The sequence below is a fragment of the Eucalyptus grandis genome, chromosome 2 (assembly GCF_016545825.1).
Source record: "Eucalyptus grandis isolate ANBG69807.140 chromosome 2, ASM1654582v1, whole genome shotgun sequence".
Classification (NCBI taxonomy): Eukaryota; Viridiplantae; Streptophyta; class Magnoliopsida; order Myrtales; family Myrtaceae; genus Eucalyptus; species Eucalyptus grandis.
Genome location: NC_052613.1, coordinates 21,992,549 through 22,063,880, shown reverse-complemented (window position 1 = coordinate 22,063,880; position 71,332 = coordinate 21,992,549). Strand labels below are relative to the sequence as shown.

General features: G+C 40.0%; 2 protein-coding genes and 2 long non-coding RNA genes across 35 annotated transcripts; 2 read left to right on the top strand and 2 right to left on the bottom strand.

Moving 5' to 3' along the window:
• The first annotated feature begins 10,635 nt into the window (after window positions 1-10,635).
• LOC104426195 (probable histone-arginine methyltransferase 1.3) lies at window positions 10,636-20,095 on the top strand. Its single transcript, XM_010039167.3, is given in 16 exon segments — window positions 10,636-11,109; window positions 11,537-11,599; window positions 11,823-11,925; window positions 12,984-13,127; window positions 14,091-14,194; window positions 14,310-14,408; window positions 14,495-14,564; window positions 15,103-15,199; window positions 16,117-16,171; window positions 16,767-16,850; window positions 18,378-18,455; window positions 18,843-18,946; window positions 19,065-19,237; window positions 19,328-19,456; window positions 19,459-19,478; window positions 19,595-20,095. Coding segments are annotated over 16 exon segments (1,629 nt in total). The 5' UTR covers window positions 10,636-10,887; the 3' UTR covers window positions 19,679-20,095.
• Window positions 20,096-21,262: 1,167 nt separating this feature from the next.
• On the bottom strand, window positions 21,263-24,944 carry LOC104434745. The gene is made up of 2 exons (XM_039305571.1): window positions 21,657-24,944; window positions 21,263-21,520 (listed from the first exon to the last, which is right to left on the bottom strand). The coding sequence occupies exon 1, from the start codon at window positions 24,799-24,801 to the stop codon at window positions 23,194-23,196; it is 1,608 nt and encodes a 535-aa protein (XP_039161505.1). The 5' UTR covers window positions 24,802-24,944; the 3' UTR covers window positions 21,263-21,520; window positions 21,657-23,193.
• Window positions 24,945-39,854: 14,910 nt separating this feature from the next.
• On the top strand, window positions 39,855-44,740 carry LOC104426204. Of its 3 annotated transcripts, none has more exons than XR_005548120.1 (7): window positions 39,855-40,110; window positions 40,239-40,380; window positions 40,465-40,551; window positions 42,685-42,843; window positions 42,932-43,018; window positions 43,521-43,700; window positions 44,307-44,740. It is a non-coding gene; the product is annotated as an uncharacterized LOC104426204 (long non-coding RNA). The 3 variants fall into 3 exon arrangements; XR_721806.3 differs by having other exon boundaries at window positions 39,856-40,110; window positions 40,257-40,380; XR_721805.3 differs by lacking the exon at window positions 39,855-40,110 and having other exon boundaries at window positions 40,152-40,380.
• An 813-nt stretch (window positions 44,741-45,553) lies between these two features.
• LOC104426212 lies at window positions 45,554-52,813 on the bottom strand. 30 transcript variants are annotated; one of them, XR_005548668.1, is made up of 11 exons: window positions 52,178-52,812; window positions 50,398-51,282; window positions 49,629-50,298; window positions 47,966-48,328; window positions 47,527-47,650; window positions 47,333-47,401; window positions 47,165-47,236; window positions 47,008-47,079; window positions 46,816-46,892; window positions 46,556-46,595; window positions 45,554-46,161 (listed from the first exon to the last, which is right to left on the bottom strand). It is a non-coding gene; the product is annotated as an uncharacterized LOC104426212 (long non-coding RNA). The 30 variants fall into 30 exon arrangements; XR_005548657.1 differs by having other exon boundaries at window positions 45,554-46,475; window positions 47,011-47,079; XR_005548666.1 differs by having other exon boundaries at window positions 47,011-47,079.
• Window positions 52,814-71,332: the final 18,519 nt, after the last annotated feature.

Here is a 71,332-nt window from a genome sequence, read left to right as displayed (position 1 = left end):
TCACGTGCCTTTTTTTTTTTTCAATAAAGTGTAAACTTGGTATTGCATTATAACTCTAATGAAATGCTCATCAATTTAATTTTGTTCATAGTTATTGAAGACAAACATTTTGAACATGATCATGTGCATACTTGGAACAAAATTTCATAAGTAAAAATCCCACCATAAGAGCTACCTAAAAGAAGAATACTTCATAGATCTCTACGTAGACCCTTTCATACATAACATCATAATAATGAAGTAATATAGTTCATTGTTCAACTTCATCACATTGGATTTGATAAGTGAATACTTAAAAACAAAATTACAAAAGTCAGAAACACACAGTCATGAAATTTCAGGCATATTATGATCCTCGCCATTTTATTTGCAATCCTTGTCCTAAGCATGTTTATTCCAGGTGCATCATGCAATGTATCATCTGCAACCTCCAATTCTGTAGGTCCACATGGATATTCCGGATCTCCATATATGGAAAAGTTCCTATCCATCGCATCTTGATCACGAATATAATTGTGGAGAGCACAACAAGCAATTACAACAAGTGCTTGCTTCCGAATTGTAAATGGAGGCATCTGTCTCAAAATGGTGAATCGATTCTTTAATGCCCCAAATGACCTCTCAATTACATTTCTCAATGAAGAGTGCTTTTTGTTGAACAATTCTCTTGCTGTCCTTGGTTGTCCCCCATTCCCTCTATACTCGCTTAAATGATACCGATCGCCTTTAAATGGATTTAAAAATCCTGGAAGTGCTGCATAACCTGAATCTACCACGTAATATTTCCCGTAACATGCTTATCAATTTAATTTTGTTGTGATATTGAACCATAATATATAATCATAAAATTGTCTTCATAAACAAAGTAAATACCAGGTGGTGGTCGGGAAATTGCAGTTGCGGATTTTCGAGTGCTGCTGAAAGCACTCGACAATCGTTAGCGATCCTTCCCATCCAAAGATACACGAAAGTAAATTTCATATCAAAAGAGCAAATACACAGCACATTCTGGGTTGTTCTCCCACTCCTACCTCTAAATGGAATCTGCCGAGACACAGAACGGTAGCATCTATATGGGTGCCATCCATAGCACCTACGCAGCCCCGTTAATATATTAACAATCAATATCATATAAGATTATCGGTACATGTATTTGACGGTATAAAATTAATATAAAAATCATACCTTGAAATAGCGTTTATGACTAGGATCAATAAGAATTTCTTGTGGAATGACGTCAAAGGACGGTGGTTTGATTATCTCCTTTGAAAATTTGATCATTGCTTTCAACACTCTATTGAAATACTTGCTAATCGTTTCTCCCGAATGTTGGAATCTCTCACATAAATCTCTATTTGAGTTATTGTGAGTAACCACACTTAAAAATATCCCAATTTGTTCATCTATGTGAACAAATCGACTATCTTTCAACCAACCCCTTACCCTCATTAAGTCACATAAATTCAAAAAAACATGTCTCTCCATCCTAAATGCTTCATATATCCTATCTCGAATGTCCATGAACAATCTCCTTATCCATTCTCTTCCTGATAATTGACTGTCCCTAATAGGTTCTCTCGTATGGAGGGATGTCTCCATCGCAGCTAAGCGAGCCACGCTACCAATATGTTAATGTCATCACCCGAGAATTGTTCAACTGGTTGTACTTGCTCATTAGACACACTATTTGATCCCCTTCCATAGTACCTATACAATCACAAAAATGACCAAAACATCAATATAGATTTTGAAAACACATTATAATAATAATTAATAACATAAGTCATAAAATATCAATAAGATATTACAAGAGTCTCAACACTAATCATATTTGAATAAACTAAAGATTAATAGATAATATACGTCATACGCCTAATGAAACTCCATGCAATTCATAATATATTTCCAAATATCAACTAGAGAAATCGAAGAAGGCCAATCCTCCTTGCAGGTATGCATGTAATGAAAGCCTCCCTCCATTCACGATTGACGCATGCTCGTTCCACTTTGCTTTATTGTAAACATCTTGCTCTAGCTCGGGCATATTGTTTAGAATCTGACCCATAGATACGGAGAAAGGGTCAACAGGTGGTTGTGAAGTCCCTGAGCTCGCAGAGCCATCACCAGATGGACTTGGTGACTTAACCTTTAGAAAATCTTGTATGGCTCTACAAGTTTCATCAAAACTGGATTGGTTGCTCTTTCTTCTCCGCTTACTATTTGGAGTTCTATTCAATTTGTGCTTCCCACGAGCTGAAGTTCCAATATCGTCTGTTGTAAAAAGTCTGTCATCACTATGGTATCCAATGAAATCATTTGCATTGCTACCATCATAGTCACCACCTCCACCTGCATTGACACTATCTGCACCGCCACCACTATTGTCACCCCGTACATTGTCATCATCATTGTCATCATCATCTGACAGATTGTCTTCTTGAGCACATCCTACGGCATAATTCCCGTAGCATATGTACCACCAAAATAATACAAAGCTCGGGATACCGAGGAAGTCCATTCTTCCTGAATCTTGCCCACTCGACATTATCCTACAATTTTTACAATAATGACATTTCAGCAATATAATCATACATTTCATAATTGGCATTTGTAATACTATCAAAATGACCACAAAGTTAAGAAATACCTTGATATGAGATTCCCATACACTTGGATCTTCGACAGTAACTCTTTTGTTGACATTATCCCAACCAAATCCGGACTGAGAAATGAGTTTGTGAAAACTGCTATACTTGTTGTTTCGGTTTGTTTACCTTGTTCCTCAGCTGAACCATGGTAAATTGGAATCCTGTCTTTTACCGAGTTCAGACCGTACATTCCTCCACCCGACTTTGTTGAAAGTGGAAGAGGTGCGGTTTCCTTTTTGACCTCATCCACCAATAAGCCGATAAGTATATTGGTTATAGACTCCGTCCACTTTGCATTGAATGCGTGTCTGTCGGATGCCATTGAATCTTCGACCGGTTGAGCATCACGTGAGTTATGAATTAAATCATTAACATAAAACCGTAAGAACTACACGCCATATACAAAATTAGCATGGTAACCTATATGGATCCGTATACCCCATCCTATTTTGTGAATGGTTCAACTAAATTATAAGATCTCTAAGATTAAGAAAATGACAAAAAAAAGAACCGAGAGGCCAACCTTAGCGTGCGGATGATTGTTTCCAAATTCAGCAAATTGCGATTTATGTGGCGAGGGACTGCAAATTCGGAACAGAGCAAGGGAAAAAGAGTATGTCTTCGTGGTTTGGCACCGGCAAGGCGGAACTTTGGATGGATCTACCGAAGTTCTCAAAGCATCAGCGTTCACTTGAGAATGAATCAACCAATTGAGGATGTACCTTAAGTAAAGAAAAATTCAAGACAATAAGCAATAAGACAACAACGAAACAGCACCCTCCATTCTCTGCAAATCCATAACTTCAAGAGAAAAAATCGAAGCATTATAGTCATAAGATATCAAGGATCTCGCATAATGTATAATCCCCAACATTCCTACAAAAAAAAGTCGAACAACGTTGTTCTTATTTTGTTCACAAAGAATGTACTAAATGAACAAGTCGACAACGTTGTTCTTCTCACGTGCCTTTTATTTTTTATTTTTTCTGTTCTTTTCTTTTCTTTCACTTTTATTTTTCTCCTCCCCTTTAGTCTACCCCTCTACACGTTCTCTTCTTCGGGCGTCATCTTCTTCCTTTTGTCTTTCTCCCTTGAGTCGCAAGGGTTCATAGAGACACACAGAAAATATTAATATTCGACCAAATCCAAGCAATACGGGACAAAACGCAAATTGAGAACAACAGGAGATATTTGCCATAGAACAACAGGATCGCGGGACAACAGGATCGTGGGACAAAGATCAACAGAACAGCAACTCGTCATGGTGTCGAGGAACGCCAAAGAAGGCCAGATCTAACAACACCCATCAATACATCATATTCACATATATGTTGGAATATTCCTCCTTGTTCTTAGTGAACCGCTAGTTTTGTCATTTCAAAAAACAAGTAAATGCATAGACTGCGAGAACCAATCAATTGATAAACATCCTTTCATAGACGAATGAAGAAACCAAGGAAAACCAATCAACACAAGCACAAAATTCAACGGGGCCGCTGCAAACCCCACACACTCACTCACAAACAAACCGAACTCGCTCGCCACCCGAGTTACCTCTCGTTGAAACCTGGCCATCTATTCTTTTTCAAGCGAAACACAGAAAATGATGAATTTTGGGACTGATTCCGGACGACCCGAAGCAAAACAACCATAAGAAATTCAAGAATTCATCAAAGAGGGAGGATCAAATTTGAAATACTATTGCAGAAGTTGATGAAAGATATGTTACGCCAAGCACATGACATGGACAAGACTCAAAACTAAGCTGCCCAATTGGAGTTATGGAGAGGGATTGTTCTCTAATTCCAGCCAAAGGGATGGGGTTGGACGACGCCTTACCTCGGCTTTGGTGCTTCATAACCTGCAAAAAAAGAAACATGGATTGAGTTACATCGAATAAAGCCGAGAAATATAATATCGAGACTCCATTAAAACTGGAATATGCATCGACCTTGACTGCGCGGGCGAGAGGTAGAACATTTAAAACAAAAATGTGGGTATCTCGCAACACATGCTTAGCTCAAGTTTTCTCGCAACAAATTAACAAACTTTATGCAAAGGCAAGACAGTTCCGAGACCCAAAAGAAGTCCGTTCTGCTTGTAGCACCGAGTTCCGAGACCCAAAGGTGGCGAGCCGAGCTCGAGCAGCAGCGGCTCGCTCGCTCGCTCGCCCGAGCCGAGCCCGAGCAGCGAGCGGCGACGCTTGCTGCTCGCTCGCTCGAGCCGAGCCGAGCAAGACCAGCGACGCTACGCCGCTCGCTCGCTGAGCCGAGCCCGAGCTCGAGCAAAGAACGACGCTGCTCGCTCGCTCGAGCCGAGCCCGAGCAGCAGGCGAAGGCTCGCTCTCGCTCGCTTCGAGCCGAGCCCGAGCAAGAATGCCCGGCTCGCCCATTTGCTCCGCTCGCTCGAGCCGAGCCCGAGCCGAGCCCGAGCAGCGGCGCCGCTGCCACGCTCTCCTTCTCGCTCGAGCCGAGCCGAGCAAAGAGCCGACGCGCCGCTCGTCGCTCGAGCCGAGCTTGAGCAAGAGCCGACGCCGTCGCCCGCTCGCTCGAGCCGAGCCCGAGCCGAGCAGCAGCGACGCGTTGCTCGCTCGCTCGAGCCGAGCCCGAGCCTCGAGCAAGCCGACGCCGCGGCTTCCGCTCGCTCGAGCCGAGCCCGAGCTCGGCGAGGCGACGCTCGCTCGCTCGCTCGAGCCGAGCCCGAGCAGCGCCGGGCTCGCGGCTCGCTCGCTGAGCCGAGCCCGAGCAGAATGGGCGCAGCCGGGGCTCGTCCGCTCGCTCGCCCGCATCTCGAGCGAGCGACGAGCCGCTGTCGCAGATCCGGGGAGCAACGCCGCCTGCATTTGCGAGACTCGCTCGAGCAAGCGGCTCGCAGATCCGGGCAAGCGATTCCTCGAGCGAGCCCTAACACTCGAGCTCTCGCCGAAGTGAAGACAATCGGGGAAGGAGGAGCAAGGACGACGTTTACTCGTGAAGGAGAAGGAGCAAACTGCCGAGACAGCGCCGAGAAGACGATGGAATTCTCTCGCTCGTAGGAGGAGGCGCTCGTCGCAGGGAGGAGACGCTCGTCGCGGGTCGGAGGAGGAGAAGCTCGTGCCGCTCGTCGCAGTCGCCGAGGAGAAGCTCTTCGCCCGTCGCTCGTCGCTTGTTGCGGGTCGCAGGAGGAAGCTCGTCGCGGGGGGTGAGGAAGCCCCGTTCGAGCACGATCGAAGAAATAAAAAGGAACACAATTTTGTTCCTTTTTGTTTCGATTTGTGTTTCTGAAACAAGAAACAAGTTTTTCTTGTTTCTTGTTTCTCAAGTTTCTTTTGTGTTCACTGGAACAAAAGAACAAAAGGAACAACGCACACAAACGCGTTTGCTCCTTTTGTTCCTGTGAACAAAAGAACAGAAATTTCTGTTCCCTGGGAACAAACATTTCCAACCATGCAGGCCCTAACTTGCTTTTTTCTACCTTTTATTTATATTACAAATTTATTTCCCGATCATTATTCTATTATGGGGAATAGTAGAATTAATTGATGTTACTAAATGGATTTATGTTCTTTTTTCGTTTCGAGGAACAAAATAATAGAAATTTGAAGAAACAAAAACGTTATCAAACGGAGCCGAAGATTCCAAAGGAAAATGAAGTTGCAGGAGCTACAACCACAGGTTTAGCCAAGCAAATCGATTTCACGTCGTCCATAAGCTGAAGAAGTCCAGGTCGAAGAATTTGATATGGAAGAGGGAACTAGAAAAGTCCCTTAATCGGTGCTTGATCATTAAATATGAACAAATTTCAAAGGCCTCTATTTTGGGGTGATTTTTTTTTTTCAAAGACTCGATTATACAAATAGAAGATTAAATATATCATTAGAAAAGACGTGAAAGTCCATCGACAAAAAGTAGAAAAATCATGATGCCATGCAACAACGTCCAAGGCACTTTTTCTCTTCCTCACTTTTTTTAAGTAATTATATGGCGAATCTTTTATGGTACTAATTTGTTTCAAATATTTGGCTAACTAGATTCTTTGATTTCAAGATAGGCAATGCCATCCCGAGGTCAAACAATATCTATCTTGATTTATTTTTCTTCTTTACAGTTATTTCCATACGAAGACCTTGTTATTCCCCCCTTCCGTTTCTTCACTTCCATTTCTTATCATCTGCTGAACATTTTTCCAAACACTAAAATTGTGTTTGTTTCACTGAAAACTTCACCATGAAGGAAAATTATTTTCTATAAAAATCATTATCAAGGAAAACGGTTAGTTTTCACTTGTTTGATGGTTTAGAAACAATGATTTCCTTCTTATTAGAGGGAGAAGCTATTTTCTCCCATTTAGACTTGTTATCGGTTTATGGAAAACATGTTCCGTATATCGATTAGTTTTTCACTATCCAAACGCCAAATGCAGAAAAGTTGAAAAATAATTTCCTAGAAACAGTTTTTTTTTTCTTTTTTTTTTAATCAAATACTCTTTACCTTTCCCATGCCTTTCTACAAATTAATTATATCATGTGAGATTGGCATCAAGAATGTTGCAAGTTGTGCTTCACAAAAACATATACTTTATCCAAAAAAGAAAGAGGAAAGTTGCAAGTTTTGCTCCATACTTCCTATCCATGAAGCATAAAAGTCTTCCCTTGAAATCTTAATTTGTTTGAGATTACCATCAAGAAAAACCCCGGACTAATATATCTATAATAAATTTATCATAAACTAACTTTTCGACCACAAAAATCTTAATATAGTACACTTGGAAATTTAAACTAACTTTTTACTACAAAAATCCTAAAATTGATACAATTATGATAAATTTACCACATACTAATTTTTTAATAATAAAAAATCCCAAACTAATACATTTGTGACAATTTTACTCTTTATTAATTTCCATTAAAGTTAATTAATATCATGAAAAATCACAAATTGACGGTGGGTAAAAGCCCAAATTAATATACCCATTAACAGTCATGTATCATACAATTTAATAATTTGACGGTGAAATTTAATAGAAACTAAAAAAATAGTAAATTTGTCACAAATGTACCATTTTGTAAAATAAGTTTAGGATAAATTTGTTACGGATATATGAATTCGGGATTTTTCATAATTTTGACCCATTTGTTTGTTGGCGTGAGAACATTCCAGTTGCAATGGTTTTGGTACCACAAAATGGGAGGGTACGAATGTCAAGACCTCTCCCGGGGTCCTCTGAATTGCACCAAAGGGAAAATATGGCAAGAGACCATGAGCCCATTTCGCGATCCTCTGCAACTGATGTTTTTTTGCTAATCCAGCGTCGGCCGACAGGGAAAAGTGCAAAAGAGCAAAGGCCTCAACGAGGGGGGAATCTAATTCTATCGGTCCCTCTCTTGGCTTGCACATGGATGGATGCCGAGTTTGTTCTCTGCTTTTTTTTAGTGGGGATGGATCCCCTGGAGCCGCCTCATCATCGTTTCCTTTTGTCAGCGACTGTTACGCCTTGAGCCCGGGGAAGCCCCACCCCGGCCGGGTTCGACCTTTTCCGCCAATTCGTCCACCACGGTAACATCCGCAATGGCAAAAGTTTATCCATGCCGTGCACCGGCTAGGTTGGACGGTCAAATTAGCTGGAATTGACCGGATTAGATAGAAAGGGGGGGTTGGGGGGGGTAAGTTTTATTTGTTTGTTATTACATTTTAATGATCCGTTCAGGTAGTAAATTCACAATGGCAAAAGGTAAACTGACTATCATCTCATTTGTATTTTGGATACCCGTATAACCATCGAAGACTTGAAGTGACGAATTCTCGAATTTACGCGAAATCCTATTTTTAGAAAGAGTTGAGGGAGTAGGCATTATTGGTCCGAATTACTCAAAAGAATTGACACAACACGCCTAGTCGATTGGAATTGATAAAATTTTGTCCCTATTGTTACAAACATACGATTCACAGGGAGATAAAGAAATAACTCGAATCAAGTGCCTGTATGTCACTCTTACAAGTAACACGAAAAGGACATATTCTATATATAGCATATTATTCTATATATTTTCATTTTAGTTAACATAATATAACTAACTAAAAAAAAAAAAGCCAAATCAAATCCTATATTTTGAATTTGAAATCTTTCGATCAAATTAGATGAATTTGAAGGTCAAAGAATTGATTAGAAAGGAAGTGTAACCAAACCTCCTTTTTTGTCTTTGCTTGATGAAATAGATAATATAAACTCAAAACTAGATAATACCTATCTCGACCTGTTTTTCTTATTTACAACTATGCTTCTATATGAAGCCTTACTAATTTGTTTTGTTCATGTGACCATAGGAATAACTCACTGTCATCCTTGATTGATCTCGCCGAGGCAAGCAAAATCCCTAAGAGGGTGCAATAGGACCTTCCCTGTCCTTGGGGTAAGTCTTAAGCGTGCACGCAACGATGGATTCAAACTCGACCCGGCCTCTACTGCACCCGGGCGAGTTCGAAGCGCCGCACGCAATGATGGATTGCAACTCAGCACCCAAAAAAAAAAAAAAGAGTGGTCAAAAGAGCGCCATCTTCCCCTAATTAGGCTTTACCTAATTAGATCGAAACACGTTTTTCTCCGATTTTGGCACGGAGTTCCATTTTGGAGGGGGTAAAACAAATTATTTGGGCCGGGGCCCGCCGCCGCTTCCACCTTTTCTACCCGTGTAGGAAGGGGCATGCGTAATTCCCTTTTCGTCCCTCATTTTGGGCCCGAACTAATTTCTGATATAAGCTGAAGATAGAAGCTGGATATTATAAGCTAAAGCTAAAGATAGAAGCCGGAAAGAGGCTGGATAGTTGAGGACATTATGGTAAATTCGCTCCAAGCAACCTTCCCGCTTTCTTCCCCCCTTCCCCTCATCATTATTTCCCTCTTTCCATATGAAGACTTTTTGTCATTCCCGCTTTCTCCTTCCTTCACTTCCAAATTTCTCTCTCCGACCAAACATCTTTTTCTTTTTTTTTAGTCACACTAAATAAAGTTGTTTGGACTATTAGATGACTAATTAATATGAATCAAGATAATAAAGAGCTACGTTTGAATAGATATTAGTTCGGTTTTATGCAACGGTCCTTTTATATTTAGCTTGTATTTGAAATTCTAAAATAGAAAAAGACGCTTGCTCAATGATTGATGTTGAAAAAATTTATGACATATGAAAAAAGAAAAAGTTACACTGTTGAATATATACAAGTTATTTACACAATCTATCATCAATATTATTTTAAGAAAACTTGTCATATGTTAAATTTATTGAATGACTTACTTTATTTATTAGAGCTTTTGTTAGCATGAGCTAATATGTTATTAGGGAAAAATATAATTAGAGGATTGAGGATCTATTTGGATTGATTGTTATTTTTCTTTTAAAATTCCAAATGGTTAAAATTTTCATAAAACGTTAGATTTTTTTTATAGTTTTGGGTAGAGTATCGGTTTTGAATTTTTATGATATTAATTCTACATATAATAATCTTTCCTTATAATTAATATTTTAAATTAGGGTGAGAATGACCTTCTGTTTTTTGTTGCATTTGAAATGATTTTTTTTTCCCCTTTTAGGGCACAGAAAATTTTGGAAGTATGCTGCTAGGAAACCCTCAATTGAGCGGGAATGATTGCGGCGTAATCACGTCAAGGTCACCACATTCGGGGGGGAGGGGTTCGAATCCAATCCCCGTCAAGATGGACGGACCACATCGCATCGCGCCGGGCGCGACACCCCCCGGATCTCGCCACGTCATCCAGGCGGGCCCCACAAAAAGGCCGAACCCCGAAAAGGAAAAAGAAGGAGAGACAGAAAAAAGAATTAAAATATCAAAAAAGAAGGGGCGAAAGCGAGACGCGTGTTGAAAACTCGTGTTCCCTCCCGATCCCCCGCGCGTGCCGTGCCCCGGCGCGTGGGGCGCACGCGCCTTTTATAAACGCGACCGTACTCTGCCGTCGTCGCCGTCGTCGTCCTCCCTGGAACCGCGCTCGCCACTTGGAAGCTGCTTCTCTCTTACTCTCTCTCTCTCCTCTTGACCATAAAAGTTAAAACCCTAATTCCTCCCTCACGTACTCTCTCTCTCTCTCTCTCTTCTCCTTCTCTCCACCACAGTAGCAGCAGCACCGTCCTCGCTCGATCCCGGACGCCGGCGGCGTCGCCGACGACGACTCCTCCGCCATACGCGCGCGGCTCGACTCGGCTCGGCTCGCCCCGGTCGCCTGCCTGAGCTCGCGCACCGGCTCAGCGATGGAGGCTCCGTCGGGTCAGGGGCAGAGGCGCCTCGAGTTCCCCCTGGTTTCCGTCTCCGACCTCTCTCCTCCCTCCTCCGCTCCCGCTGCCTCTGCGGCGGCGGCGGCGACTGCCGTGGCTCGGTTCGGCGGTGGCGATTCCGGCGCCGTCGAGCTCCGGTTTTACCGGGAGAATGGAGCGGGCGATGTCGTCGGCGGCGTTGAGCTCGCCAACGCTCAGGTTCGTCTGTTTTATTGCTTTTTCTTCTCTTTTCTTTTCGGTATTCATTTGATTCCGTTGTTTCTTTGTCTTGTCTGCGTTTGCTTGCGGAGCGGCTGTTCGGCAATGAGGAGAAAATGGTGAATTGCCGCACCGCATTGTGTTTGCATTCTGTTTTGAAGGGATCATGACTTTTTCGGTTCTCTGAAGCTGCGTGTTGAAGTATATCCTGCAAATTTCCTTTTATTCAATCTCCGTGCTGGACTGTTCTCATTGGCCAGCTTAAATATAACAAGGAGGATTGCTAATGACAACTAAGCTAGCATTGGTTTTGAAATGGAGTGGCTTTGGAGTGGTGATTTAGATTTTTGGTAAAATCTTGAGTGCTAGATAGATTTCAGCCTGAAGATGCTTATATCATTGCTTATTCTGTGTTTTTTGTTCCCAGATTTTTAAGCTAGGCCCGGTCCAGTCAATTTGCATGTCTGAAGGCTCTGAAACCGATAAAGAGGTATGTGTAACGAGGATTATCTGAAATGCTTGTATCTTTACTATACTGCGAAAATCGTGTTGAACTCTTGGGTGGAAAGGTTTCTCAATGTTTTTGCATGTCTATACTTTCTAGTTTTTCTTCTGGTTCACTTTGAATATTACTCTCCTGCACAAAGTGGTTTAATTTTTGTGAAGTACTGGCTGATGCTGGCACCTTCTAATGCTATATGACTTTGTTCCAGAAGTCATATTCAAAAGGGTTTAATATTCATTTTAAAATGGAAGAGGAGAGCGAGGCCTTCCATTGTACGTTTGAGCAATTGAAGAAGGAAGGCAGTATTAAAGGTGCCACTTTTTGATGTGATAATTGTGACTTGTGATATGTCATGGAGATTGACTTATTTTATTCTCCTTTCTTCTTACATCTCTAGATTAGGATCCATTATACCCTGAAAATAATGCTTCTGAGCTTATCTTTTCCATGGTTATAGCTTTAATTTGCAATTAGATTTAAGTGCATCATGAAACTTGTATTTGGAGGTCCATAGGGAATTAGATTAATTTGTGGTTTACTACGCCTTGGCTGTGGACCCTGCCAACTTAGAGACAAGGCTTGCTTTGTTCTTCATGTAATTGCAGATTTTAGTATCCTTACCTTCCTAGACAAGAAGGCATTGTTAGTCAAATAAGATTACTCATTGGCATCTATGGTTTGCATTATGCAATGAAGGAGTGGCCCTGTTTAGGGTGCATTTGAGTTCAGGGGAAGTCTGAAGTAGCTAAATCTACCACTATCCAAGCATTAGCCATGAGACCTGGGTCTGTGTTGCCGTGCACTGATGCCCTTGCATGCCTCCCCTGCATACAAGGAGTTTAATCATCAATCTCTGATGCAGATTTGCTGAAGTGTGAAAGTTTTGCTTAAATTTTCATCTAAGCTGAGCTTGTCTTGAGCAGCTTTGTTTATTAGAACAGGAAGAAGCCTTCTTAACTCTTGCATTGACTTTTTCATTATTGAGCAATTTATCTTTGTCTAAGGCATTTTCTAGAATTGATTAGAACCTGCCTTCATCATCGTTCAGGTGTTCATGAAAATTGTGATATCTATACATCCCTAAGAAAATAATTAAAAGAAAGAAAAACCGATGCTTATCGGAGAAAACACAGGACATACCCTTGGAAGTTGTTTGCATTAGTCATGTGCCATCGAGGTGCAGGGAGCAACCTTAGTTTTACTATATCCCCTGCAATTTAATATTCAACATCTGTTGTTGCAAGAAGTTTCTTAGTGTTTTTTTTTCCCCTTCTTATACCTTTGTCGTTATTCTAGCTTTTTGACTGTGGGCTGTGCAGCTTTTGCCTGTCATTTTTACTAATTCAGCCTTTGTTACTACTCTATATAGGGACACACTTACCAAATGGAGCTCTTTCAACTTCTAAAAGCAAATTCGATGAGAAAATAGAGGCATCTTCTGCCAAAATGTATTTTCATTATTATGGACAGCTTCTGCATCAGCAAAATATGCTACAGGATTATGTGAGGACAGGTTCTACTTCTGAGCTTTCCTGTTTTGCCTTTCTGTTAAGTAGGATAAAATTTCCTTTATTCTTTGAAATGAGAATGCTTACATGTAAAACTTGTGGATTTTCAGTTTAAAACGATATAGTCAATTTAACAAGGAACAAAATATACCATGTGAATGCAACAGTTCTGATGGATATTTATAAGTTGTTCAGCAGAAAGTGAAAGAAATTACTCCTTGTATCAATACTGGATAAATTGGCATGCAACCAAATCACTTGCCAATTGTCACAGCAACAGTAGTTTACAGGATCAGGAAATATTGGAGACATGTGTCCCTTCTATATTGGTGTTTGTTCATGTACGTCTCTCAGTCCCTTACCATGTGTTAGAACAGGGATGAATAGGTCGCCCTAATAAAGTTTATGGCAGTTTTGACGAAGGCTTCTGTGACATGTGGTCAATAGGAAAAAGTATGTTCTATATTGAGGAACAAACATGCAATTTATATCCAACCTAATAGGAAGAATTCAGGGGCTAGAGGCACACTTGGATTTGAGCTGTCTTCTTTCTCACACAAGCATAACTGCAAATAGATGAAAGCAGGCCAATGAAATATTGAAAGAATTAGATGCCAAATTTCTAGCTATAGATATCATTTTTCAATTCGAACTGTATGAAAGGGAACTTAGGTTTTTCTTCTATGAGAACTTGTCAGACCCTTTTCTTCCAAGATAAGAACAACACGGAGTTGTTTTGCCATCAATTTCAAAATAAAGTTTCTAAGATTAATTTCAAGGGCATTACAGGCACTTAAGCATCTTACTGTTAAATATTCCTTTCTTCTGGAACCTATTGTCAGTTCCTTGTTTTTAAGAACATTAAAAAGTTATTTTTCTTTAATTATGTCTTGAGAACACTTTTTAATCCTCAATTATACCACCAGACACGCACATAGTTATCTTATTGTGATGTAATTCTCGTCCAGGAACCTATTATGCTGCTGTCATTGGGAACCGTGCAGATTTCACCGATCGAGTGGTTGTTGATGTCGGTGCTGGTAGTGGTATCCTCTCATTATTTGCTGCTCAGGTACAAATATTCTCTGAGCATTTCTTTTTTCTGTAGACCATGATTGATGCTTCCTTTTCATCTGTTGCATGCATCAGCACAGTGTTTATTCTCGTGTTGTTTTCAAAACCCTTAGGCTGGGGCAAAACATGTTTATGCTGTGGAAGCATCTGAAATGGCTGAATATGCTCGCAAGCTTATTGATGGAAACCCAGCACTCAGCCAACGAATTACGGTGAGGTTTCATTTGTTCAGTCTGATATCTGAGGGTCTTTATCTCATTGTTCTCAGGAGCCATTCATGTATCTAAAAAAAATGCAGGTAATTAAAGGCAAAGTTGAAGAAGTTGAATTGCCGGAGAAAGCTGACATTCTGATTTCTGAGCCAATGGGTATTTATCTTTACTTCTGTTTCTGTTAAAATTGCTGATTTTCAGAGTCATTTTCCTAGTGAGCCCTTAAAAACTTTTAAGTTTACAAACTGCTTTGAGCAAAAGGTGTAATAAAGTATACTCTGCTTTTTAAGGCATCTCTAGTGAGATTTAATGGTATGGCATACTTATTCATCAGTTTAAACTCGCTTCTATAGTTGAGTATATGAACTCATCTTCATTAATAGCTTACCAGTATCTTGACCATTCCTCTCCCCTCCTTTTCTTTTTCATGGTTGATGTTGTATACTCTGCTTTTTAAGGCGTCTCTAGTGAGATTTAATGGTATGGCATGCTTATTCATCAGTTTAAACTCGCTTCTATAGTTGAGTATGTGAACTCATCTTCATTAATAGCTTATAGTATCTTGACCATTCCTCTCCCCTCCTTTTCTTTTTCATGGTTGATGTTGAATTGGTTTTGGATATTGAAGTTTATGGATACTAGCAGAGTGACATTTGTGAAGTGCTCAAAGTGCTTACAATTGTTTCTGCCCTAGGCACTTTGTTGGTAAACGAAAGGATGCTGGAATCTTATGTAATTGCTAGAGACCGATTTCTAGTTCCAGATGGAAAGATGTTTCCTACTGTTGGAAGGTGATTAACTGTTTCCCTCTTCTATAGATCGTTTTTCATGTTTTTACCTTCCAATTTTTTATCTGATGAGGATGGTATATTTCTCACTTCACATTACTTATTCTTTGAATTTAAAGCTGTGGTTAATGAGTTGAGAAGCTCTATCTGGAAAGATGTTTCAGGGCAGTGTTTAGTGGAGTTTTGATTTTGTTTCTCCATCTCTGAAACTTGCTTTACGTGTTTCTTTTGAATTAATGTTTGTTTGGTGGAATATTTTTTTTTCCCTTTTCCAAATCTTGCTACTTTGATTTTGTGTTTGACACAAGACACCTAAGACCTTTCAGAATGGACAACTATTGACCTTTCAGACCTTTTTTACAACGTTTGAAAATTCTATATTTTTGAAGTTTTAGAAGGAAAGTCAGTAACTTTTACTTAAAAATTGAACAGCAAAAGCAAACACGCCCATGTGTGAGATCGGAAGAGATGGTAAAATGGGCCATGTTTTCCCATCTCTCTGTAGTTGTGAGCTTCTAAGGGCTCTTTCAGGTGCTGACTTGGATTAAAAGTGGATATTGTTTTATAACTTGTTTTCCTCAATGATTCTATTATTGTCGATATTTTGATTAGCTGTATTAGGAATATCATCATTTGGAGTTGTTGGGCATTTGTTCTTTATTCTTTAGCTTGTGCCCATGTTCACTCAAACTGGGCATTTATTCTTTATTCTTAGCTTGTGCCCCTCTTCACTAGAAGTTGTTGAAGGCTACCTTTTTTTTTTTCACTTGCTTGGTGCTTCCTGATCTCTGCAATCAAAATCAGGACATCTTGTCTCTCTTTTGGTAATATGTCTTTGAGATGATATATGTGATTGTTATGTAGCTTGGATATGTATATCAATTTTGTCTATCTGATGTTTCTGATTATTGCTCCTGTAGGATACACATGGCCCCTTTCAGTGATGAGTATTTATTTGTTGAAATTGCAAATAAGGTACTTACTCATGGTATAGATGAAATTGTTTATTTCGTGGAAGATTGATATAATTGCAAACTGAACTCTTTTAAAGATGAAGAAACCAGTTATATGACATAGGAGAAATCCATTAGTAGTGTTGCTTAAATTTCTTTTAATTTGCATCCTACAACTTTCACATGAGATTTACTTGCTATGTTTCAATGGTACCCACCCCCCCCAAAAAAAAAAAAACCAAAAAAAAATTGCTGTCTATAATGTAGATATCTGTTTAGCATTTTCACTTACACTACACATACCAAGAGAAATTGCTGTTACATTGGTCAGTAGCGAAAGACTATTATTCATTGTAAAGCAAAGAATTCACTGTTGACCATGAATTTTCCCTGGAGTCACTGAGCTGTGCAGTCCTCTAAGGATTTTGATTTTGTTCTCATTTTTGGTCATTCACAGTAATCTCTTCTGATTGTTTCTGGATGTATGCCTCATTGTGCTATTTTTGTGATGTCCATTTACTTGGAAGTTTCTATTAGTTTTCAGTTTTCTTATCCATTTTTCTTGCCATTTCTGTTTGATCAACTTTTTTTTATTGATCTTTTATATGTTAATGTAGGCTCTCTTTTGGCAACAACAGAGCTATTATGATGTCGACTTGACACCCTTGTATAACACTGCGTTTCAAGGCTACTTCTCTCAGGTTTCTAGTCTCTGCATATTTTTGGGAATAGTGGATGCTATATTTCTTCTAAATAGGCCATGGCAAATATGGTATTTGATGTTGAGTTTTGCATGCATTTTTCTATTGTTGCATTTAAGTTTCTTCTGCATTTCCGATTAATGATCAATTAGTTTCTTTGACTTGGATTTTTTAGTGTTAATTTTGAGAAGGTTCAGAAGGATATGCAAGGCAAGTTAGGGTTTCAAACTTTTTCATGTATTTTCCTACTGAAGGGCTTTCTGCTTGTTTGAAGTGGTGGACTTGTTTTATCCCTGGGCTAGTGCTTGGTGTAGAGACCAACTAACTGTCCTAAAATATGTAGTTGAAAAGTTAACTTGCATGATGCTTGGAACAAGCAGGTATTGATGAGTTTTAGGCACTGCAGCTAGTTTAGGGGTCGTGGGATAAGATTTGGTGTCTGATGTGTTGGATCTAATCTCACGTAAGAATGTGGCGGGTTCCTGGTTTTTGGACATATGCTATCTTGACTGGATCAAATGTAGCTTGTGCTTGAATGATGTAGTAGCACTCATAGATCATGTTATTGATGATTTTGTAGCATCAGTTGCATCGGAGAACCCAAGCTTCTTTCGGGGCTTTGCCGCATTTTTAAGTTTTCTGTGTTTTGTACACAAGGGATGCGTGGTCATGGTTGGATGCCCTAGTTAATCACTATCCGAAGTTTCTTTTTCAAGAATAAATAGCAGTTGTGAATGGATTTTGCATCAAGCTTTCCCCTCTGCCTGTCTGCATTTCACATTAAAAATCTTATGTGGAACTGAATAATGAATATTATACTTGATTTTACGTACTTTCTCTCATATTTTGTAATTTGTTTAGAGCATTTATAATATGATAAGTTTTTCGGACCACGTTATTTGATTTGTTGGTATACGAGGGTGGTAGGATAAATTTGAGATGTTTCTAATTTGATTCCAAAACTAATGTGAGAAGTTAACTGCAAGAACTACCAGCTTTCCTGGTCTTGCATTGCACTGCAATGTATGACTCTTAAAAGGAAATTCAAGCAGGGTTGGCAGGGATTGATGTATGTAGCTTTATCCCTGGTTTCCTGGAGAGTTTCCATGGTTGAACCTGGGACCCTGGTCACGATGGAGTAACCTTTTAATTTCTATTCTAATAAAGGAAAAATTAGATAAATCCGAAGCCTTGAAAATCTTGTTTTTTCTGATACTTATCTATTTTTTGTGGCGTCTAACTGTGTCTAGTCTTAAGTTGCACAATTCTGGTCATCTCTTTTTTGCTCAATGATTATTGCAGTTGAGATTTGTGACTTATTGTTGTTGGTACTTGACCATGGCAAGTGGCAACAGAGTTTCCACATCTCTCATCACCGATCTGCCTGCTTGCTTGCTACACTCTGTTTTTTCACGGTTAATGTTTTTTGGCTTGCTGTGCTCTGCTAGCTTGTCTGGTTTTTTATTTGTTTAGGGTTTTGTCTTGGCAACTAAACTATCTTAATGAGGTCATTTCTTCTACATGCAGCCTGTTGTAGATGCCTTTGATCCAAGGTTGTTGGTGGCACCCCCAATATTTCATGTGATAGATTTTACGAAAGTGAAGGTACTGACCCAGTTCACTTGATTATCAAGACAAGCTTTTGTTACTTTTCTGGTGCATGGATATGAAACACAACTCTTGCCACAGCAAAACCGCGCATTTTATTGATTCATCATGCCTGTCTATAGTCTATTGGTATTATTAGTTTGCTCTTGTTGCCTTCTGTGTTCCTCTACCTGATGATAACATGTACTTTATAAGTTTTTAAGTCTGCTATTAGTAATTTTTCACTACACTGGAAAAGTTATTTCAAATTCTAACCTTTACTCCTACCTACAGCATTCAGGGTAGTGTTCCTTTGATCAAAATATTTCCCACCTAAGGGCTTGTAACATCATTGAAAAAGGAATTTGTTACTTATTGCGGCTTCATAATGGTTGTGTTTGATAGGAAGAAGATTTATACGAGATTGATGTTCCGTTGAGATTTACAGCAGCCGTTGGTACCAGAGTGCATGGGTTGGCCTGCTGGTTTGATGTGCTATTCAATGGGAGGTAACTCTTCGTCTTTCCTCCCCCAACCAAAGCTTTCCAGTGCATCATATGACTTGGCACTCTAAATTTCATCCCAATCTTGTTATTGTCATAACTAGTTAAATTTCTTGATCCACAGTACCGTGCCAAGGTGGTTGACAACTGCTCCTGGATCTCCAACAACTCATTGGTACCAACTGCGCTGTGTTCTTTCTCAACCCCTCTATGTCATGGCTGGACAAGAGATCACCGGTCGACTTCACCTGGTTGCTCACAAATCCCAGAGTTACACCATAAATTTGACGTTGTCAAGTAAGTTCCTCATTAATCTCTTCTATTTGTAGTGATAAATGATGATGGTTACTTGTGTTTGCTAACGAACTTTTTCAAATCTGTTACCAGCTATGATGTGGGGCCCAGGGGCCGAACAAGGCCGAATACTTCAAACATCATCCACCAAGCTTGATTTAAAGGAGCCATACTATAGAATGTCTCAGCCCCAATCTTACACAGTAGCACAAGATCAGCAACCCATCAGCTGCTTCAATCACAGGTTCTCTCTCTTTAGCCCTTATTATATACTAAGTATTGTTTAGATGCTATATTGAGCGTTTCAAGCGATCATTTCAATTGTTAGTTAAACCGAATGGTGTGGTTTTGCTTGAGTAGGAACTAAACGTCCAAACACAGGACATAGAAGAAGCCGATATATTGGAGCAACCGGCACAAAATTCGGGTGCTCATTTCGGTTAACAGGAGCACTTGTTTTCTAGGCGATGAATTGCACATCATGCGGTTAAGTTGGGCACTGATGGTATCTTACAAGTTGCTAGCAGGGCATTAAGCGTCCATTCTCTGGATTACCAAATAGCCCTATCGCTGCCTTTGCTTGTCCTTCCCCTCCCAGTTCGTTTGTATTCCCTCAGCCATCTCATGTGTCGATTCCTTGTAAAATTTTGTGCAATTCATTTCACTGCCCGTGTGGTTGTGCTCTGTAAACATAAAACATGCGCAACTTCGATCCTGATTCACTTAGCCAGTTGATAATAAACCTGGTTCGGTTCGGCTCAAAATGGTTCGAATTGATTGTAAGTTTCGAGCATGTTTCACGGGTTTAAATTGTGCTGGCTGAGAATATTCAATTGAGCTGTTTCGCAGATTGTTGCTTCATTCAGGTGACAAGTCCATCTGCCTTTCTTTCTTTCAAATATATTTACGTCAAGTGACAGGTCGGCTTTTGTTCGTGGTCTTGATTGTCGTTTATAGAACTTGTTACGGTTTTCCATACATCATGGTGCTCACGTAATTTCGCAAGACCTTAAGCAAAGAACATGCAATTGCAATCTCTGATAGGCCCTTGCGAATTGCCACGGTGAGGACGAGTTTTCGCTCAATTTTACACGTTAAATTTTTTTTCTTTATCGTTCAATCAATGGTGTCGGAGCGTTGTCGGACTTTGCCCCCTTTTTTTTAAAGTCCTTCATTCGGTTGTTCATATCTCTACAGAGACCTTGAATCTGATCCACATTCTCTTTGCCCCTGATTATATTTCCATGCGATTAATACCCTAATTCCATGTAGAAATTCTGGTCGATCCATTCCGCTGATGGCGTGTCCGTGCTATAGATCACCATGCCAATTGATAGTAAAGATGGTTCGATCCGAAACGGTTTTATCTCAAGTTTGAAGTATGTTTCGCGGGTTTGTGTCGCGCTGGTTGGAAATAATTCGATTGAGTTATTTGGCAGATTTTACCTTAGCGACAGACTCCATATCGTTTCTTTCAATTAATCATTCGTTTGGTGAAAATTCTATTGACCTTTTGGTCTCGCAGCACTGGCTGATTGTAGATGAACACGTGTTTCTATGTAAGATCGTGAGCTCACACGTTATATTCTTTCATTTAGTAGAAAGGAGGGCGGGGACAACCAGCATCAACGATGCTCTATGAAACAAGGTGTTTTTACACCCGTGATCGAATAATTGTTTTGAGTTCTAGCTAGAATTCAAATTGGGTCAGCCTGTCACAACGCCTCATCGAGGTGTTGGTGGGAGCAGAGCTAACGTTATCTTCATGGAATGACCAAACTGTCGTTATAGACAGAGCTAACATTATCTTCATGGCACGACCCAACTTTCATTACAGACTAAATTCCATCTGTTTGTAGATCACTATGTTGACTACCGTGATATCTCTCTATTGGAAAGGTCCTTGCGCATCGTGATAGGAATAAACCTTAGTTTAATTTTACTCTCTGGTGTTTATATTGTCTAGATTCCAGATTATATTATATTATATATGTAAGAGACTATATTCTATGACTTAGAAATTGATCCTGTATAACATCAAGTTGCTCGTTTAACAAAGCTGCCTCAGTCCTCTTTACAACGTCGTGGAACATTTCTTACTATTCTTTTGGAACAAGTTTTTGGCCACGACTGGTCTTTTCAAAACCGGCCTGGCTGATTCAATCGGCTTGATCGGGTATGGGTCAGACCGCCGGCTCAGATCAGCACCACAGGATGGGTCTTGAACAAGCTAACAGATGCTCCCCCAAAGGTCACATGATGAAGATTCTCCCCCAAATCGAAACTCTATTCACATTTGAAAGCCGGGATTTAGAGCGACTAGGGATTTTGACTGATCACTATGTACTTGGATCATGTTCGATAATTTCCTTAAAAAAATAAAAATAAAATGACCCTTTGCCATCATGTCAAGAGAACCTACACTCCTAATAAAATCAAAGGAGCTTCCGTATCTGATCCTATCTGATGGATCATCATAATAGAGACCGGCAGCTACATTTCGTCTGATAAAGTTCCGGACATCCTACAGCTGCTCTATATAATTCTCCAAGCTTTTCACTTTGTTCTCTCCCTCGACAGTTTCAGATGATGCGGCTTCCCGGTGTTCGCGTGTCAGCTCATGCATGCTTGTCCATTTTCTCACAGCTCTCTGAACAATTAGAGGAATCGAAGAGGATAATCTGAATGGCACAAGAAGATGTACTCCACAAAATAAATGTCCATCTATTCTTTTATCAGTGTCGCCATCTGAGACCCTCCCGAAGGGCTTCGATTGATCATAATCATCCGTTGCCTTCATCCAAATCGGACAAATCATTGAGCTCAAAGTTCAGGTCATTTTCACCCTCATCAGTGGAGTGTCTTGGGTGAATGCGAGGTTGCAATAGAGAAGACAACAAGTAAGGCAAATGACTGGATGCAGAAGTCATAAATCTTACGGAGATCTAATGATTCTTGAGGTTTTGACAGAGACGAAGCTTCGCTTGAAATTTTCAATGAATAGCATAAGATCAACAACTGCGTTCTCCAACATTGTCCACTGGGAAGATCTGCACATCCGGGCTCATTCTTTTCAGAAAAATGGTTCTCGATTAGAAACACTGGAGGCTTTGGATTAACTGCATGCGTATCACCAATTGCATAGCTGATGCATTGCCGGATAACATGGGATCGCTGAGCTACAAGGTCTTCATAGCTGAAAGGTAATCCAGTTGGTTCATCCGGGGGAGTAGATGAGGCATGGGTGAGCACGATAATGGCATTATGCCATATTATTGAACCAAGCGAACTGGTGATAAATCGCAGAACTGGCAGATCAGCAAGATCACTCGTTGGGCAATCCAGACGGTCGACGTACATAACAACATCGGGTGGAAAGCTTTTGGTGAACTTCTTAATAGATGATAGTATTCTCTGGTTGACAGATTGCTCAGTACCAGAAGATCTAAGACCTGGTGTATCAATAAACCTATATTTCACACCATCCTTATTTCCGAGAACCTCTTTCACAGTGACGGTCGCAGGCTCAAATGCATTGACCTTGGCTTTCTTTTCTCCCAAAATGGAATTAATGGTCGCACTCTTTCCAACGCCTGTTTTTCCAATGACCAGGATGTTCAATGACAAGTCTATACTACCACCTTCAGCTTCAAGCTGCATTGCCAACTTTTTGGCTGATTTGAAGCGAGATGCTTGACTAGAGTGGCCGCCTATGGTTAGGGCATTACGGTACAATTCTTGTGTAGCTATGGAATTTTCCGAGAATAGCCTAGTCTGTGGACAAGTCTTAAGAGTTTTACCTTTAACAGATGCACATCCTGAAGGCGCTTATTTTCCTCTTTGCTAAGATTCTCCTCTGATTCAGTACAAGAAGATGCTTTGAGAAGATCTCCCAAGATGTCCAAGTCAACTAACAGATTCTGCCCCCATAAACATAGGATCCGTCTTCTTCAATTGATTCAGAGACAAACAGTATGGCCATCATTCATTGCTGGATAAACTTGCGAAATCACTGGATTTGAGAGGATACAGGATGCGAATTTGTCTTCTAGATCACTCATTACCAGGTGAGTGATTTCAGAATTACCAAATATCAAATTGTCGAACCCTCCATTGTCTAGCAAGCTCTTTTCACCTCCCCTTGTTTTATTTAATGCTTCATTTTCCACATCCGTTCCTTCCAACTCTGGTTCATCATCTGAAGGGGAAAATGCAAACACAGAATGAAGGAGATTACGAGGATCATGCAATGCCTGATCTGACGAACCCATTTCATCATTAGCTTCAGCATCCTTTATATTCATTGCAGTAGCCTCCTGACTTGCATTGGTACTGTTTTTGTAATAAGCGTCATCCAAGTGCTTAACTTCCCCTGCAACTTCAGGGCCCTCTGAAACTATTTGCAAATGAGGTGTCTCATCATTCAAGTGGTCTTCAAGAGTGAGACCTGCATCATAAGTACCAACTTTCCCCGCCTCAGGTTCTTCAACTATACAATTAAAGCTTGGCTTCCCTATCTTGCTCCTACTGAAATCTAATTCCTCGAAATTCAGTTGCATTGCCTCAGAAGCCAGATTTGTTTCACATTTTTCCACAAGATCAGCATCACTCAATTTTCCATTCTTCAGCTCCCATAACCTCTCATCATTTGATTGATGGCTATCTGCACCCTCAGTTCTTCCACCTTCGCTACTTAGATATTTGAAATTTGCTAGCATTCGGGAATTCTGCTCAATGAAAATTCTTTCCTCACCCTGCAGAGGCATAACCCATGCATGCCCCATAGAAGCAAGGCCACCATTCTCACCTATATACTCACCAGAAGTGCTATGTATCTCAATTCCATCCCCAACGATCAAACTTATCTCACCCTCATCTCTCTCCTCTTCATCCACCGCTACCCTAATTCTAGGTGCACTCCCTGCCATCTCAGACCCGTTGAAACCTGGAACTTTCACAGCTCTCACGATCTCCTCATCCCCACTTTCTTCACTGCCCATCAAGCCCTCCTCATCCCCACTTTCTTCACTGCCCATCACGCCCTCCTCATCGTCAAAATCTATGGACAGCCTTGCAATAGGCATAACCTGGTCAACAATGGGCTCACGGCCATACACTGCTGCAGTCTCTGCCACAGAATAGTACTCATCAACATCACTACCCATCTCCTCCCCAAAGCAATTTCCTAGTAAGTTTGCACCTGAGGATGCCACAAAGGGCCTAAAGATTCGATCTTCCGCGATTCCCTCACCTCCATCCAACGTTTCCTCATCTGGGTCCGCGACGAACGGCCTCACGGACGCCGTTTCAAAGTCATCCCCGCCAGCGAACAAGTGCTCGCAGTCAGAGCCGCCTCTCTCGCTGCTTTCCTCGCTGCAACTAGCGCCATACTGAATATCGTCTCCCGAAGCTTCCGGCTCGAAATCAGAGTCGCCCTCGCCGCCGCCGCCGCCGCCGTCGTCGTCGTCGAGAGTAGGAGGAGCTCGTATAAGGAGCGAACCTGCGGAAGACGAGGCGGGAAGGGAGGCGCTTCGTGCTGCGGAAGGAAGGACGTTCTTGGCGTCCATTGCTTCCGGTTCTCGTTCCTTTCCCAACAGCTAACCCTCAAAAACGCATTGGTCTTGAAGAGAAGAAAAACACAGAGTCGTTGGGGGATCCTTGTTCTTGGTAGAATCCACGGAAGTAGGTCTGCTCGCTCGATGCCTTTCACGTTCGTCTTTCCGACAGTTTCCGAGGTTGTCTTTTCAGGGGCCCTGCCGATTACTTGAAATCAGGGCTAATCATAGCCATCGAATTTTGCATGTTCAAAGGATCAACGGCTGTAATTAATCTGATTTATCATGGACCAAGATGCAAAAAATTAGTCTTCCCTATTTACTTATCCTTTCACAAATTGTCCAAGAAATAAAGTTTCGATAAGAAAAGAATAATCAGTGAAATTTGATTCTCCAATTAAAGATATATTAGGCTGTGTAAAAAGGAAAAATACACTTAACTTTTTATGCCCTATCTTGCGTAAGATGGACAAGAAGAGCATTAGTTTCAAAAAAAATTTATCTATGTAGGTTTTATACAGCTTTTCTTTTCTTTTCTTTTTAATGAGAGAAGCATAACCTGGTAACATTACTTAAGCGAAAAAAAAAAGGCACTCATCGGGAAGTAATGTAATAATTACTAGGTGAACATTGTAAAGAAAAAACGGAGAAAAAGAAAAATAACATTATTAGGCACTCTTTTTTAATATTTTCCAAATGAAAGAATTCATGTGACAATAGTTTAATGATAGATACTAGTAATTTATGAAGGTGATTGTGATATGAAGACACATCAAATATGTTTCCACTTTACATTTGTTGTGGAGTTCATTAACATATATGATTATATTTAGAAAATTTTATTAGAGTAATTTCCAAGATGGCCTGAGAATTTTGAACTCATAAAGAAAAATAGCTAAGAAATTTTTTGTATGGCTCTTTCTTGCGACCATAGTTATAAAATCACAATAAATTAATTTTATTACACCAAAAAATCAATTATAGCTTTTGATCATGCTTATTTTACAATTTCTTATTATCTAGATTTAAATTCAATTGGGAATTGTGGCTGTTTTCTTTTTTCTTTTTCCTTGTTTTCATTGTGGCCAACCTTTTCTAAATAAAAATAATAATTATTAAAACATAGAACCCAGTGGGAATTGCCAAAAGAAATATCGGATCAAGTGAGATTCTAAATTTCCTAAGGAAAGTGAGTAAACTAAGCAATAATTTCCGTGCATTGAGATTTCAAGCCTAGAACTAAGGTCACCGACCAAGCTTCACTTGATTTAGATGAGGGCATTGCGAATCTCGCCGGCCACAGGCCATATTTCAAGCGTAGCACTAAGCTTCAAAATTTCAAAATTCAAAGGTGGCAATGAAGGTTGATGACATAGGAAAATTTATATCATCTCTTCTTAAAATAATTTCTTTAAAAAAAAAGGAACTCTCTAGCAATGTCCAATATTTGATGAAACAAAGCGACTTAAAGTGGGAGAATAAGAACTTTAGAATGACTTGTGGTACTTGAACTGGATGTATCTTTTGCCTTAACGTTTGGGAATCGATTAAACTTGTTAACCAGTTGCCTCAAGGGATATTAGTGGCGCAGAATGCACCGTTGTTCTTTATGAAAGTAATAGACCATCACCCTAGCATTATTTTTTAAGAATTATTTGGGAAGTGGAGTTGATAATGCAATGTGCAATTAAGGGCATCATCACTGGCATTTCTCTCTAGAGATTTAATTTGCACGGTAGCGTTGACATCTAATTTTTGGCTATCGTTACGTAAAAAGAAAAATAGCAATCAACCCAACCTCTAAATAAAGCTATCATTAGCTCAATTCATATTTATATCACCATATTGGACCTTCCCACGCATGATCGAAAGAGCTTCTTCAAGATGCGATGTTCAAATCTTGAGCTCAATCTTTAAATAGATAGAGTTTTGTTACACCGGTAGTTATCATATCCGACCTTCAAGGTTTGAATTGAGATCAAGGAGGAAGATAACCTCTTTTTTTTTTTTTTTTTTTTTTTTTTCGAAAGAGGAAGATAAGCTTGGAAGCCGAATAAATCTGAAGGAGATTGAATCTGGGGAAAAGGAAAGCGACCAACTCGGCTTAACCAGCGAGTCCTTCACAGATCAGTGCGGTCCCCCTACAAAGTCCTTCCCCGCAACACCACCGGCACTTCTGCTGTATCCTCATGTGCTCCATGCCCGGCCAAGCCCAGCAAATTGCAGAGATCCAAAGCCGGACCTGAAGCTCCTCCTCCGGGCTAAGTAGCATCAACACGTGAATTAATTAAAAAAGAGCTTGCAATAAATTTACACTAATAATATTAATAAATCAATTCATTGAAAATTCGAAAGACATATTCATAGTTAATGCGTATCTATGTTTGGAAATATGTTTTTAACTTTAATAAAAGTTATTTGATGAAACTAATGACTTATAAGAAATTAGAATCAATTTATTTAAATAAATTCATGATCTTCTACAATTACCAAAATTTATTATTATTCAAAATTCAGTACTTTTATTTTTCGAAATTATTTTTTAATCTCATTTATTTATTTTTCAATTAAAAAAAAAAAGTCCCCACTAAGAGTCTACCCTCACCCCTTCTTTCCCTTGTCCATTTTTCCCCACCCCAAATTTATTTCACTCTTCTTTTCCTCCCCTACCACCTGACATGCTTTCACTTCCCCTCCCCCCAAAATTAAAAGTCATGCCATCAGAGTGCACTTTTTTTTTTTAGTTTTTTGAGTTTTCTATCAAAAACCCTAGCCAGCACCCTCCTTTTCCTCCTCCTCCTCCTCGCCGCTCGCCGCATGATCCTCTTCCTCTCCTCTTCCTCTCGATTCTCCTCTTCCTCTTGATCCTTCTCCTCCTCCTCCTCGCTGCACGACCACCTTCCTCTCCGCTCCTCCGGGTATAGACGTTCGATACGGATCCGACTTAGATGGTTTGACATTGGGAATACCAAGTTCATCTTTGCTGCATATTCATTTAGAATCTTGGCTGCATTCTAAATGAATATGTAGCAAGATGAATTTGGAGATGTCCAATTACACAACTACTCGGTCGCGGGGCAGTTTTAGTGTTTGTATCGTCTTTGGTATTCAATGACATAACTTGGCGATGTTGGTCGAAGCAAAAGGGAGGCTGAACAATCGGCAGCACGTGCTGCCATTCGACCCATGTATGGTATGCCATTTTCCATACTTGATTTTCAGGATATGCACGTTTCTATCCATGCGACTAACAGAGGATCATGTAATGCCGTTGATGGCAAGTTGAAAGCACGTTCTTTCGAAGAGACGATGAAGTCTAAGTTCGAACTGTTATTGCTGCATGTTTGTGCGACCAGGTACTCATGTCCAGTTGGAGGCAAGCTCGGACGTACCAACACCACCGCGTACACCAAGAACAGAGGCTGTATTATCCTCTGTTTGTTGGACTCCTTTTAAGAGCTTGTTGTTTTATACAAATTCTGCTATCCAATTTTGATTGTGAGCGATTCTTGCAGACAAGCATGCATCACATGCATTTGGGCTTATATTAGTATAAATGAATAGCAAACGTTAACCCTTGCCCAGCGAGGAAGTCAGATCACTCAAAGCCACTGAAAAAGAGTCCCAAAATTTGATCTTTTGCAATTTCACCATCTCCTTCCAATGTTTTCTCATCCGGGTCTGCAACAAATGGCCTCTCCGACACCGATTCGAAGTCATCCCTGCTAGCGAACAAGCCTCAGTCAGAGCCTCTCTCACTGCTTTCGTCAAAGCAACTAGCGCCGTAATGAATGTTGATTTCCGGAGCTTTTGGCTCGAAATCAGAGTGGTCGTTGTCGAGAGTAGGAGGAGCTCGTATAAGAAGCGAACCAGTGGAAGACGAGGCGGAAAGGGAGGCGCTTCGTGCTGCGGAAGGAAGGACGTTCTTGGTGTCCATTGCTTCCGGCTCTCGTTTCTTTCCCAACAGGTAACCCTCAAAAGACGCATTGGTCTGAAGAGAAGAAAACAGAGAGTCGTTGGGGGGATTCTTGTTCATGGTAGAATCCACGGAGTTGGTTTGCTCGCTCGATGCCTTTCACGTTCGTCTTTCCGACAGTTTCCGAGGTTGTCTTTTCAGGGGCCCTGCCTATTACTTGAAATCAGGGGTAATCATACCCATCGAATTTTGCATGTTCAAAGGATCAACGGCTGTAATTAATCTGATTTATCATGGACCAAAATGCAAAATTTTCATCTTCCCTATTTACTTATCTTTTCACAAAATTTCCCAAGAAATAAAGTTTCAATAAAAAAAAAAATCAGTAAAATTTGATTCTCCAATTAAAGATATATTAGGCTGTGTAAAAAAGAAAAATACACTTCACTTTACATGCCCTATCTTGCATATGATGGACAAGTAGAGCATTAGTTTCAAAAAACTTTTATCTATGTAGATTTTATACAGCTTTTCTTTTTCTTTTTTTTTATAATGAGAGAAGCATAACCTGGTAACATTATTTAAGCAAAAAAAAAAAAAAAAAGGCACTCGTTTGGAAATAATGTAGTAATTATTAGGTGAACATTGTAAAGGAAAAACGGTGAAAAAGAAAAATAACATTTGAGGATTGATAACTGAGAGAAGTATATATATAAAGTATTAGAAAGATGTAAATGGTGAACTTTCAATTCTTATAACGTGCTTTAGTTAAGTACACAATGATTAACCTCTTTTATTTATACAACAAAACAAGTTTAGTCTTTCTTTTCGAAAAAGAAAATAATTACTCCCTTATTAACTGTAATCACACAAAAGGAGATAGTACTTGAATATCATATTTTAGTTGTTAAATATCGTATTTTAGTTGTTATTTATCAAAATATCTATTTTTTCTTGAAATGAATATGCTTAAACCATTTTTGCCTAATTTGTATTTGAGTGGAGTTTTTTTTTTTTTTTTTTTGACAATAATGGGATTGAAAAAAAAATATTACAAGATTGGTTGAGACATATTTTATTAATTGAAAAATGTTAATGATAAAGATGCCGTGACAATAACGAACAAGAAATCTGTGTTGTCTTAAATGGATGTAAAGTTTCACTTTTATAAGTTCATACATTTCAAGAGATCTACATGAGAAAGTTAGACCAAGGTAAACTTAATTTGGTACCTGTCGTGATTTGAGGAGAAGACAAAGATTCTCACGAGGGAGTTGATTTCTTTTGAATGAATAATGCTTAGGTGACGGTCCATTACTTTTTTAAAGAATGATGGTGCCTTCTGCACCAATAATTTCTTGAGGCATCTGGTTAACAAGTTTAATCATTTACCAAGCATTAAGGCAGAAGATACAAGAAAAATGGACACTTTTATCCAGTTTAAGCACAATAAAGTCATTCTAAAGCTTATTCTCTCGCTTTAAGTTGCTTTATTTCATCAAATATTGGACGTTGCTTGTACAATGATATGGTTATTTTAATCTTATAACGGCGCAAGGGCAGCCACACATTCACTGTAATGGAAAAGGGCAACCAGCATTTCACTGAAAACAAAACCTAAGTTTACTCCGCGAGGACAGTAGATTGTGGACTTTCACTCCTTTTTTCTTTTTGGTGTATACACAGAAACAAAAGTTGTTTTATACATATTTTAATTCAAATTTTTCTTTGTTTTATACATATTTTAATTCAAATTTTTCTTTCTTTTTAAAAAGAAATGTGGAATCTCTCTTAATTTTCTTGAACAAAAATAAGAGGTATCTAGCATAGAATTTTTTGTTGTAATCTATCGACATATTTATTTCATTTTGAAATAAAGTTGATTAAATTGATCTTTTAAATATTTTTCAAATGAAGGAATTTGTCAGACAACAATTTAGTGATAGATATTAGTAATTTATGAAGGTGATTGTAATATGAAGACACATCAAATATGTGTCCACTTTACATTTGTTGTAGAGTTCATTAACTTATATAATGAGATTTAAAATTTTTTATTAGAGTAATCTCCAAGACGGCCTGAGAATTTTGAACTCATAAAGAAAAATAGCTAAGAAATTTTTGTATTGCTCTTTCTTGAGACCATAGGCATAAAATCACAATAAATTAATTTCATCACACCAAAAAATCAAATGTAGCTTTTGATCATGCTTATTTTACAATTTCTTATTATCTAGATTCAAATTCAATTGGATTGATAGTATAAAAAGTAATTAAGTTGATTTATGATGCTGAATCTGAATAAATAAATCACCTTGTGCTTCTAAGAAAAGTGCCAAAAAGTCCTAAATTTTTTATTTTTATGCGATTTAGTCATAAACCTTTTTTAGTGCCGATTCAATCCTAAACATTTTTAAGTTGTGCCAATTCAGTCTTTTCCGACCAATTTTGGCCGATTTTACTAACGGAGGTCGGGTTCTACTGACGTGGACAACTTTAATAATATTTTAATATTTTTATTTTTAATTTTTTAATTTTTTAATTTTTGTCTTTTCCTCCAGCCGGTCGCCGAGGTCCGCGACCGGCCGGAGTTGACCGTTGGTGAGGGCAAGCCTCGCCCATGGCCTGATTTGGCGAGGTGGCCATGGGCGAGGCGAGCCCTCATCGGATCCGGCAAGGCGAGCCTTGCCCATGGCCGACGAGGGCCAATGAGGCTCGACCTCGCTAGATCCGGCGAGGGCGAGCCTCGCCATGGCCCGATCCGGCGAGGTGGCCATGGGCGAGGCTCGCTGATTTGGCGAGGTTGGCCTCGCCCTCGCGGCAATCACCTCTTCGGCGACCGGCCGGAAGAAAAAGACAAAAAAAAAAAATAAAAATATAATATAAAATATAAAAATATTATTAAAAGTTATCCACATCAACGCCGATCAGGCCACATCACCGCCGACGTCCAGTCGGCAAAATCCGGCCAAAATTGACCGGAAATGACTGAATTGGCACAACTTAAAAAGGTTTAAGACCGAATCGACACCAAAAAAAAATGTTTATGACTAAATTGGCATAAAGACAAAAGGTTTATGACTTTTTGGCATTTTTCCCTCAATATTAAAAACTGCAATAATTAATGGAGATATGTTTTTGAGAGGACCCTCTCTTAACTTTTGGTGATGGAAATAGACAACAATTTTATGATCAATGACACGGTATTTTACATACGAGACAAAAAGGGTTGTGAGACTTTATATCTAATATCTATTTCTCTCTCTTCTAGAATCTGTCTGGACCACTGGACATTGGCAATTCATCCACGCTTCTAAATTAGTGCAAACTATCAGATGCACTTGTGAATATATATACACACACAAAGGCTTTCCCTTTTGGATTCTTTCTTATTTAATTTTTGGCCAAGTAGATCAGAATATATTTGCCTAAAACAAAAGTTGAACATTTATCACTAACGTGAAAGCAAATGAACAGTGGGAGATTCAGAGATTACTATACGGATAGATAGTAAAATGTTGTACCGATTTGCAAAATATAAATTTATCACAAATGTAAAGTGTGGTGGAAGCTGAAATATAGGTGATCTTAGTTAATGGTTTTACTGTTAATTACTTCACACCGAAACTAAGCCAGACAGTTCTCCAGAATGAGGTGGAAAGTTACTCAATAGTAAAAGGTTGTAGAAACTCATTATAATGAAATGCTTCAAAATTTCCCCAGCAAATTAGGAATGCTCTGCTAGAACTTAAGAACGAGTGGGATATTAAGCAAAACATATGCCTAAGCAAAGTTAAAAGTAGAATGTGACTGCTTTAATGGTCAGCCTAGACAGCGCTTCCACTTATTACAACCTCTCGAAATGAAGAGCCCCTTTTCTCTCGAAATGAAGAGCCCCTTTGCTAGCCATGGATGCTAAAACCCTAACCCTAATCCTCATCAGCCCGACCCTTTTGCTACCTGATTTCATCTTTTTCTTACCCATGGGCTTGTCTTCTTCTATTACTAAACCTCCCTTCTTCGAGCGAACTTGGACTTCTTTGGAACTGACGATGGGATGGATTTTACGAAAGGATGGCCACTGTTCTTGAATATTCATTTCTAGTCGCGATCTCTGTAAATGAAGATGGGCTCCGAGTTTCAGTTTCGTTCCCACTTCTATCGGTTTGCTTTTGGTTAGTTTCACGCCCTCTGTTTTTCGAATATTCATCTCTGCTTCTTCAGCCTTCGATTCTGCTTGTGGGCTTTTGAGAATCTGGCGCTTTTTATGTATCGTGTCGGGGGCTTTATCTTACTCTCTTCGAAACTCTCCATTAGACCAAAAACAGCTCCTGTCTTGTTATTCTTGCTGTGGGATGGAAGAGCTTAGCGACGCTGTGCGCTTGGCCGCCCTTTGCTCCAGATTGGGTAGACTAAATACTGAGAAGCAAATTGATGTCTGGGATGAAGAACTTCCTCCTGAAAAATTGGCAGAATGTAGCTTAACATTAGTGGGACGAATTCTGTCAAACCCATCCATAAACTTCCCCGCTTTCCAGACCACAATAAAAAAGGCTTGGAGAACTGAACAAGTAGACTTTTCACAGCGAGAAGATGGATTCTATATAGTCAAATTTCATTTGGATGCGACAAACAACGTGTAATGGCTGGAGGTCCTTGGCTTTTTCGGGCCATCTTTTTATCCTTAAGCCTTGGCAGCCAACTACTCCCTACATTGTTATGATTTCTCAAAGTGTGCTTTTGGGTACAAATTTTCGGCATGCCATTGGAATGCACGACGAGAAGTTGATAGCAAAAGCTGTGCAAGATATTGGTCGAGTACTTGAAGTCCGAGTTGATTTTAAAGAGGGAACAACTCCTAGGACAGTTCGTGCAAGGGTTGAACATCGCTGCGGGATCCCTTACGATCGGGAAAGCTGATTCGTATGGATGGGAAGCTACTTTGGCTTGATTTCCGCTATGAACGTCTCTCCCACTTTTGTTATTCTTGCGGGAAGTTAGGTCATTATGCCAACTACTGTACGACGATCCCCTATGAAAGAAGGGATAGTATGGTCTATGGACAGTGGCTTAAGGCTGAAGTTAAACAATCTAGCCCTTATTGGCAATCATTTTATACACCCCCGATTACAAAAGATCAGCATGAAGAGACCATACCTGAGACACCTCCATCACAGATTCAACATGTGCCTCTGTTACTTCCACCACCTACCGCTTTGCAGCAATATCGATCCATCACCTTCTCCAATACCTCAGCAAGTTACAGGATCTGATCAGGCGCATGAACAGGTGAAAATTCTCGATGGACCTCCTATTCATACTGCGTTAATCCCTGCATCAATTAAAATGAAGGGGGCTCAATCACCTGCCATGGATAATAAGTATCATAGGAAGATGAACTCTTACGATGACACCTAAAGTAGGGGGTGCAAAAAACACGAAACGCTATATGCCATATGATTCAAAGGGTTCTCTATTGCCCGACCTAGATGAGGCTACTTTGATGGAAACACCGTGCTTCACATGGGAGAAGCTCGACAATGGGCGATGGCGGCCCTCAACAGCCACCACCTCACAAATGAAACTCATATGTTGGAATTGTCGTGTCCTGGGCAACCCCGACAATTCGGGCGCTAAAGGCCATGACGGCCAAGGAAAAGCCCAAGTATAGTTTTTTTTAATGGAAACAAAGAATGGTGCGAGAGAAGCTAACTAGTATCCAAATGAGCTTTACACTTTCATAATGCTCATGTTATCAATCCTACCGGTGCTCGGGAGGTCTAGCGGTCTTTTGGAATGATCAGGTATCCATCGAAGTACTTCCTTCCACCAAGGATTATATTGATATGACTTATAGGGAAGTGCAGGAAGAACGCACTATACGTCTTACTTGTATTCATGCTCCTTTTGATTTTCAAATTAGACAACTTGTATGGGCTGAATTGAGAGGGATAAGTTCGGCTAATGTACTTCCATGGATCTGTGTCGGTGATTTCAATGAAGTACTTTATCCATGGGAAAAGGTTGGGAATAGGCCACCTCATCGTTTTCGTATGCAATCTTTTGGCGGAGTTCGAATGATTGTGCCCTAATGGAGCTAGAGAGCAAAGGTTGTCGGTTCACTTGGATGAATAACGGGGAGGGCGATGATCGGTGAAGGAAAGACTAGACGGGCCATGTGTACACTTGATTGGCGACTTCTATTTCCTAATGCAGAGGTCTTTGCATTACCTGCAGTGGGCTCTGACCATAGCCCATTGATTATCAATACCTCAGCAAAATATCGTAGAAGAGGGAAGAACTTTATCTTTGAATCTTATTGGAATGAAGATGCAGATTGTCGACGAATCATTTCCGAAGCCTGGAAGTCGGTGATAGTACAAGGTTTTGATATATCTCCTAAGTTGAAAAAGTTTCTTTTGCTTTGACACAATGGAGTCGGTCCAAATTCACTAGAGCTGATCTTAAAGTCACAACATTACAACAACGTCTCCGGGATCTCATAAACCGGCGGTATCATAGTTTCAACAGCAATGAAGTAATTCGATTAAAGAGGAGCTAAGACGGACTTGGCACCAAGAAGAGCAATATTGGGCTATGCGGTCGCGAATTCAATGGTTAAGGTGGGGTGATAAGAATACTAAGTTTTTCCATGCTGCTACTCTTCAGAGAAGGCAGAAAAATCGTATTATCATGTTGAAGGATGATCACCAGCGATGGATCCGTGATTCAGAGACTTTGAAAGAAATGACAACATCCTTCTTTTCTAATTTATATACGACGGTGGGAAATAGAGATTATGGTCCTATACTTGCTCAATGTCCGCAGGTTGTCACCACAGAAATGAATGACAGGTTGCTGGATTTGATATCGTTAGAGGAGGTTCAACAAGCTACCTTTCAGTTGGGCACAACTAAAGCTCCTGGCCCTGACGGGTTCAATGGCTTATTTTACCGAGACTCATTGGGAGGTAATTAAGGACGATCTCTTTCACCTTGTAAAAATTTCTTTCGACGGGGAGGATGCCCACGATTTGAACCGGACTATCATTGCTTTGATTCCTAAGATACCTCACCCGAAAGCCTAGATCAATACGCACCAATTAGTCTTTGCAACTTTGCTTATAAAGTTATATCTAAGGTACTTGCTAACCGCCTAAAACCTTGGTTACCTAATTTGATTTCCATGGAACAGTCGGCGTTTGTGAATGGTAGACGATTCAAGATAATATACGGTCGTTCAAGAAGTTCTTCACCGGTTCGGGAATTCGTAGGAGGTTGAGAAAATTTAATGTCATTCGAAGACTCGATATGAGGAAAGCTTATGATAGAGTAGAATGGGACTTCCTTAATGACTATCTCCTAACAATGGGTTTCCATCCAAGGTGGGTACACTTGATACTCCAATGCATAACTACAAAGATCCTACGATGTACGAATTAATGGCGAGTTACTTCCTTCCATCTATCCAACTCGCGGCCTAAGACAAGGTGACCCTCTTTCTCCATACATATTCATTCTATTAGCGAATGTGTTATTTACTCTGATTACTCAAGCAGTCGACATGGATCACATAAAGGGCATTAAATTAAATAGGTGGTGTCCAACCTTATCCCACCTCTTTTTCGCGGACGATGCCATATTTTTCCTAGATGCAACTATTCGCGAATGCCAGAATCTAGCAAATATTTTAAATCAGTATTGCATGGCTACAGGACAAGAATTGAACAGAAACAAATCGGGACTTATTTTTAGCAAGAATTGTCCTTTGAGTTTACAGGAAAATCTGTCGGCTGAGTTCAGAGTACCGGTGCTACAAAGGTATGGCAAGTATTTGGGAATCCCGTCAGACTGGGGTCGATCTAAAAAGGAAATGTTCTCTTGGCTTTTGGGGAGAATACAAGGAAAGTTAGAAGGATGGAAAGAAAAGTTCATTTCAAAGGGAGGTAAGGAAATTCTCATCAAATCTGTTATCCAAGCAATCCCTCACTATGCGATGTCGATTTTCAAACTCCCTTTGTCTCTTTGTAAAACAATAGAACAGAGCATTGCTCGTTTTTGGTGGAAGAATGATCAGAATAGAGCAGGGATACACTGGAAGAAATGGGATATTATGAAAAGGAGTAAGGAAAATGGCGGTCTTGGTTTTCGTGATCTCATCGACTTTAACCGAGCTATGCTTGGCAAACAAGCGTGGAGATTGATGCAACAACCTCAAGCTTTATGGAGTCAGATTTTTAAGGGGCTATACTATCATTCTACAGATTTCCAAGTGGCGGCGAGAGGACATCGACCTTCTTGGGGATGGCAGAGTATTCTTGTGGGTAGGGATGCAATTTTGCCAAACGTTAGATGGTCAAGTGGGGAATGGAAGGAATATCGAATCGAGAGGATAGATGGTTACCAAGAGGCATTCTTGGTGGACTGCGACAAGAGAAGAACCAAAATTGGTGGCTGATCTCATTGATCCAATCCACAATAGATGGAATACTTCGTGATGAATAATTTTCTAGATGACGGTATAATCGCAGGGCCCTAACCATTCCGGTTAGACCGAACATTGCTTTGCCCGATAAAATTGTCCGGACAGCCACAAAGGATGGTAGCCATACGGTGAAAAGCAATTATCATGCTCTGTCTTCTATGGACGTAATACACAAAGCAATAGTATCGCATCAACTTCTTATCAGCATCCTAAGCTATTGTGGAAGAAAGTATGGGCTATGCGAATCGCTCCTAAACTAGCGTGTCTTTCTATGGTCAGTTTGTCAAAATGCACTCGCCACTTCGACAACTGCTCGGAAGACACATCATTGCCGAACCATTTTGCCGTTTGCAAACAAAACATCCCGAGACAAAGTAGAACACTTATTTCTATCTTGTTCGTGGACTAAAGACATATGGGACCATCATCAAATCAATATACAGGTAAGTTCTACATCGATTACTCGATTCGAAGTTTGGTTAATGTATACCATTTGTATTGCCGAATTGCTTACAGTGGACCTTGTTGCCAATGTTCTATGGCAAATCTGGAAAATGCGAAACGGTTTTATCTTCTGTGGCCAATGTCCGGACCATTCTTTAGCAGTGGAGAATGCCTTATCGCAGACGCAGCTTTTTCGGGTTTCTGGATCTCCCTCTCTGTCCCGACCTATAGCACAACCGTACCCACATCAGCTCTGGAAACCACCGGATCCAGGCACCTTAAAATGCAATATTGATGCTTCGTTCAAACCAGGAGACACGAGATGGATCTATGGCATCGATTTGTAGAGATCACTATGGCCGACTAACCGATATATACTCTGCTCGTTTCCCAGGCCGCTTCGCCTCTTATAGCGGAGTTTCGAGCTCTAACCTTGCTCTTCAAAGATACGCTACATCGGGGCTTCATCGGGCTCATATAGACTCGGAGTCGGACTGCAGCATCGTTGTGGCAGCTGTAACAGGGGAGGATCCACCGCCATGGGAGACGCGCGTCTTATTTGCGGAGCCGACATCTTTTCTCCCTCTTTTCCCTAACCTGAACGTGCGCTTCTGCAAGCGTGAAGCTAATGCTGTGGCTGACTGGGCCGCGAAAGCCCACAATTCGGCCATGCAGGCCCAAGACTGGAACTTATCTCCTCCTTTCCTTTTGCTAGACCTTGTGTATGTTGACGCTTTAAAGGCTGGATGTAAGTTACCGAAGCTATAATATTTTCTCTGTTTTCGTCCAAAAAAAAAAAAGACAGCGCTTCCACTTGATTCATTAGGGGGAGCAGAGGAGGTCCAAGCAGTACAGACATAATTGTACGACAAATGGCAATTTTCTTGAATCATAAAGAAAATGCAAACTCTTATTTCTCAACGTAGAAGTGAAACGAATAGTTTGCAATTCACTTATGCATTCCATTAAGATGACGACGGACTACGGCAACAGTCGGTAACAGTTGACAGAGTAGCAACAATTCATTTACTTTATAACTCGTATAGAGTTGAAAACTGTGGGCAAATAAACAGCGGTAATCTGAAAAAGTGCAAGCTCTGCAGAAAACAAGAACCTTGGTCATTCCTTGCATTTATAGAGCCACTTATGAACCCACGAGAGTTTTTCAACAACTCTTTGCCAAAATGCTTTGTAAGACCAATCAGTAACGATATCTCAATCACGAGACTTTAGAATGAAAGCCTTCCGCTTCTCATAAATAAATTTTTACAAGAAGAAGACAATGAAGAGGTAAACCAGCTTGGAGTAGCACGCCTTAGTTGGCAAAAGAGGGAAGGTTCTGTGCGAGAAAATATTAGGTGCGCCGGGCGCTCCACGTCATCGTGCGCCCACCCAATCAGGATTCGACACGTGTCACCACCCGGAGTCAGGTCCCGCTTTTATTTTTAGCCAAACTTTTGCCCATTCCTTCTTTCTCTCTTCATTAATGGCTGCGTCCTTCTCCCGCCCTTTGCATTTGAAGCTTCTCCTGCACAAAGTCTCTTTCTCACAAAAATTTTTGGAGGTGTTTGGTAACGTTTTTGTTCAAAAATTATTTTAGATGACAGAAATAGAAAAAATTATTTTTGTTCAGGGGAACAATTTTTGATCAGAAAGACGTTTTTGATAAATTTGTTCCAAGAATAAAAAATGAATAGAAACAAGTTTGGTAAATTTATATTCTTTTTGTTTCTTTTAATTTTTTAATATATATTTTATTTTTTCTTCTTTTGGCCGGCGACCTTGCCTAGCCATGGTGAGGCTTGCCGACCCGGCGAGGCTCACCGGTGGCTAGGCGAGCTCGACCTTGTCGGATCTGGGCGAGCCCAAGTGTCGCCGGCGCGAGGCAATGCTCGAGCTCGCCTTGTCTGGGCGAGCTTGGCCTCACCCAGATCCGGTGAGGTCGCCAGCCATGGTCGAGACCAACGACCGACCAAAGAAAAAAAAGAAGAACAAAAAAGAAGAAAAAGAGAGGGAGGGAAAATTTATTATTCAAAAGTGTTTTCGAACCAAAAAATAATTCTTTTATTTCTTATTTCCATTCCAATTTTATTTTGAAAAAAAAAATTAAACAAAATGCAAATAAATGCATTTTTATTCTTTTTTTTGAAAAAAAAAAAAATCTATTCATAAACAACGAAAAAGAACACAAATATGCAGGTCCTTTCTCTTCCGTCTTTCTCCCGCACAAAGTCACGACGCCTCCGCTGTCCTCGAGACACTCCTCTGCACAAAGAGGCGCCATTTTAAAAAAATTTCAGTCGGAGCCGAGGAGCAACCGATGGAAGTGGGAGGTGAGCGGCTTCGAGCCGCGCCGGCCGAGCACCCCCTTCGTCCGGCGGTACTCGATCTCTGCCGCCGCCGCCGCCTCCGCCTCCTCGCCGCCCTCGCAGCTCCCGCTGGCCTCCAAGGTCCAGCGGCTCGCGGACAATGTCCAGGTTTTTCCGAAACGCTCCGATCGTCTCGCGCTTTGTTTTGGCTCCCGATTGAGTTGGGGGATTTGCCGGTTTCGAATTTTTGCTTCTTGCTTCGGTTGATTCCTTCTCTGTTGCCGAGCTCTGAGAAGAGCGATTTCCGGATGCAGCTTGCGAGGTAGGATTACTTGGAGCTGAGACAAGAGGCGAGCGAACTGCAGGAGTATTCCAACGCGAAGCTCAATCGAGTCACGCGCTACCTCGGCGTTCTCGCCGACAAGACGCGGAAAATAGGTGAGGCGGTGCGGCGTCTGTTGTGCCCCGGTGCACGTTTGCTTTTTCATTTTGGTTTTTGATAGGTTCTATGCTTTGTGTCAGATCAAATCGCCCTTGAAGGTGAGGCTAGGTTAGCACCGCTCGTCAGTGAGAAGAGGAAGTTGTTCAATGAGTTGTTGACATCCAAAGGTCAGTCTTTGGTTTCATAATTGAGTTCTCCCACTTTCCACACGAAGCACGTGGAGCGGAAGTACTTGGATACATGAGCCGATAATTCAGAAAATTTCTAGTTTGAATTGCAATTCATTTTTGGAATGATGTTCCTGTTGGTTGGATGGATGGGTAGAGATAGCTTGTTTGTATGGCAATTTTGCAGTGTGTAGTAGGAAGACAAAACTTGATTTTAACGAGTAAGATCGAGTTGTAATATGACTGATAGAGTTATAGCGATGAAATGCACATTGACTTGAGATAACAGCTGCCAGTTGTGATGCATTTTTCTGATCATTGTTAGTCTGAAAAAATTGAGCTGTTTGTTAGTTCAGGACTAATTATGCCTCAGAGATACTAGATATCAAGAACATAATTGATTTTTTACTCTGTGTATCTTCTTCCTCCTTCGTTAGGATCCGTCTGATACTTTGATTGATGGTTACATAGAAATTGAATCTCTTGGATTAAACTAATGGAAGAACTCCCAAGAAATATGATTTCTACAGTCACCTGTGATATAATTTCCATTTGGACTCCTTTCACATCATCAATTCACCATTGATTGCCCAATCACTAGATTGGTCGACCTAAGTTATACTAATAGTGTTTAAACTTCATGCTACGTTTCTGTCCTAAAGGAATGCCTGTCAGTTACATTTTATGGCAGATCTAATGGACAAGAGTATGTCATGCTGACATTGCATTTTTATGTTATTCTTTTTGGCGTGTACGTGACTCTTTTGCAAAAGATGTGAGATAAATGGAGTCAGCCAGTCGGTAGTATACTCAATTGGAAATTCTTTGTGCTTGCTATTGAACAAATTATGAATGTATCTCTCTTAATTCTCTGCAGTTGTAACTGCCACCGTACATTTGTGGGAGGCAATGGTTGCCTAACACTTCATACTTTATGATTCTCTGGACGAACCAGTTGTGTGGAGGGATTGCACTTTGTTTTGAATAATAATCTTATCTTGATATTGGGTGATGATGATAGCACTTCCACCTCTGGAATTGCTCCTGTGCAAAGATGAAGAGATGTCGAATAGTTGAACGATAATTCTTCTCTTTGACTATTCGGCATACAACAATAGGAGCACATGATTGATGCCTGAAAGGAGTTCCATCTTTGTTTCTCCTTCTTTGTATGGCAGCTCTGTTTCGACACTCTCGTAGCTTACAGATTTCACGAAAATTGTGAACATAACTCCATATAGTTTAAAGCATTTGGGCTCGATGGGTCTATTTGTTGGCCCATCCTCAATGGACCTCATTTTAGTTAGAAAACAAGAGGAGAGTTGTCTTTCCGCAGAGTTGCTAAATAGTGAGGATGTTGAGCTACAGCAGGCTTTGCTCGGCCACCATTTCCCTCCCTCCCTCCCTCCCTCCCTCCCTCTCTCTCTCTCTCTCTCTCTCTCTCTCTCTCTCTCTATGTGTTGTTGTCACCAAGTCTCTTGTTCCTTTTAAGCCCAACCTTAGTAAAAGTGAGTACCGGCACTCAGTGGACAGGCTATCCACCCTAAAGTGGTATTGCCAACCATTCTGGAGGAGCAGTTGATTCAGCATTTTCTAGTCTTTAGGAGTGATATGTAGCTTGAGCAAAGATTGGATTAGTCTACACTGCGATATGTCTAGGCTTTAGCAAAGTACTTGCCCATTTGATCTTTCATTATAAATGTCAATACCCACATGTGCTTCTGGAGTATCTGCGATCAAATTATTGGGCGTAGTTTGTAGTTGTCATTTATATATTTATGGTGGTTGCTTGTAGGCCATTTCTTCATGGTTCCATGGATTTTGGATTATAACTACAAGTATCAAAATTGTGGGTTATTCTATTGAGAACTCATGGCTCAATGCTCTTGCCTATTGTGCGTTTGACTATCTTTACCTGGGACTATTTTCTTTGGTTTTTGGTATTTTGTGATGGACTCATGATCATCATCAACTTAGTTTCCGTGTTTGCCTCTTTCATTAGTTTGATGGGAAGGATTAATAATTGTTGTTTCCTTTTGATAACAGTTGTTTTTCTAAAGTTAAGTTTTGCTTACTAGGAGGTCTTTCCATATTACAGAAATGTCCCTAATTCCCTTCTTGTGCAATATGCAGAGTAATTATGATAGAAAAGCATCACCTTTTCTGGCAAAAGAATTACTAAGAATTTATACAAAGGAGAAAAGTTGGAGGGAGCAACTCTGGAAAAATGGCATTGTAAAATCATCTCCAGTGCCACCACGGACACGTCCTGAATGTGTGGGGACTGAGGAGGTACTCGACCTTTCATGTTTAACTCTTGCTTTCTGATGACTTTGTCAATATGATGCTAGTTGATGAATTTTTTTTGGTTTTTTTGTAGGATCCTAAGTGCATTATATGTCAGCAATATCTTTATCTTTCTGCAGTTGTATGCGATTGTAGGTCATCTGCTTTTGTTTGTCTTGAGGTATGTGGAAACTGTGTTCTGGTCTATTATCTTGTCAAATTAGTTGATTTGTAGTGCAAATACAAGCCTAGTGCATGTGCCATACTCCAATGTCAAAAACATTTGCCCCTGAAGGGGGATCTTGAACTCATGGAACTTGGATTATTCCACTTAGCTGGGCACAATGAGTGAAAGCATTCACGACTAGGGCCTCTGTCATAATGAAATACATCCTTAGAGTCATAATGTTAAAAAGCATATAATACGATTGAATTTGCAAGGAAAAATCTGATTACATCAATGGTTCTGGTTCTAATTTTGATTTGTCACATTACTGCTGGTGACATATACTTTCCTGTCTTTGATCTGACATGGCACCGTAAATAACATCTTCTTTGGTTGGGCTCATATTCAAAGAAATGGATCACCCAATCATATGAAGTGTTTCTTCTTCATCATCATTTTTGGGCTTAAAGCCAGAATTAGTAATTCTCGATCTCATCATCAGACCCCTTTTGTGCAGCACTGGCAACACATCCGTGAATGCAAACCCAGCAAACATTGCATCCTTTACCATCATACATAAGCATAGTTAAGTGACTTGCTGCTCACTGTCGATAAATACAATGGTGAGGTGACTCAAAGGAGTAAGGTGCTCCAGCAAAGATCTTTCTCCAGTGAAACAAGTTCTTCAGCGAAAAAGGTATTGTCAGATACAAGACTTGCTTAGTCAATTAACAAAGAGACTGGATGAGGTATCAAATAAAGCATGTAGAAAACAAATTGCAGCAATTAAAACAACTTCAGCCTTGGTGTTCATTCTATAAATTTATGACTGGATGAGGTGTCAATCTTAAGCAAGGTGGATCGTCTCATTTTTATACTTACTAGGTATTATATGGTCTTTGTTTTATGGAAGAGTCTAGCTGAAGTTGGTTTTATTGCTTTGGTCTTAGTTGCCAATGTTTTTTACTGGTTGACTGGCAAACTATGTACATTCTAGGAAATTCTTTTCTACCAAGGTCACTGCATAATTGTTTGGTGTTGGAATAAATGTCAATGAAGAACAAAGTGAAATTTAGTGGTGTTTAGTGAGGTTTGGAATCTGTGCTAATCTCCTCTTGTTCTTTAATATTGTGCTGGGTTGATTGTCCTTGTCAAGATTGTTATCTTAGTTTGCCTTTTGTTCTTCAGTAAGAGAGAATGTTCTTCTGGATTATATGTTCTTGTAGGTAAAAGGTGGCCATGCTACTTTGGCTCATCTTCAAACACCTTCTGTTGATTTCTTGCGCATTTTTGGATTTCTCAGGTGTCTTGTCGCGGGAGCATATACATAAAGAAGCTAAGGTCACCTGCTGGAGTTGAATTTTATTGATTTCCCTATGAGTGGCATATTGGTTCAAAACCACTTCAATTATTTTTTTTACAGCTGATCTGAACCGTTTGCAAGATGACGGTAATTAGGCAATCTGAAGTTCGCCAATTGAACTCCGGATCGATGGCTGCTTGGAAATGGTGCAGGAATCTCTTCGACATAGGTGTATATCTGTAGACTAGACCCTCATAGTGTGTACATGAATGTAGCTTTAAAGATTGTTAAATGGTTGCGTGCTCAAATTTAATGGGCACAAATTTGATGTTAGATGGTTGCCTGCTCACTATTATCTTGCTGTACATAGACACAAGGTCATTATGAGTTATGAATGTGACCAATGATGTTGCACTGTCCAGTAAGTTCTCTTTTCATGTTCAAAGGCTAGAGAGTTTTGTAAAATCATTAGCTAGCCATTTTCTTTATCTATGTGGTGCTTTAAAACAAGATGTTTAAACATGGTTTATCTATGGCTCATATATAGAAATGGTCTATATAATATTTTCTGCTTCGGATGCATGTGAATAGGCAATTGTTCCTCTATGATAGGAGGAGCCTGCGATTTGCAGCCAAATTAGCTCTTCACTGACTCTGGCCTTTGTGATTGTTTTTGGTGTGAGGATCATCCGTTAGGACGAGGTCAAAACCATTATAAATCATATGGAACAAGTTGGGCAGTCTTTGGACGCAAAAGCTCATTTCAAACCGCACAAACCTTTGGCTAAGTCATCCTCCATAACTTCCACATTGGATTGTCGAAAAAGAGGAACTTATTCGATTCAAGTTTAGAAGAGAGAAAGGTTGCTCTCGGAGATGACCAAGAAATCTCACAAGATGAACTTTCGTCAAGTTATCATCAATATCCAAATCCTCACATTTGAATTCTCTCATTGAAATTGTCGAAACTTCTTCAATAATGGTCGCTAAAGTGATGCTCGAACTCAACAACTCCTGAATTGAAAAATGGTAAATCTCAAATAACCTACGAAAACATCAATCTTGTTCTTTAATGTGCGGTTCATTTGCCTCATAGGCTAGTTTTTGCAGAAACCAGAATATACAATGTTAAAGATCCTCAATACGTTTATAATTTGAATTTAAGAATCCTCAATCAAACATTTATAATCTCAAGCAAGAATTTGGTCGAAATTTCAAGAAATAGCGGCATGGGAAAATATGCAATGGTAAAACAAATTTAATGATATGCCAACATAAATGTTCACTTTATTCATCCTACAAACAAAATGCACATATATTTACAAACAACAACTAAAACTCACGAACAACCCAACCAACATCTTTAGGTTTGCCAAATCTCACAATATGTCAAGTTTTAAAGCTAAAATTACTATAAACAACAGCACAACCAACATTTTCAATCTAGAATTTTCTTTCTTCTATTTTGCCAAATCTTGCTTTAATTTTGCATTGAGATTGGATTCATTGTCCACTGCTTTCCTGCTAGTCAGCAACTCTAGTAAAACAATTCCACAGCTATAGACATCTGACTTCTCTGTGAGGCGAAAAGTGCGGGCATATTCTGGGTCTATGTAGCCAATGGTCCCCATTATGTATGTAGAAGTATGGGACTTCGTTGTGCACAGGCTCTTTGCAATCCCAAAATCAGTCAGATGCGCCTCAAATTCCTTATCGAGTAGAATGTTTGACGATTTCACGTCCCCGTGGATGATACACGGACTACAATCATGGCGAAGATATGAAAGCCCCTCAGCGGCACCAAGTGCTATCTTGAGACGAGTATCCCAGTCAAGCTTCTTTTTGTTCGCAGGGCCTACAGAAATCATTAATTTGTAAAGATCTTTGGTCGGAAGAATCCTGACATAATTAAAAACTAGGACCAGTTTATTTTAGATGATTTCAATATACATGAACAGAAGAAAATTTAGCAGGAGTGAAATGAGTACTATAAAAGCCACTCCAGATTTTAAAGCCACTTCAGATTTTCACTCTTTCACGCTCGCTCAATCTAGTTCTCACGTATGATGGGAAAAAGTTTTGACACGCATATTCACCTAAGAGGCTCTTGAGCAGGACATCCAAGTCATTAAAAAGAAACTTCACTCACCATGGAGAAGATCCCAGAGGCTGACATTTTCCAAAGAAAATATAGTACCATTATAATCTATGCAGCATTGGGGACAACAATGGGACAACAATAAACTTACAGAATAGTCAGGCTAGGGGTGAGAAGATGTTCAAAGTGGCCTGAAACATGCAGAACGTATTCTAATTAATGTTTATTAAAGCTTATGAAGGATGCCAGAATTATCATGAGAGCGGACTTGGAAAAATTACATAGAACAGGAGAATGAAATAGTTATAAAGATCCTCAATCAGTAAAAAAGTTGCAGAAATGGACTCCCCATGCAGATGAAATCACATGCATAGCTTCAAAACAATCCAATATATGAGAAACTAAGCATACAGATAATGAAGCTTTGACATATTTCCAAGCTCCGGAGGGATTTGTCAGGTCAGTTTGTTGCCATGCCATGCAAGTACCTACAACATGTTTCATACCAGGTCAAGCTTAAACCAGCACAAGAAAGATGCCAACGTGACCCCTACAATTAAGTACAAGTGTAAAAAATGATAGCAAGTATCGAGGATAACGCACAACTTTTCTGTGTAGGTGAAATTTCCCAAAATAGGAGGGATGGGTCCAGTTAACATGTTACAGCTCAGATCTCTAGGCGATTAAAGAGAAACAAGATGTTAAGCAACTGTTTGAAAAACAACTATTCTGACCTTAAAATAGGAGAATGAGAACTCACAAGATTGCAAGGGCCTGCATGAGACCAATCACAGATGGAATTTTCTCTGACAGCTGATTACCTTGCAATGACCTAGTACGCAGACAGATTGCGAAAGGAATTAGGGAAAGCTGATACAGATCAAATGCTATATATTTGAAACACTCTGCAGAAGTTGCAAACACATACAAGGTGACCACTTGCAGGAAACCAATGTTGAATGGAATTTTCCCTGTTAACCGATTATAGGACAAATCCCTACCAATAAAAGATAAAAGATTTTATGATTTTAAAAAAACAGAACACGATAATGAAGTGATCGCGCAGAGAAAAGGATGAAGCATTAAATGAGAGAGAAGCAGCAAAAATTTAACTGAACCCACCTATAACCCATCTCTAGAATGGTTGGGAGTCTGGAAAGACGGTGTAAGGTGCAGCTGAACCGAAAGATGCATATATGCGTCTAAATATCTCCTCAAATGTCTCTTCATCATACTCATAACCTGCCTGTTAGCAAAAAAATTAAGATTAGTAACACATCCAGACATCGGATTTTGAGAAGTAAATAGAACTCTCAAGCTATTAGCAGAATTCTCAACTTGCAGTACTAAAATCACAAAATGTTGCAATCAGAATGACAGTTACAGCACTTCGATTTATTAAACCATTAAGTTATCAACAAAAAACTGTACAGCTTCATAAATTTAATAAGATAAACCTGGAACCAGGATTACATACTCAGACATGCAAAAGAAAATAGTATTCTAGCTGCATTAAGCAAGCAAATCACAGAGCTCCATTTCATAGACTTGGCTATCTTACCTGGACAAATGAATTTCTCACGCAAGTTTTCCACCATACAATGTTTGGCATTTTGGCAGCATATCCGAAGCATGGATATTTTTTTGCCATTTCTGTATATGCAAGTTTAAAGCCCTCATGGATGCACTTATAGTCGGGACATGGAAGACCGACTGATTTGGCAGCCATGCAGTACTAGTCTCCAAGCTCCCCTTTGTAGGCCATGAGCGTGCCAGTGACATCTACAGTGATGCATCGTAATTTGGATAGGATTTTCATTTGCAGATTCTTGATCGGGAGGATAAGGCTTTAAGAGTAAATTCTGGAGTCCACCAAAATAAATTTGGACGACCAACTGTTAAAGTAACTTGAGTTCCCACACATCTGCAAAAAAGGATGAGTTGGATTAATCAGTAAGTAAAGGAACACTAACACCAATTTCCAATCTTAGATCTATTAAACATACAAAGATAATGTCAATATGTTAGAATTTCATTCAAGCTTGTGAATTATGATGTGCACAAGAGATAAATGATCTCTACACAGGGCTAGAGAGGTTGATTCAAAGGGTTTAAATATTAATCTTGCAGATATCAGTGTCATACACAATATATGCAAGAGACTTTTCCAATTGTTTTCAGCATGATAATTGCAAAGGAAGAGGTAAGGCCTAAGTTTTCCATGCTTATTGCCCAAGCATTCAATCTACAACATGACGCTGAGGGATTCAGCTTGGAAAATGTTAACGACAAAGGTTAACCCAGCAGAACGGACAGTCCTTCCTCGAATTTGGCTTGGATTTGATGATTTTGATCCACAACATTCTCCCTAGTTCACTGAGCATGCCCATGTGTTGTGTGTGCAGTTGTAAAGTTAGATAAAAGCAAATACTCAAGAAGCAAAAAGTAACATATGCCACGGCACATTTACCAAAAATGGAGGAAACTACAGACAAATAATGAGCATAACATCCCAACAATTAGATTGTCAGAAAAGAGGAAGCCTATCAATGCATCCTTACAATGAGAGAAAGAAACCAGAACAAATTATGAGTTAAAAGACATAAAGCTAGGCAATTGGATGACCTGTTTCTACTTAAGTAAACCAGGAAAAGAAAATGATAATGTTGCAACCATCACAGATCACTCGCATCTCATCATGAGCTCAGAAAATAGGACGTGCATAGTTAACTGGCTCTGGAAAATTACATGGTCAAAGTAAAGACACGACCCAGAAACATCCTTCAAGCTAACGGAATTAATTGACACATATACTACATATTTATTGTGAAGAATCCACATTTTGAGAAAAGGGAGTTCTTATCTTCCTTCAAACATCTATAAAAATTAAATACGATGGCACCGGCAAATGGAGCTACTAACACTAGCCTTCCCAACAGAGGCATGAAACACCGAGCAAAAAAACTCGGTGGCTAAATTTTTTAAGACAGCACCAATGCTAACTCAGGAATCCTAGGCAGTTAAGTTCTAGTCATACATCCCAAGAAATGAACTACTCGCCATCCTAACAAGAACTTCACTATCTCCTAAGACATCAAGCATCAAACTAAAAAGATTGCCTTAAAACTGAAAATATGATTTACGAAGACGAGTGCAGGGTGTGAAATACAAATTGCCATCTGCTTAAACAACAAAATTTTGTTGAGTCATCACAGAATCCATACCAGCAGGTAAGATTCATAAGAAGGTGCTCTTGGGAGAAAGTGGCAATGGCAGAGGCGGCTGAGCTCAGACGCGCCTGGTGAGCTTTTGGGTGTTTGCGATCACTGAGGAGGCACAGGCGGAGAAGGTCAGAGCTTGGGACGCAGCCACGACCGGCAGGGCTCTTCGGAGCGAGTAGCTCCTGGTGGTGACAGCGGAGGCGATCGAGCTTGGAGGCAAGCAGCAGGCTTTTTGGGTGTCCACGCTCGCTGAAGAGGCCGAGGCGGAGATTGTTGGGACTCAACCACGACCGGCGGGGTTCTTGGGAGCGAGTGGCTCTTGACGGCGACGGTAGAGGCAGCCAAGCTTGGAGGCAACCGGCGAGCGTTTGGTTGAGAGAGATGGCGTTGCAGCTTTCATGGAGAAAAAATGCAGGGACAAAATTTTTTGAAAGAGAATGGGAGGGGAAGGGACGCACGCTTGCGTGCAAACGGGAGAAATCGTGCAGAGAAAAGGACGAAGCATTAAATGAGAGAGAGAAGCAGCAAAAATTTAACTGAAAACTAAAGGTGGGCCTCGGCTCAGGTGGAGCCACGTGGCGACACATGTCGAATCCTGATTGGGCGGGCGCACGGTGACGTGGACCGCCCGGTGCACCCAATATTTTCTCGTTCTGTGCAGATTGAACCGCATCTGCGAAAGAGAATAAACAGAGTGATTCCGACTCGATAGAAAAGATGTGCCAGATAGAATGTAACAGCTGACAAGATATAAATGGTTTACAAAACACACCTGGCATCGAAATTTTGATGCAGTACCAGTTTCAGTCCTGTCATCCTTTGGAGTGCCATCTAACAGTACCTCTTCGACTAATCTCTAATACAGGTACTGTTCATGTCTCTAAAAAAATCATCTAGAGCAGAAAGGTAAAATTCTCCACCTCAAATTTAACAGAACCTGCCTTACCATTGAAGATCATACAATTTTTGTGAGGCAGAAAACCACTACAGAACATCCTACACGGACATAAGTAGTTACTGGATGTTGTGTACAACGATGGGAAAGGACAAGTACCATGATCGAAAGACAGATGTATCGACCATGGGCAAAAAAGTGTCAAATTCAACTGGTGTCTCAACTTCTGTTATGTGGATAGCATCACATCCAGGAGCATTGAGCTTCCTTGCACCAAACGAGAAAAGTTACTAAGGTGCAAAGAGAAAAACCCAAAGGCAATTGTAGTTATGAACAAATGTTCAGAAACCTCTGGCCACCGCCAATGACAGAAACTTTCTCAATAGATAACAACAAAGGCAATAAATACAAGGCAATACACATGATTCCATATTTGACGACATTCTCTGCAGTCCCAATATTAAAATTCTTACGATGAGTGAGAACAACATGTAGAGGCCTATGCTCAGCAGGAATACTTCCCCATGCTTTTCTACCCGTTATGACTGCATTCTCTTTCCTAGGATCAGCTCTTAAAATATTTGAGATCAGAGGGCAGATTCCAGGGAAGTTTTCCATCCTTGCCAATACACTCAAGTTGCGGCAACAAGTAGTCAGAGGGTCCTTGGGATCAGATGGAGACCCATTACTTCTGCTGTAAGTAAGGGTCACTGAGACTTCACCGGCCATTACAGAACTCAAAGGCTGGAAACAAGAAAGAACCTGAAAATTGTTCAGAAAGAAGATCAATGCCATTAGATAAGAATTGCAGATATATACAACACCAGCAGAGTTATTTTTAAAATCTAAAAAGGACAGTTGAAAGCCTGAAAAACAGTACGCTATAGTGGTAACAATGGGATCCCTAAAATCCGTGACACTAACACCTGAAATTATGCCCACAGATCGTTATCTCAGAAAAAAGAGGTGCGTGTCTATGAATAAATTAAATCAACCAAGCTATACATATCATCAAACACAGAAAGCCTCCTTGCTAAGCTGGATTTCTCTCAAACCACTTGCACTTAACTCGACAAAGTGGTGGAAAACTCCAAATCTTATTGCCTCTTTTTTGGCATCACGTTAAGGCCATAGTTATGCAAGGCAAAGACTCATCTTTCAACTTTCAGGCAAAATCATTTGAATTGAATAATCCTCAAAACTGTTTCTCAGCCCCTTTAGCAAGAACAACATTTTCAGAGAGCAGAATGAAGCGCAATCGAGAAAGGAAAAACATCATAAAAGAGTCTCCTCCGATCTTTTTGGATGATCACGATCCATTATTACTCAAAACAAATAGAGGGGCATTTAAACCCTAGCAAGCCAACTTCAGCATGAGCAATTCACAAAGGAATCGAGAAATTCTCACGGATCTTCCCAAGAAATTCACTCTGAATATTCCTTGTCATTGTACTTTCCCCCTCTAACTTATGCCAAGACCAAACATAAAACATGAGTTCGTAGACAACGGAACTGAAGAAAAACCCAGCTTTTAGACATTTGCCAAGACAGACAACAGTCGAAAGTGAAAAGTAAAAGCAAATCGCTCCAAAGAAATACAGAACTCGCTAACTAACATAAACCCAGAAAAATCCATAAAGTAGAGCAAAATGCTCACCGATCTGCACCCGAACCACAGAATTTTGAATCGGAGCGGAACTAATCATGCAGGATCAACCAATGGGAGCGACCTCGACCGGATTTCACTACCTAGAAGTGATAAAAAAAAAGAAAAAGTCAGGGCTTTCTTCTCCCTTTCAGAGCGTCAGACAAGACGATAAGGATAAAATATGAAAGACAGGAAAATCCTGCAGTGAAAAGAAATTAGGTTTATAATGAACAGGCCACATTAATACTACAAAGAAATTCAACCATCACTTGTATTATACAATGCGCTCATTTATTCTTTAAATAAAAACTGACACGTGGAATATCAGAGAAATGAATTAAAGTCCCCAAATCCACGCGGATTTCTTCTCTTTTCCTCTCCTTCCATCTGCAGCCACGAGTCCTGCCTCCGGGCCTCCTCCTCCTGCCATCGCCACCGGCGGAGTCGGAGTTGACGGCGCCGCATCTCGCCAGCTCAGCCGTTGCCTCCAACCGGTGCCTCACTTCCAGATTTGGCGGCGAGGTCAGGAGAGAAGCCCGCTGCTCGGCGTTTCCAAATCTGCTGCTTGGCCGCCGGGACAACCGCAAGGGTGGACACGGAGGTCGGCCAAGACTCGACAGTCCACCATCGCTGATTAGGTCTTGGTCCACTGCTTAACAGCTTTGAGTCAAAATATTGGCTTTACTCTATTTTTACTCTCCTCTTATTTTGATTCTTATTTTTACTTTCGCTCTTAAACTTTCATCCTCCCTTCTTACAAAATATAAGAGAATTGAAATTCACATTTAAAACTAAATCATCCCACCCCAACTTCTTAGAAATTCGAACCCCATCTTCGCTTTCCATATTAAAATGGCGGCCAATCAATCTCAATTCCATTAACCACTAAACATAGACCAATGGCCCAGTACTACGAAAACGTGTCTCGTAAACCGTGAGCGGCAAGATGGCTCCTCGGTGGCGGAACATACGGACGTATGCGTTTTCTAACATCCTTTGCTTGAGCTTCTGAATCAAATCCCACGAGTGAGCCAGAAAGAGCATTACCAACATTGGCAAACATAGGAGAAAGAAGGAGAGTCCTCTGAACAGCAGTGACGTGAGGAAAGCTACGGAAAAAAGGGAAAAGATCCTGAGAAAGAAAAAGAAGCGGGTGCCGAGAGTGGTATGAAAGACCGGCAAACGAGCAACAAATGGAAAAGATAAGTAGCAATAGAGAAGGAGAGTGAAGATGGTAAAAAACGCAGAAACGGGATGGGTGTTAAATGGAGAATCTGATGTCCCTGTATATTTACTAGCAAGGAAGTTTGCAAGAATCGGAACGATGAAAGTGAAGATGGATTCGATTTTTTCCCATTCGTTCGGCCCCCAATGAGGCATTTTTGAATGTGGGGACAGATGGGGACAAAGGAAGAGAGACGGCCGCAAGAGAGGCCTATCGTGCTAAGGATCGAGTAATAAAACAAAGGTAGGTTGGAGGTGGGGAGACTGGAGAGTGGGAGTTTAAGTACAGGATGGTTCTGACCAAAAATCAAAAAAGTACGGATGTTGGCAGCTCACATGTGAAAGAAAAAAAGGTCACGGCCCGTACAAAAAAGTTTGGATACTAATCACACAATACCGGATTAATACGTATTAATCCAGTATTTTTGCCCACAGAGTTGACTGTGAAGTAAAAGACAGTCAACTCCGTGGGCAAAAACAATACCGGGTTAAGACACCCAGTGGCAAAAGAAGTGTGAAATTGAAAATGAATATGGGGAGAAAATACTAGGAATGTCTTTCAATTATTCTAGGCCGAGGAATTTGACATTAAAATGGATTGTCAACAAATTCTGCTGCCAATGATACTTGCGGCAACTCTCTTGACACTTGCATCTCACTTTTCTTTTTCCTTTTTATATATTAAAAATTTAGGTTAATACCCTAAAAAACCCCAAACTGGTACATTTGTGACAAATTTACTCCAAACTATTTTTTTAACCACCAAAAACCCCAAACTGGTATATCTTTGACAGACCGGCAAACGAGCAACAAATGGAAAAGATAAGTAGCAATAGAGAAGGAGAGTGAAGATGGTAAGAAACGCAGAAACGGGATGGGTGTTAAATGGAGAATCTGATGTCCCTGTATATTTACTAGCAAGGAAGTTTGCAAGAATTGGAACGATGAAAGTGAAGATGGATTCGATTTTTTCCCATTCGTTCATTTTTGAATGTGGGGACAGATGGGGACAAAGGAAGAGAGACGGCCGCAAGAGAGGCCTATCGTGCTAAGGATCGAGTAATAAAACAAAGGTAGGTTGGAGGTGGGGAGACTGGAGAGTGGGAGTTTAAGTACAGGATGGTTCTGACCAAAAATCAAAAAAGTACGGATGTTGGCAGCTCACATGTGAAAGAAAAAAAGGTCACGGCCCGTACAAAAGTTTGGATACTAATCACACAATACCGGATTAATACGTATTAATCCGGTATTGCCACACTGAGTTGACTGTGAAGTAAAAGATAGTCAACTCCGTGGGCAAAAAACAATACCGGGTTAAGACACCCAGTGGCAAAAGAAGTGCGAAATTGAAAACGAATATGGGGAGAAAATACTAGGAATGTCTTTCAATTATTCTAGGCCGAGGAATTTGACATTAAAATGGATCGTCAACAAATTCTGCTGCCAATGATACTTCGCGGCAACTCTCTTGACACTTGCATCTCACTTTTCTTTTTCCTTTTTATATATTAAAAATTTGGGTTTAAATACCCTAAAAACCCCAAACCCAGTACACTTGTGACAAAGTTTACTCCAAACTATTTTTTTGATCACCAAAAACCCCAAACTGGTATATCTTTGACAGACCGGCAAACGAGCAACAAATGGAAAAGATAAGTAGCAATAGAGAAGGAGAGTGAAGATGGTAAGAAACGCAGAAACGGGATGGGTGTTAAATGGAGAATCTGATGTCCCTGTATATTTACTAACAAGGAAGTTTACAAGAATCGGAACGATGAAAGTGAAGATGGATTCGATTTTTTCCCATTCGTTCGGCCCCCAATGAGGCATTTTTGAATGTGGGGACAAATGGGGACAAAGGAAGAGAGACGGCCGCAAGAGGGCCTATCGTGCTAAGGATCGAGTAATAAAACAAAGGTAGGTTGGAGGTGGGGAGACTGGAGAGTGGGAGTTTAAGTACAGGATGGTTCTGACCAAAAAACAAAAAAGTACGGATGTTGGCAGCTCACATGTGAAAGAAAAAAAGGTCACGGCCCGTACAAAAAAGTTTGGATACTAATCACACAATACCGGATTAATACGTATTAATCCAGTATTGTTTTTTGCCCACAGAGTTGACTGTGAAGTAAAAGACAGTCAACTCCGTGGGCAAAAACAATACCGGGTTAAGACACCCAGTGGCAAAAGAAGCACGAAATTGAAAACGAATATGGGAGAAAATACTAGGAATGTCTTTCAATTATTCTAGGCCGAGGAATTTGACATTAAAATGGATCGTCAACAAATTCTGCTGCCAATGATACTTCGCGGCAACTCTCTTGACACTTGCATCTCACTTTTCTTTTTTCCTTTTTATATATTAAAAATTTCTCTTCCTTTTTAACCCACCTAATAATTTCTCTCATTTCACTCAAATTAAATTCGTAACCCATTCTTGATTCTTCTCCACATAAACTATTTTGGAAAATTCTGATCAATTCAATCACAAGTTTTTATATAAAATTTAACAAGATATAAGGACTTTTCTTTTTCTTTTTTTCTTTTTTCCTTTTTAATGACCGGTCCACACGGAACTGAGGGCGGAAATAACGGCGCACATTCTCTCCTCGTTGCCAAACTATGAAGGACCGACATTCTCCAAAAACTTTAATGTCGTGTCGGACACTTTGACACGTATCCGACATTCCCCGACACTCTTGAACACTCGTTCAACACATGTTGAAAAATCGATACCAGGTTAACTTTCTTGACACTTTCCAACACTCGAGTTGGAATTCTAAGAAACGAATTTCCGACATGTGATTTTCAATTTTAAAAATTCAATAAATGAAAAGTCAAAATTAAAAAAAATAATAAATGGAGAAAGAAGACAAACTTAATTTTCTCTTCTCTTATGACTCCCACTTCCACGTGATACGCAATTCACCCTTTAAAATTTTTTTCTCCTCTTCCGATGTATCTAATATGCAAGTCTATAATATATATAACATGTTTTTTGTGTAAGTTTTATGAATTATTAAAATAAAGTTGAATTTGTCAAAATGAAATAATGAATTATATTAATAAATCGTGGATTAGTATTTTTAGTGTATATTCATTCTAAGCTTTTTTTTTAATTATTTATTTATTTGTGCATTTGATTCAAATTATTTTGATTAAAATAATTTATTATATATATAAATGTATATTTGATATACAATATATTTCAATGTATTAAAATTTTTTATTTTTCGGAAATGATATACGCCAAGATGTCATATCACGTCAGTATCGCGTGTCGATGTAATACTACTTAAGTCGCCGAATTCAAACTAAGTCCACGAAAGAGCACAAACACTTTCTTTTAAAGAAATCGCGATCAATATAAGTGAAATGAAGTGGCGGCACGTTGGTCCGGTAATTTGTCGCGCCCCGTTCACCAAACCTTTGCCTGAGAGGGAAGGCTGTTGTACCCTTTTTGTCCCTATTCTCCGAGAATAGACGGGGGCGTGTGGAGCGCGAGGTACGGAAGGACAGAGGATTCGATTTCAAAGACAAAATAAATAATATTTTCTCTAAAACCTCGCAATAGAATATTCTCTAAATCCCAACCAATTACGCAATAAAGAAGGAAAAGTAGGTGTGTGGAACCCGTGGCGTGTGAAAACAACCCTTCTTTCACGTGGACTAACCCGTCCTAAATTCGCTCCTTCCCTATTGACATATCCAAAAATGCATGTTGTCATAGGTCGTGCTCAATGGACCAGTTTCCACGCCATTCTCACATTTATCGTTCCAATTCAAACAAATGAACCTTAAATTTAAAAGGTCCGGTTCACTTTATTACACACCAAATAATACCATTAAAGTTTCAACAAAATAAAAATTTAAGCACTTTCGAAAAGCTACCTGAATCTGCTCAATTTTCAATTTGAAATTATCCAATAAGTGATTATGGTTATCCCAATTTTTTTATTCTGAGTAAAATAGCTCTGTTATGTTTTTTGCTTATCACTAGCAAATATTTGGTATTTTTTTAATAACTTGATAGTCGGATTTGGACATTTCTAGACAAATGTCAATTTTATAAATTCCTAAACTTTAGGCAATATTCAAACATGTCCTGAAAATTGGAAGTAAGCCAAAAAGTTCCCCAGGAGACCACACTTCCTTTCTGAAGAGACCTTTAGACCACGACGTGTTTGACCCTGGCGTCCGCTATCTAAAAACATCAGGCTGTCAAAATTCTGACTTCTCCTGCCAAAAAGGGAGAACCTTCTTATTAACAAGGTATACTCTTTATGATAGTAGTTTCAACGCCAAGTATTAACGTAACAAAGTATTAATGATTGTTGGTGCGTTTATAAAATGAAATAGTGGATGCTTGGATTCACATTGGTCATGCTCAAATGATTCTTTTGCACGTTAACCTATGATTTTTGGATTTTTATAAGTCAAAAACAAAACAGACAGAGATTTTAAAAGCTAGTCAACTAAAGAAACAAAGAAGGCGGAATGGCAAAGCTCGACAAAGAAGGGCCGATGCCATGCCTCGCTTTGCCGGCGGCCCTCACCGAGATTTCTTTGAAGTTGTTCTGCACGTGAACGTTCTTCAAACGCTGCCTCCATCTCTTCTCTCTCACTTCATACTTTTCTGTAAAAGCTTATCGCAGAATTGTGGCCCGACGCATTGTCGAGCTCGAACCTCAATCGATGCCATTAAGGTGGTTTTAATGCCGTAATGTTCATCTCCTAGATCTCGATGAAGCCATCATCACTCGCCTTGCATCTCCCATTGGAACGCCTACTCAGGATTGGTCATTTCCAACCTCCATTTAATTTAGAATCTGTGTTTTATTTTTTGTTTGGCATATATACTCCCCGATTTCTCCAAAAGGTTGAACAGATTGTTTTTAAAGAAGATCGTCTCTATGGTGGTGCCTCAGCAAAACTGGGCACTCGCCCTCGCCCAAATCTGAGTGAGGGCTGCCCCCCTATCTCACTAACGTATGCTTTGAACTTATTCTTACCTATTCTTATCGTTTTTTATTTCGAAGTTTCAGTTTCTTTTTATTTTCTACAATTTTCATTGATGTGGCGATGATATGTATGGCCACATCAACAAACAGAGGTCCCATGGCCTGAGTTGGATTGCCGCGTCAAACATCAAACGGACTAAATTAGCTTAAAAAACTACATTGGTTATATAAAAAGAGTACAAGGAACAAATTGGCCAAAATAAAAATTTAAAGACAAAATTCAACATAAAATACAAATGCAGATGATAGTCATGATATTTTCGCAAATTTTGACAAGTAAAAACAGTTACTTTTGACCCTTTTAAGCCAATATAATTCTGGGCATTCAAATCCTTGAAATTTTGCTGGTAATCGGACCAGCTCACCAAGGAATGCAAACCGGGGATACTTTTCTTAGAATCAACTACCTCGTCAAAGAATAGGGAATAGTGCCAAAAAGTCATAAACCTTTGACTTTTGTGTCGATTTAGTCCTAAACATTTTTTTGGTGCCGATTCAGTCCTAAACTTTTTTAAGTTGTGCCAATTCGTCCTTTTCGGCCAATTTTGGCCGGATTTTACTAATCGGATGCGACTAGTTAACGTGGTCTCGATTGGCATTGACGTGGATAACTTTTAATAATATTTTAATATATATATATATTATTTTTGTCTTTTTCCTCCGATTGGTCATTGGAGAGGCGACGCCGGCGAGGGTGAGGCTAACCTCGCCGGATTTGGTGAGGTCGAGCCTCGCCGACCATGGGTGAGGCTCGCCCTCACCGAATTTGGCGAGGCGAGCCTCGCCCATGGCCACCTCGCTAAATCAAGCCATGGGTGAGGCTTGCCCTCATCGGATCTCGGCGAGGGCGAGCCTCGCCCATGGCCGACTCACCGATCGGGCCATGGGCGAGGCTCACCTTGCAGATTCGGCGAGGGCAAGCCTCGCCATTAGGCCATGGGCGAGCCTTGCCCTCGCCGGATTTGGTGAGGTCGAGCCTCGCTAGCCCTTGCCCATGGTCGGCGAGGCTCGACCTCGCGCATCTAGCGAGGTCGACCTCACCCTCGTTGGCGGTCAACTGGTTGGTCGCCGAACCTCGGCGATCGGGCCGGAGGAAAAAGACAAAAAGAAAAATATTTAAAGTAAAATAAAAAAATAAAATATTGTTAAAAGTTGTCCACTTCAACGTTGGTCATGCCACGTTAATCGGCCGGTGTCTAGTCAGCAAAATCTGGCAAAAATTAGCCGGAATGACTGAATTAGCACAACTTAAAAAGGTTTAGAACTGATCGGCATCAAAAAAAGGTTTATGATTAAATTGGCACAAAAGCAAAAAGTTTAGGACTTTTTTGGCACTTTTCCCTTGTGCTTCTAAGCATCTACATTGTGGTTGTTTTCTTTCTTTTCTTTTTCCTTGTTTTCATTGTGGCCAACCTTTTCCAAATTAAAAAAAAAAAATAAAACATAGAACTAAGTGGGAATTACCCAAAAGAAATATCACATCAAGTGAGATTCTAAATTTCCTAAAGAAAGCGAGTAAACTAAGCAATCATGTAATTTCCGTGCATTGAGATTTCAAGCCTAGAACTAAGGTCACCGGCCAAGCTTCACTTGATTTAGATGAGGGCGCTATGAATCTCGCTAGCCACAGGCCATATTTCAAGCGTAGCACTAAGCTCCAAAATTTCAAAATTCAAAGGTCCCAATGAAGGTTTGATCACATAGGAAAATTTATATCATCTCTTCTTAAAATAATTTTAAAAAAATAAAAATAAATTTCTAGCAATGTCCAATATTTGATGAAACAAAGCAACTTAAAGTGAGAGAATAAGAACTTTAGAATGACTTATGGTACTTAAACTGGATGTATCTTTTGCCTTAATGCTTGGAAATCAATTTAATAAGTTGCCTCAAGGGAAATTAGTGGTGCAGAAGGCACCGTCATTCTTGTTGACACCTATTTTAAAAAAAAAAAAAAACAACAAAACAAAACAAAAAAAGCTTAGGGGTCGGGTCGGGCCGGATCCGGCCTTGGCCCGGTCCGCCGCCTTCCTTTCTTTACCCTGTGCGGCCCTCTTCGGCCCAGCTCACGTCCCAACCAGCCTTCTCCCTCCTCCAGCCATCTTCGCGCCCAAAAACCTGCAGAAAGCAAAAGCAGCAACAGCAGCTGACCCGCCGGGGGGGGGCGGCGACGGGCGGCAGAGCAGAGAAGATAAAGGCAGAAAAGGGCAGAAAGGAAGAGGGGCAGCAGGAACGGTGGACAGGAGGAACCGAGGAGGGGGAGATTGGGGGAAGGCAGAGAGAAATCGAGAGTGGAAAGCAAGAGAGAAGCTTGGCCGCGCTCAAGACCCGGCTTCCCGACGTCCATATTTCCGGTAAGTCTTTTTCTTTTTTTTTTTTTTTTGTTTCCAGAGTTCAGCACCCCTTTGACCCGAGGATCTCGTTGCTGCGCGTCGTTGCCTCTGGACCCTGCTTGTTTGTCTACGTTTATCTCAGTCGCGTTTTGAGGTCCCGTCGAGTTATCGTTTGCCTCCGGCCCGGTCGGTGTTGTTCGATGAAATGTCTCCGTGATACCCATGCAAGTCACGTTCGTCTCCCTGAAATCGTAGATCCCCTTCGTTCATATTCTGTTGGTTTTTATACGTTACTGTCGCCGTTCCTCGCTTCCTTTCCTTCGTCACGGTCGCTTGCGCGTACGTGGTGTGTTTTGTGTCCTCCGTTCCGGCGATGGACGGTGGCGGATCGCGACTCTCGCGGGGAGTGAGGGCCAACGGCGGAGTGAAGGAGGCGCTCGGGAGAGACGGGAGGGGCCGGCGGCGGCAAATCTCGGTCGAAGGTGTTGGTGCGGTGAAGGGGTCTTCGGGAAGAAGAAGGAGCGTCGGGCGTGTAGAGAACGCACGAAGAAGAAGAATGCCAAAAGGCAAAAGAAAAATAAAAGGAAAAGAAAAGAAAAGAAATAATAAAAAAAGAGAGAAAGTGGCTTCGGGAGGAGGAGTCGTTGAAGGGGGAGTGAATAGGACAAAATAGGAAAAGGACAAAAGAAAAAATTTCAAAAATTTAAAAATTAGAAAAATTAGCAAAATAAAAAAACTTAAAAAAAATCGAAAAATAATATAAATTCAAAATCTTGAACTTTCGGAAAACATTAAAAAATTCAAAAAAATGGAAAATTCGAGTTTTTTATAAAAAAAATAGAAAATTAAAAAATTAAAAAATTGAAAAATGTCAAGATATTCAAATTTTCTTTTGAAAATTTTTGCAAAAAGACTTTATGAGCTGTTTACTCAAAAATTGAAATTTCTTAACTCTAAAGTTATGCTAAAAAATTGAGTAAACCTTTAGGTTCTATCTTAGAGTTTCAATTGTTCTTAAAGATAATTACTCTTGTTTGCATACTTTTGTTATTTTGATCCTTTTAGTCTAATTAAGATTAATATTTATCTTTTCTTTGATGTTAAATATTTGCTCTTCCAAACAATTTATATAAACGCTTTCATTGGCTGGCAATTGTTTTGTTTTCTAATTATTGTCTATTCGTATGATCACCTCACATGTTAGCTAATATGCCTAAAAGTAATCCAAACTATTTGACAAAAATATTTTTTCTTTAAAATGAACAAGATTAGGTACTGAAATGATATTAATTGGTCAATTAGTGTAATCAAGTCCCGATCCTAGATTCTCTAATTGAGTAGGAAGTGAGATATACTCCCAATAACTCACTTATTTCTAGCCAATCTCACTAGGCTAGTAGCAACTCCTTATTGCGAAATTCTTAAAAATATCCCAATATCACCCATGCCTAATCATGAGCCATAATTGTGTTTTTAGGCAATACCCTAAACTTACGTCCTTATCCTCGAGGGGTAGGTAGCAACAATTCTTTATAAAAGTAATGGAACATCACCTTAGCATTATTTTTTAAGAATTATTTGGGAAGTGGAGTTGATAATGCAATGTGCAATTAAGGGCATCATTGCTAATATTTCTCTCTAGAGATTTAATCCACATGGTAGCGTTTACACCTAATTTTTGGCTATCATTACATAAAAAGACAATTAGGGATCAAACCCAACCTCTAAATAAAGCTATCATTGGCTCAATTCATATTTATATCACCATATTGGACTTCCCATGCCTGATCAAAAGAGCTTCTTCAAGATGCGACGTTCAAATCTTGAGTTCAATTTTAAAATAGATAGAGTTTTGTTACACCGGTTGTTATCATATCTGATCTTCAAGGTTTAAATTGAGATCAAGGAGGAAGATAAGCTTGGAAGCTGAATAAATCAGAAGGAGATTGAACTGGGTAAAAGCAAAGCGACCAACTCGGCACAAGAGGCTCTATAAATAAAGAACTCAGGGTCTAATATTGCTGCGTTCTTTTCTCGGCTTAACCAGCGAGTCCTTCACAGGTCAGGGCGGTCCCCCAACAAAGTCCTTCCCCCAATAACCACCGGCACTTCTGCTGTGTCCTCAGGTGCTCCACGATGCCCGGCAAGCCCAGCAAATTGCAGAGATCCAAAGCCGGACCTGAAGCTCCTCCTTGGGGTATGGATGTTCGATGCGGATCCTGACTTAGATGGTTTGACACTGGGAATACCAAGTTCATCTTTGCTGCATATTCATTTAGAATCTATATTCATTTAGAATATATTCTAAATTAATATGCAGCAAGATGAATTTGGAGATGTCCAATTACACAACTACTCGGTCGTGGGGCAGGTTCAGTGTTTGTGTCGTCTTTGGTATTCAAATGACATAACTCGCGTGGGAGAGGTTGGTCGAAGCAAAAGGGAGGCTGAACAATCGGCAGCACGTGCTGCCATTCGACCCATGTATGGTATGCCATTTTCCATACTTGATTTTCACGATATGCACGTCTCTATCCATGCGACTAACAGAGGTTCTTTGGAAGAGGCGATGAAGTCTAAGTTCGAACTGTTATTGCTGCATGTTGTGCGACCAAGTATTCATGTCCAGCTGGAGGCATGCTCGGACGTACCTACACCACCTCGTACACCAAGAACAGAGGTTGTAGCATCCTCTATTTGTTGGACTCCTTTTTAAGAGCTTGTTGTTTTATACAAATTCTGCTATCCAACTTTGATTGTGAGCAATTCTTGCAGAGAAGCATGCATCACATTCAGTGGTTTGTGAGCGCCACGTCACCCGTCTACATGGCATATACTTATCTATGTGGATCCACTAATAAAACGACATTACTTATCTTGGAAAGTAATTATCTATGTGGATCCACTAATCACAGTAAGACCCTTTTCCTGGTCAAAGCCCGTTATTACATGGTAAGACCATTTTCCTGTCCAAGCCTGTTTTACACAGTGAGACTATCACATCGAATGGGAGACTATCACATTTAGTCGAAACTCATTTTTATACGGTGAGATATCACATCCAGTCGAAATCCGTTTTTACACGGTGAGACATCACATCCAGTGAGACAATTTCCCCAGTCAAAATCCATTTTTACACGGTGAGACCTTTCTCCCAGTCTAAACTACACGGTTCCAGGTTGTCCTTAAACCTTGTCTTCAAGTTTTAGGTTATCCTTAAATCTTGTCTTCCAAATTTTAGTTTATCATTAAACCATTCCTTTTTCATTTAGTGATTTCATTGCCTTCATTCCATTCCATGAGAGAGAGAAACAGAGATAGAGTGAATAAACTCCAACAAGAGTTCATATAGCATGATGAGCAAAGATAAGTATCAAGTATGTCCCTAACCAACTATCTTTGCTTTTATCTTTTTCTATTTTCAAAGTTGAGTCAACTGAAGATTTCGGGTATTAATTTTATCTTTGAGCGGAACCTCTTCAAACTCCCACTCAAAGAGAGGCAGCTGTTGATATCCGATTTTTTGTCGACATTTTAAACATTCATTTTGCAAGAAAAATATAAAAAATAAAGAGCAAAAAAAGAATGAATGAAAAAGAATGAAAAAATTAAAAATAAAAATGTAAAGAAAACAAGAAAACAAGAAAAAAAGAAAAAAAGAAACAAAGAGAAAACAAAAAGAAAAAAAAAGGGAAAAATGCTGAAAAAAATATAAAGGCTCGCTCATTTTTTTGGCGTGGGGGCTCTCTCATTTTTCGCGTGATTCTCTCTCATGGGCTCTCTCACGCTCTCACTCAGGGGATTTCGGTTCTCTAGGTTTTTTCCCTCGATTCTCTCTCTCTTCGTAACTACTCGATGGAGCTTCCATGGCAGATTTGGAAACCCTAGCCTTGCTCGCCGTCCACTAGAGCGAGCTTCCATCTCCGTTTCCAGCGATCCGCTCCCTCTCTCTCTCAATCATTCTTGGTTCTCTCATGAGGGCTTAATCATTCTCTGGATCGACTCGATTTCGTGTTTTCAATCGGTTCTTTCTCCTTGAGAATCTAGACCTCCTCCTCCGCTGAAATCTTTATCTCCGGCCGGATGGAGTGGTAATTCATTCCAGATTTCTCCGTCGGTATTCGTTCACACGAGAAGGCGAAGAGCTGAAGGAGAGCAACTGCCGGAGGAACTCGTCCCGAGCGTGCGGTCTCGCAGTTCGCCTTGGCCTAGATTCTATGCTCCGAGCTTCGGGATTGCGGATCGTCTTTCGTTCTTCATTTTCCTTCGCCCGGTGTGCTGACATAGGTTCACTCCCGCCATTGCTGTATCGACCTCCAGATTTGATGTGTTAGTTCGCTAGGGAACCGAAAGGAGGTAAAACTCTCTCCCTTTCCAAATTTCTAATTCTGCAGTGACGTTTTTCAAGCTCTTGGGTCTTAGCACATCGTTCTTGGTCTTGGATTTTAGGTCTCAGCCTTTTTTTGTTTTGAAAGAACTGAGGTCGTATCAATCTATTAGAGCGGGTTAGTTTGGCTTTGGTGCCACAGTCTCGCATACATATCGAGTTAAAAGATTGGGATCGTGGTTAGGTTTTTGTTTCGAGCTGCTCTGTTCTATCTTAGCTCCAAAATCGGTTCCTTAGTTAGGAGTGCTTGTGCGCTTTATGTACGAGGCTGAGGCTGGGAATTGTTGCTACTGTCTATGTGAAAATGGATTGTGATGAAGGTTTTATTAATGATTTAAACTTGCTGCATTTCCTCTGCGATGAGTTGAATGTGAATCAATGTTCTACTTTTTGCATCTAAGCTCCCTAGGCCCAAATGAATACTGCTTGTTTGATGAAATTCGTGAACTAAATAGGTGTGTTTTTTATTCAAGTCTTGACCCAGAATTTCCATTCATCACTAGGTTTTTGATAAATTTTGGTCATATTAGCTTAATTGTGTTATGTTTCTTCATTGGAAATTATAGGCGTTCCATTTTAAACTTGCTTTAGATTTGTTGGAACCTCTTCAATACGTGCTGATTTGCAACTATTGTGGCTCTAAGCTAATGTCCATTGATAATTCATTTGATGCTATTCCACTTAAGCAAGCATGTGTAGTGACATAAGATCGTGTTATTATGAATTTCATGTTCGCTTGGAAAAGATATTATGTCAGGGATGAATCAAATTTTACTGGAAATCAATCCATGGATGCTGACCATGTCTTGATTTCCCATGATTGGGTGTCTTCTACTGCAGTATTGTGTTAAGCTTCCTCTGCTTATCCTTCTCTTGGATTATGCTTTCGTATGATGAGGGTTCAAGTAACACAGAAAGCTAGTTGTCTTGATATGATGTTGCTGGTGTAAACAATAGATTAGTCATGCTTGATGAGGAATTAACTTCCGTTGGAGTTGAATAGATCATAGGTCATGCTTCTATTAAACAGACATTATATGCTCTGTTTTTGTATAGATTGTTTTGGCTGATTGACATATCTCTGCACTTGAATTTTTAGAAAAATATGCACGCTGAATCTGATTATATCGTCTTCTTTGAAATTGATTGTGATATGCTGAACTTCATTGAGGAAAATTTGTAGAAATGAAAGCATGATTTGCTACTCTTGTCAACCTTCTTAAATTTGCAGAATGTTTTGGGATTTTGATTTCTTGACACTATCTTTGAACTTGTTCACAATTTTAATGGTTCATATGATACCTTTGTGAAAAAATACTTTGCATCAAGGTTGTTTAGCCTTTTTTTTATGACTTGACATGATTTCCCGAAGTTGCAAGTTTTAGGTATCACATGAATTGCATATTAATTGCCTTGTTCTTCATGAATATACATGTTGCATGAACATGTTCAATGATGCATATGTTTAGTAAGTGATCCTTCATTAGCTCACTCATTTGTTTGATTAATTGAGAACCAAGGTCATATGAGGCTTGAATGCTTGTCATGTTATATGCTTCGCATGTGATCCTTAGATGAATGATTTGTATGCGACCCATAATAATGTTGAACCTTAGGATATCACCTAGAATTTGATTTAGGGACTTCATGACTTTAGTCACCATTTGTGAGCACAAAAGATGTCTTGTTTTTGGTTATTTTGATATGCATGTTTGTTTCTCTCATTTGTATGTACCTAGTTTCTTGGATTAGGTTTAGAATAGAACCTTGAATATGGATAAAGCGTGAAGATGGTGGAGGTCGATGTCATGTACTATTTGTTTTCCCGACATATGTCTCGGGTTCCATGCATTGTATAAAACCCGACGAGTTATGGGTTTCCTTTCTTTCCCAATTGTTTTCTCTTTTATATTTTTAGAATTGCATGATTAGGTTTAACTGCTTTTCTTGATTGTTTACTTCATGTCTTGCAATTTTATTTTCATTTATTGTTTTCCTTTTATTTCTTAAGAATAGAATAGAATGAAAGTAATCCACCAAGTATGACCACTTAGTGTAAAATTGATGATCCCGAAAATGTAAAAAGAGACGCATGGACATGTTAGAAAAACACAACATATTGTTTAGGTACTGAAAGAGCGCTAATAGTTATATTAGCGTAACCCAAGTCCCCGAGTCTAGATATCTGGTTACGTAGGAATTGAGAGAACTCTCCTGAAAAGGAAAACAATCAATGAAAATGAAATTACAAGACATGAAGTAAACAATCAAGAAAAGCAGTTAAACCTAATCATACAATTCTAAAAATATAAAAGAGAAAACAATTGGGAAAGAAAGGAAACCCATAATTCGTCGGGTTTTATACAATGCATGGAACCTGAGACATATGTCGGGAAAACAAATAGTACATGACATCGACCTCCACCATCTTCACGCTTTATCCATATTCAGGGTTCTATTCTAAACCTAATCCAAGAAACTAGGTACATACAAATGAGAGAAACAAACATGCATATCAAAATAACCAAAAACAAGACATCTTTTGTGCTCACAAATGGTGACTAAAGTCATGAAAGTCCCTAAATCAAATTCTAGGTTATATCCTAAGGTTTAACATTATTATGGGTCGCACCTAAATCATTCATCTAACGATCACATGCGAAGCGTATAACATGACAAGCATTCAAGCCATATGACCTTGGTTCTCAATTAATCAAACAAATGAGTGAGCTGATGAAGGATCACTTACTAAACATATGCATCATTGAACATGTTCATGCAACATGTATATTCATGAAGAACAAGGCAGTTAATATGCAATTCACGTGATACCTAAAACTCGCAACTTCAGGAAATCATGTCAAGTCATAAAGAAAGGCTAAACAACCTTGATGCAAAGTATTTTTTCACAAAGGTATCATATGAACCATTAAAATTGTGAACAAGTTCAAAGCTAGTGTCAAGAAATCAAAATTCCAAAACATCCTGCAAATTTAAGAAGGTTGACAAGAATAGCAAATCATGCTTTCATTTCTACAAATTTTCCTCAATGAAGTTCAGCATATCACAATCAATTTCAAAGAAGACAACATAATCAGATTCAGCATGCATATTTTTCTAAAAATTCAAAAGCAGATATATGTCAATTAGCCAAAACAATCTATACAAAAACAGAGCATATAAAGTCTGTTTAATAGAAGCATGACCTAGGATCTATTCAACCCCAACAGAAGTCAATTCCTCATCAAGCATGACTAATCTATTGTTTACACCAGCAATATCATATCAAGACAACCAGCTTTCTATGTTACTTGAACCCTCACATACGAAAGCATAATCCAAGAGAAGGATAAGCAGAGGAAACTTAACACAATATTGCAATAGAAGATACCAATCATGGGATATCAAGACATGGTCAGCATCCATGGATTGATTTCCAGTAAAATTTGATTCATCACTAACATAATATCTTTTTCAAGTGAACATGAAATTCATAATAACATGATCTTATGTCACTACACATGCTTGCTTAAGTGGAATAGCATCAAATGAAGGATCAATGGACATTAGCTCAGAGCCACAACAGTTGCAAATCAACACTTATTGAAGAGGTTCCAACAAATCTAAAGCAAGTTCAAAATGGAACGCCTATAATTTTCAATGAAGAAACATAACACAATTAAACTAATATGACCAAAACTTATCAAAAACCTAGTGATGAATGGAAATTCTGGGTCAAGACTTGAATAAAAAACACACCTATTTAGTTCACGAATTTCATCAAACAAGCAGTATTCATTTGGGCCTAGGGAGCTTAGATGCAAAAAGTAAAACAGTGATTCACATTCAACTCATCGCAGAGGAAATTGCAAGTTTAAATCATTAATAGAACCTTATTCACAGTTCATTTTCACATAGACAGTGGCAACAATTCCTAGCCTTTGCCTCGTACATAAAGCGCACAAGCACTCCTGACAAAGGAACCGATTCTGGAGCTAAGATAGAACAGAGCAGCTCGAAACAAAAACATAACCATGATCCCAATCTTTTAACTCGATGTATGCAAGACTGTGGCACCAAAGCCAAACTAACCCACTCTAATAAATCGCTATGGCCTCAGTTCTTTCAAAACGGATAAAGGCTGAGACCTAAAATCCAAGACCAAGAACGACGCGCCGAGACCTCAAGAGCTCGAAAAACATCACTGCGGAATTAGATATTTGGAAAGGGAGCGAGTTTTACCTCCTTTTGGTTCTCTAGCGAACCAACACCTCAATTCCGGAGGTCGATACAACAATGGCGGGAGCGAACCTATGTCAGCACACTGGACGAAGGAAAATGAAGAACGGAAGACAATCCGCAATCCCGAAGCTCAGAGCACGGAGTCAGGACCGAGGCGAACTGCGAGACCGCATGCTCGGAGCGAGTTCCGCCGGCAGTTGCTCTCCTTCAACTCTTCGCCTTCTTGCGTGGACGAATACCAGCGGCGAAATTTGGAATGAACTACCACTCCATTTAGCCAGAGATAAGCATTTCAACGGAGGAGGAGGTCTAGATTCTCAGGGAGAAAGAACCGATTGAAAGCACAAAATCGAGCCGATCCAGAGAACGATTAAGCCCCCACGAGAGAACCGAGAATGATCGAGAGAGAGAGGGAGCGGATTGCTGGAAATAGAGATAGAAGCTCGCTCTCTCATTTTTTCACGCGCGGATTCTCTCTCACGGGCTCTCTTGCACTCTCGCTCAAGGGATTTCAGTTCTCTAGGTTTTCTCCTTGGATTCTCTCTCTCCGAAACTACTCGATGGAGCTTCCATGGCAGATCTGGAAGCCCTAGCCTTGCTCATTAGATAATTATCTATGTGGATCCACATAGATAATTACTTTCCATGGCAGATCTGAAGTTAGAAAAAAAAATTACTTTCTCTCTCCTCTAGGCTAATTGCAGGTGGCAGTAGGTTGATCGGCCATTAATGGCTCTCTTTTTCTCAAGGCTCCTCTCTCTCTCTTTCTTTCCATGTTCACGCTCCTCTCTCTCTCTCTAGTCTTTTCACGTTTGGACATGGAGCTCTTCGTCTTCCTTCCTGCTCCTCACTCATCTCAAGCCCTCACGCCCACGCCCTCTTGCTCTCACGCTCCTTCCACTTCGACTTCATTCGTCGCCATCGTCGCCTTTTGGGCTTTGGCGATGAAGAAATTTGCAGCTACTAGGTCAAAGCTCAAAAGGTGACAATGGCGATGAACGAAGTGGAAGAAGGAGCGCAAGAGCAAGGAAGACGAAGAGCTCCATATTCAATCGTGAAAAGAATAGAAAGAGAGAGGAGCCTCGAGAAAGAGAGAGCCATGAATAGCTGCTCAGCCTACCATCACCTGCAACTAGCCCTACAGGAGAGAGAAAGTAATTTTTTTATTCTAACTTTAGATGACTCGTGTCATTTTATTAGTAGATCCACATAAATAAGTATATGCCATGTAGGCCGGTGATGTGGTGCTCGCGAACCACTGAATATTTTCTTCTTGCCAAGCGAGGAAATCAGATCACTGAAAGCCACTGAAAAAAGAGTCCCAAAATTCGATTTTGCAATTCCACCATCTCCTTCCAATGTTTTTTCATCCGGGTCTGCAAACAAACCGCCTCTCCGACACCGATTCGAAGTCATCCCTGCTAGCGAACAAGCGCTCAGTCAGAGCCTCTCACACTGCTTTCGTCAAAGCAACTAGCGCCATAATGAATGTTGATTTCCAAAGCTTTTGGCTCGAAATCAGAGTGGTCGTTGTCGAGAGTAGGAGGAGCTCGTATAAGAAGCGAACCAGTGGAAGACGAGGCGGAAAGGGAGGTGCTTCGTGCTGTGGAAGGAAGGACATCCTTGGTGTCCATTGCTTCCAGTTCTCGTTTCTTTCCAACAGTGACCCTCAAAGACGCATTGGTCTAGAAGAGAAGAAAATGGAGAGTCGTTAGGGGTTCTTGTTGTTCTCTTAGTGCATTTTATATTAGGAAATAATTGACAGTTTTTAATTTAGTGCGGGGATAATTCGTCAATGCCTTTTATGTCCGTCTAGTATGTGTGTCTGGCCCATGTAATTAATGTGGTTTATCATGGACCATATGCAAAATTTTCCCCTTTCCTATTAACTTATCCTTTCACAAATTCTACACATAGTATAATTTCAGTAAAAAAATTCAGTAAAATTTTATTCTACAAT

What these genes read in the sequence shown, in the direction of transcription:
- LOC104434745 (XM_039305571.1), bottom strand. Translation starts at nt 24,801, where the DNA reads ATGGACGCCAAGAACGTCCTTCCTTCCGCAGCACGAAGCGCCTCCCTT.